Raw genomic sequence first — 61,725 nt, 5'->3', positions numbered from 1 at the left:
TGTGGTGGAACCCCTGCAAGCTTCGGAGCAGACCAACGTGCAAGACAGAAGACGGAAGACTCCAGCTTCAAAGAAGAAAGAAGACTTCAGCTTCAAAGAAGAAAGAAGACTTCAACTCCTAAGAAGAAAGAAGACTCCACACATCATGAGGAAAGAAGACCTCACACCGCCGCCCCTCCCTCTGGACCCTGCCCGCCAAGCCTAAGCCGACCAGGTGTTCAAGTAGCCTCATATTCAGCCGCGCAGCTGGGTCTAGCCCTGGCTCTATCTCTACAACTACCGACGCTTCCTCTCACCCAAGCTATTCTTTACTTATACCCACTTCAAAGCTCACCCGAAGGGTATCTTGTCCTATATTTAATTCGATTCGAGCCCACCCAAAACAGTGTGGGAAGTGGCCGAAGTGTTACCCGCGGCGGCATATGGGCGAAACTCGCTTTGAAAAGTGTATATTCAATTCACTGTCCTGACATTATTTGTCGATGTATGTATTTCATTTTTGTACCAATGTGCTCGCAATAGTATGTTCTATAAGAACGTAGGTATTAATGGTCACATAAGGATGCGTTCGACCGGCAACATTTATAAAAACTACGTCGATTATACTCGTCGTGTCAATAATACAATTGTTTTACCACGATGATTCACTGCCACGCCGTTTTCTTTATTAAGCTGTTCGGCTATTAGAGAAAACGAAAATTTCATGGCAAACATTTGTAAACTATTCCCAAGTTGATCGGATAATAATTTTTTTTTTTTTTTTGAGATATATACAAGAGTTGTTACATTCATGTACAGCCACTAGTACACGTGGCGTTTCGGGCAGGTCCCTGGAATACGATCCCCTGCCGCGAAGAATCGTTTTTTCATCCAAGTACACATTTTACTGTTGCGTTAAACAGAGGCTACAGTTAAGGAATTGCGCCCAGTAAATCCTCCCCGGCCAGGATACGAACCCATGACATAGCGCTCGCGGAACGCCAGGCGAGTGTCTTACCACTACACCACGGAGACTGTAAATGGATTTTATACAAATATTTTTGCTCGTGACTCCCGAGAGGGGCACGCGTGCGGTGTGATTAATAATATTAGTGACAACGACGGTCTGCAGGAATGCGCCAAAGTGTTTAAAAACTGCAGGGGGGTTTGGGCAAAATATGACCCATCGTCGTTTTCAGTAATTGGCATATTTTCGGTATGAAAAGTTGTAATTTGAAACTGAAAATAGGTGCAGAGAGTCAGAATTCGGCTCAAAAATCACGCTCAGGAGTCAAATTTCCGACATTTCAGACATTTTAAAAACTGCAGGGGGGTTTGGGCAAAATATGACCCATCGCCGTTTACAGTAATTGGCATATTTTCTGTATGAAACGTCGTAATTTGAAACTGAAAATAGGTGCAGAGAGTCAGAATTCGGCTCAAAAATCACGCTCAGGAGTCAAATTTCCGACATTTCAGACATTTTAAATAACACTTTCGCGCTCTCGGCGTTCAAAAAAAAAATCATACCCCAGATGCTTTCGGCGCTTCGCGCGCCTATGCGGTAAGACCGAAAAAGTGTACACTTTTTTGACAGTCCTGACAATAATTGAAGGCGCACGTATTTAACTTTGGTATCACTGTGTTCGCAATAAAATTGTCTATAAGAACATATCTATAAAATGCCGCCAAAGCATAAGGATTATCAACACCAAATAAAAAACTATTCAGATCACTAGCCGAGAGCGCCAAACAGCAACAAAATGTTTCCACTCTCTTAATAGTTGCGAAGCCTACAGTTGTCCTACATCGCTAATTGTGGTATCATTGGAATCGCAATAAAATTCTCTACACGGACATATGCATATAAATATAGATTCAATGTCGTAGCCCACCCATGCGAGCGGCGCACAACTAAACTACTGGACCAGCAGCTCCCGGGCCAGCCACTCAAGGTCACAGACAACACCTCTCAACCCAGCCAGCCAGCCGTCCTCACTCACGCCGCCAGCAGCCACCCCTGATAGCACTGTTGCAGCCCTGATACACTTCGCAACGGCGCTCTCAGGTGGAGATCTCAGACTACGATATGAAATACTCAAGGAACTATACAAGGAGAACAACCTACCACCGTTTGTGATACCAGAGGCCATGTTCACCTGCTCTACTACAACATAGGCCAACCCTACACCAGCAAACCCGACTACGGCAAACGACAGCACTCCGACGGCTTCTCAACCGATCTCAACATCTGCTGAACCATCAACTGTCATCGCACCTGAACCCAAAGTGACTACCAGCATAGCAGCCCCGAAATTGTTCAACCCATACACTACTGTCATGAGTTTTGTCGAAGAAAACGCTGACCCAAGAATGCAAGAATTTCATGTACCACTGAGGGACCCAGTATATGGAAACGAGGAGGGCGACGGCTTCGAATTGTCAGAATACGACCAAGAATCGATCTACCCAGTAAGCCTAGAAGGTCTGCAATCCCCACGCAGATTCCTGATTCACGACCCCAAGGACACAGAAGAACCATTGTCAATCCTGGACGTGGAAGCAGGAACAATAACGAAGAAACACAGAAACGGCGAGGAAACTGTTACCAGGGTAGTAACACACATGAAGACCCTGATGTGCAACAGCGTATGGCGAGCAGCAAGAGAAGACTTGAACGAATATGTGAAAGCGACAAGACCCACACCTTCACCAAGCACGCCAACAGACCAAACTCCACGCAAAAGAACAAAGAAAAATAACCAGCCTAGCTTCAGCACCAGATTCGCCCGAAGGTAGCCGCCTTCACCCCCCCCCCCCCTCTTTAAGGGTATAGGGACCTAAGTTTGCTCGTTTTGAGGTGGTGGAACCCCTGCAAGCTTCGGAGCAGACCAACGTGCAAGACAGAAGACGGAAGACTCCAGCTTCAAAGAAGAAAGAAGACTTCAGCTTCAAAGAAGAAAGAAGACTTCAACTCCTAAGAAGAAAGAAGACTCCACACATCATGAGGAAAGAAGACCTCACACCGCCGCCCCTCCCTCTGGACCCTGCCCGCCAAGCCTAAGCCGACCAGGTGTTCAAGTAGCCTCATATTCAGCCGCGCAGCTGGGTCTAGCCCTGGCTCTATCTCTACAACTACCGACGCTTTCTCTCACCCAAGCTATTCTTTACTTATACCCACTTCAAAGCTCACCCGAAGGGTATCTTGTCCTATATTTAATTCGATTCGAGCCCACCCAAAACAGTGTGGGAAGTGGCCGAAGTGTTACCCGCGGCGGCATATGGGCGAAACTCTCTTTGAAAAGTGTATATTCAATTCACTGTCCTGACATTATTTGTCGATGTATGTATTTCATTTTTGTACCAATGTGCTCGCAATAGTATGTTCTATAAGAACGTAGGTATTAATGGTCACATAAGGATGCGTTCGACCGGCAACATTTATAAAAACTACGTCGATTATACTCGTCGTGTCAATAATACAATTGTTTTACCACGATGATTCACTGCCACGCCGTTTTCTTTATTAAGCTGTTCGGCTATTAGAGAAAACGAAAATTTCATGGCAAACATTTGTAAACTATTCCCAAGTTGATCGGATAATAATTTTTTTTTTTTTTTGAGATATATACAAGAGTTGTTACATTCATGTACAGCCACTAGTACACGTAGCGTTTCGGGCAGGTCCCTGGAATACGATCCCCTGCCGCGAAGAATCGTTTTTTCATCCAAGTACACATTTTACTGTTGTGTTAAACAGAGGCTACAGTTAAGGAATTGCGCCCAGTAAATCCTCCCCGGCCAGGATACGAACCCATGACATAGCGCTCGCGGAACGCCAGGCGAGTGTCTTACCACTACACCACGGAGACTGTAAATGGATTTTATACAAATATTTTTGCTCGTGACTCCCGAGAGGGGCACGCGTGCGGTGTGATTAATAATATTGGTGACAACGACGGTCTGCAGGAATGTGCCAAAGTGTTTAAAAACTGCAGGGGGGTTTGGGCAAAATATGACCCATCGTCGTTTTCAGTAATTGGCATATTTTCGGTATGAAAAGTCGTAATTTGAAACTGAAAATAGGTGCAGAGAGTCAGAATTCGGCTCAAAAATCACGCTCAGGAGTCAAATTTCCGACATTTCAGACATTTTAAAAACTGCAGGGGGGTTTGGGCAAAATATGACCCATCGCCGTTTACAGTAATTGGCATATTTTCGGTATGAAACGTCGTAATTTGAAACTGAAAATAGGTGCAGAGAGTCAGAATTCGGCTCAAAAATCACGCTCAGGAGTCAAATTTCCGACATTTCAGACATTTTAAATAACACTTTCGCGCTCTCGGCGTTCAAAAAAAAATCATACCCCAGATGCTTTCGGCGCTTCGCGCGCCTATGCGGTAAGACCGAAAAAGTGTACACTTTTTTGACTGTCAATTATTGTCAATTATTGTCAATTATTGTAACAATTAATTGACTGTCCTGACAATAATTGAAGGCGCACGTATTTAACTTTGGTATCACTGTGTTCGCAATAAAATTGTCTATAAGAACATATCTATAAAATGCCGCCAAAGCATAAGGATTATCAACACCAAATAAAAAACTATTCAGATCACTAGCCGAGAGCGCCAAACAGCAACAAAATGTTTCCACTCTCTTAATAGTTGCGAAGCCTACAGTTGTCCTACATCGCTAATTGTGGTATCATTGGAATCGCAATAAAATTCTCTACACGGACATATGCATATAAATATAGATTCAATGTCGTAGCCCACCCATGCGAGCGGCGCACAACTAAACTACTGGACCAGCAGCTCCCGGGCCAGCCACTCAAGGTCACAGACAACACCTCTCAACCCAGCCAGCCAGCCGTCCTCACTCACGCCGCCAGCAGCCACCCCTGATAGCACTGTTGCAGCCCTGATACACTTCGCAACGGCGCTCTCAGGTGGAGATCTCAGACTACGATATGAAATACTCAAGGAACTATACAAGGAGAACAACCAACCACCGTTTGTGATACCAGAGGCCATGTTCACCTGCTCTACTACAACATAGGCCAGCAAACCCGACTACGGCAAACGACAGCACTCCGACGGCTTCTCAACCGATCTCAACATCTGCTGAACCATCAACTGTCATCGCACCTGAACCCAAAGTGACTACCAGCATAGCAGCCCCGAAATTGTTCAACCCATACACTACTGTCATGAGTTTTGTCGAAGAAAACGCTGACCCAAGAATGCAAGAATTTCATGTACCACTGAGGGACCCAGTATATGGAAACGAGGAGGGCGACGGCTTCGAATTGTCAGAATACGACCAAGAATCGATCTACCCAGTAAGCCTAGAAGGTCTGCAATCCCCACGCAGATTCCTGATTCACGACCCCAAGGACACAGAAGAACCATTGTCAATCCTGGACGTGGAAGCAGGAACAATAACGAAGAAACACAGAAACGGCGAGGAAACTGTTACCAGGGTAGTAACACACATGAAGACCCTGATGTGCAACAGCGTATGGCGAGCAGCAAGAGAAGACTTGAACGAATATGTGAAAGCGACAAGACCCACACCTTCACCAAGCACGCCAACAGACCAACCTCCACGCAAAAGAACAAAGAAAAATAACCAGCCTAGCTTCAGCACCAGATTCGCCCGAAGGTAGCCGCCTTCACCCCCCCCCTCTTTAGGGGTATAGGGACCTAATTTTGCTCGTTTTGAGGTGGTGGAACCCCTGCAAGCTTCGGAGCAGACCAACGTGCAAGACAGAAGACGGAAGACTCCAGCTTCAAAGAAGAAAGAAGACTTCAGCTTCAAAGAAGAAAGAAGACTTCAACTCCTAAGAAGAAAGAAGACTCCACACATCATGAGGAAAGAAGACCTCACACCGCCGCCCCTCCCTCTGGACCCTGCCCGCCAAGCCTAAGCCGACCAGGTGTTCAAGTAGCCTCATATTCAGCCGCGCAGCTGGGTCTAGCCCTGGCTCTATCTCTACAACTACCGACGCTTCCTCTCACCCAAGCTATTCTTTACTTATACCCACTTCAAAGCTCACCCGAAGGGTATCTTGTCCTATATTTAATTCGATTCGAGCCCACCCAAAACAGTGTGGGAAGTGGCCGAAGTGTTACCCGCGGCGGCATATGGGCGAAACTCGCTTTGAAAAGTGTATATTCAATTCACTGTCCTGACATTATTTGTCGATGTATGTATTTCATTTTTGTACCAATGTGCTCGCAATAGTATGTTCTATAAGAACGTAGGTATTAATGGTCACATAAGGATGCGTTCGACCGGCAACATTTATAAAAACTACGTCGATTATACTCGTCGTGTCAATAATACAATTGTTTTACCACGATGATTCACTGCCACGCCGTTTTCTTTATTAAGCTGTTCGGCTATTAGAGAAAACGAATATTTCATGGCAAACATTTGTAAACTATTCCCAAGTTGATCGGATAATAATTTTTTTTTTTTTTTTGAGATATATACAAGAGTTGTTACATTCATGTACAGCCACTAGTACACGTAGCGTTTCGGGCAGGTCCCTGGAATACGATCCCCTGCCGCGAAGAATCGTTTTTTCATCCAAGTACATATTTTACTGTTGCGTTAAACAGAGGCTACAGTTAAGGAATTGCGCCCAGTAAATCCTCCCCGGCCAGGATACGAACCCATGACATAGCGCTCGCGGAACGCCAGGCGAGTGTCTTACCACTACACCATGGAGACTGTAAATGGATTTTATACAAATATTTTTGCTCGTGACTCCCGAGAGGGGCACGCGTGCGGTGTGATTAATAATATTGGTGACAACGACGGTCTGCAGGAATGCGCCAAAGTGTTTAAAAACTGCAGGGGGGTTTGGGCAAAATATGACCCATCGTCGTTTTCAGTAATTGGCATATTTTCGGTATGAAAAGTCGTAATTTGAAACTGAAAATAGGTGCAGAGAGTCAGAATTCGGCTCAAAAATCACGCTCAGGAGTCAAATTTCCGACATTTCAGACATTTTAAAAACTGCAGGGGGGTTTGGGCAAAATATGACCCATCGCCGTTTACAGTAATTGGCATATTTTCGGTATGAAACGTCGTAATTTGAAACTGAAAATAGGTGCAGAGAGTCAGAATTCGGCTCAAAAATCACGCTCAGGAGTCAAATTTCCGACATTTCAGACATTTTAAATAACACTTTCGCGCTCTCGGCGTTCAAAAAAAAATCATACCCCAGATGCTTTCGGCGCTTCGCGTGCCTATGCGGTAAGACCGAAAAAGTGTACACTTTTTTGACTGTCAATTATTGTCAATTATTGTCAATTATTGTAACAATTAATTGACTGTCCTGACAATAATTGAAGGCGCACGTATTTAACTTTGGTATCACTGTGTTCGCAATAAAATTGTCTATAAGAACATATCTATAAAATGCCGCCAAAGCATAAGGATTATCAACACCAAATAAAAAACTATTCAGATCACTAGCCGAGAGCGCCAAACAGCAACAAAATGTTTCCACTCTCTTAATAGTTGCGAAGCCTACAGTTGTCCTACGTCGCTAATTGTGGTATCATTGGAATCGCAATAAAATTCTCTACACGGACATATGCATATAAATATAGATTCAATGTCGTAGCCCACCCATGCGAGCGGCGCACAACTAAACTACTGGACCAGCAGCTCCCGGGCCAGCCACTCAAGGTCACAGACAACACCTCTCAACCCAGCCAGCCAGCCGTCCTCACTCACGCCGCCAGCAGCCACCCCTGATAGCACTGTTGCAGCCCTGATACACTTCGCAACGGCGCTCTCAGGTGGAGATCTCAGACTACGATATGAAATACTCAAGGAACTATACAAGGAGAACAACCTACCACCGTTTGTGATACCAGAGGCCATGTTCACCTGCTCTACTACAACATAGGCCAACCCTACACCAGCAAACCCGACTACGGCAAACGACAGCACTCCGACGGCTTCTCAACCGATCTCAACATCTGCTGAACCATCAACTGTCATCGCACCTGAACCCAAAGTGACTACCAGCATAGCAGCCCCGAAATTGTTCAACCCATACACTACTGTCATGAGTTTTGTCGAAGAAAACGCTGACCCAAGAATGCAAGAATTTCATGTACCACTGAGGGACCCAGTATATGGAAACGAGGAGGGCGACGGCTTCGAATTGTCAGAATACGACCAAGAATCGATCTACCCAGTAAGCCTAGAAGGTCTGCAATCCCCACGCAGATTCCTGATTCACGACCCCAAGGACACAGAAGAACCATTGTCAATCCTGGACGTGGAAGCAGGAACAATAACGAAGAAACACAGAAACGGCGAGGAAACTGTTACCAGGGTAGTAACACACATGAAGACCCTGATGTGCAACAGCGTATGGCGAGCAGCAAGAGAAGACTTGAACGAATATGTGAAAGCGACAAGACCCACACCTTCACCAAGCACGCCAACAGACCAAACTCCACGCAAAAGAACAAAGAAAAATAACCAGCCTAGCTTCAGCACCAGATTCGCCCGAAGGTAGCCGCCTTCACCCCCCCCCTCTTTAGGGGTATAGGGACCTAATTTTGCTCGTTTTGAGGTGGTGGAACCCCTGCAAGCTTCGGAGCAGACCAACGTGCAAGACAGAAGACGGAAGACTCCAGCTTCAAAGAAGAAAGAAGACTTCAGCTTCAAAGAAGAAAGAAGACTTCAACTCCTAAGAAGAAAGAAGACTCCACACATCATGAGGAAAGAAGACCTCACACCGCCGCCCCTCCCTCTGGACCCTGCCCGCCAAGCCTAAGCCGACCAGGTGTTCAAGTAGCCTCATATTCAGCCGCGCAGCTGGGTCTAGCCCTGGCTCTATCTCTACAACTACCGACGCTTCCTCTCACCCAAGCTATTCTTTACTTATACCCACTTCAAAGCTCACCCGAAGGGTATCTTGTCCTATATTTAATTCGATTCGAGCCCACCCAAAACAGTGTGGGAAGTGGCCGAAGTGTTACCCGCGGCGGCATATGGGCGAAACTCTCTTTGAAAAGTGTATATTCAATTCACTGTCCTGACATTATTTGTCGATGTATGTATTTCATTTTTGTACCAATGTGCTCGCAATAGTATGTTCTATAAGAACGTAGGTATTAATGGTCACATAAGGATGCGTTCGACCGGCAACATTTATAAAAACTACGTCGATTATACTCGTCGTGTCAATAATACAATTGTTTTACCACGATGATTCACTGCCACGCCGTTTTCTTTATTAAGCTGTTCGGCTATTAGAGAAAACGAATATTTCATGGCAAACATTTGTAAACTATTCCCAAGTTGATCGGATAATAATTTTTTTTTTTTTTTTGAGATATATACAAGAGTTGTTACATTCATGTACAGCCACTAGTACACGTAGCGTTTCGGGCAGGTCCCTGGAATACGATCCCCTGCCGCGAAGAATCGTTTTTTCATCCAAGTACACATTTTACTGTTGCGTTAAACAGAGGCTACAGTTAAGGAATTGCGCCCAGTAAATCCTCCCCGGCCAGGATACGAACCCATGACATAGCGCTCGCGGAACGCCAGGCGAGTGTCTTACCACTACACCACGGAGACTGTAAATGGATTTTATACAAATATTTTTGCTCGTGACTCCCGAGAGGGGCACGCGTGCGGTGTGATTAATAATATTGGTGACAACGACGGTCTGCAGGAATGCGCCAAAGTGTTTAAAAACTGCAGGGGGGTTTGGGCAAAATATGACCCATCGTCGTTTTCAGTAATTGGCATATTTTCGGTATGAAAAGTCGTAATTTGAAACTGAAAATAGGTGCAGAGAGTCAGAATTCGGCTCAAAAATCACGCTCAGGAGTCAAATTTCCGACATTTCAGACATTTTAAAAACTGCAGGGGGGTTTGGGCAAAATATGACCCATCGCCGTTTACAGTAATTGGCATATTTTCGGTATGAAACGTCGTAATTTGAAACTGAAAATAGGTGCAGAGAGTCAGAATTCGGCTCAAAAATCACGCTCAGGAGTCAAATTTCCGACATTTCAGACATTTTAAATAACACTTTCGCGCTCTCGGCGTTCAAAAAAAAATCATACCCCAGATGCTTTCGGCGCTTCGCGCGCCTATGCGGTAAGACCGAAAAAGTGTACACTTTTTTGACTGTCAATTATTGTCAATTATTGTCAATTATTGTAACAATTAATTGACTGTCCTGACAATAATTGAAGGCGCACGTATTTAACTTTGGTATCACTGTGTTCGCAATAAAATTGTCTATAAGAACATATCTATAAAATGCCGCCAAAGCATAAGGATTATCAACACCAAATAAAAAACTATTCAGATCACTAGCCGAGAGCGCCAAACAGCAACAAAATGTTTCCACTCTCTTAATAGTTGCGAAGCCTACAGTTGTCCTACATCGCTAATTGTGGTATCATTGGAATCGCAATAAAATTCTCTACACGGACATATGCATATAAATATAGATTCAATGTCGTAGCCCACCCATGCGAGCGGCGCACAACTAAACTACTGGACCAGCAGCTCCCGGGCCAGCCACTCAAGGTCACAGACAACACCTCTCAACCCAGCCAGCCAGCCGTCCTCACTCACGCCGCCAGCAGCCACCCCTGATAGCACTGTTGCAGCCCTGATACACTTCGCAACGGCGCTCTCAGGTGGAGATCTCAGACTACGATATGAAATACTCAAGGAACTATACAAGGAGAACAACCTACCACCGTTTGTGATACCAGAGGCCATGTTCACCTGCTCTACTACAACATAGGCCAACCCTACACCAGCAAACCCGACTACGGCAAACGACAGCACTCCGACGGCTTCTCAACCGATCTCAACATCTGCTGAACCATCAACTGTCATCGCACCTGAACCCAAAGTGACTACCAGCATAGCAGCCCCGAAATTGTTCAACCCATACACTACTGTCATGAGTTTTGTCGAAGAAAACGCTGACCCAAGAATGCAAGAATTTCATGTACCACTGAGGGACCCAGTATATGGAAACGAGGAGGGCGACGGCTTCGAATTGTCAGAATACGACCAAGAATCGATCTACCCAGTAAGCCTAGAAGGTCTGCAATCCCCACGCAGATTCCTGATTCACGACCCCAAGGACACAGAAGAACCATTGTCAATCCTGGACGTGGAAGCAGGAACAATAACGAAGAAACACAGAAACGGCGAGGAAACTGTTACCAGGGTAGTAACACACATGAAGACCCTGATGTGCAACAGCGTATGGCGAGCAGCAAGAGAAGACTTGAACGAATATGTGAAAGCGACAAGACCCACACCTTCACCAAGCACGCCAACAGACCAAACTCCACGCAAAAGAACAAAGAAAAATAACCAGCCTAGCTTCAGCACCAGATTCGCCCGAAGGTAGCCGCCTTCACCCCCCCCCCTCTTTAGGGGTATAGGGACCTAATTTTGCTCGTTTTGAGGTGGTGGAACCCCTGCAAGCTTCGGAGCAGACCAACGTGCAAGACAGAAGACGGAAGACTCCAGCTTCAAAGAAGAAAGAAGACTTCAGCTTCAAAGAAGAAAGAAGACTTCAACTCCTAAGAAGAAAGAAGACTCCACACATCATGAGGAAAGAAGACTTCACACCGCCGCCCCTCCCTCTTGACCCTGCCCGCCAAGCCTAAGCCGACCAGGTGTTCAAGTAGCCTCATATTCAGCCGCGCAGCTGGGTCTAGCCCTGGCTCTATCTCTACAACTACCGACGCTTCCTCTCACCCAAGCTATTCTTTACTTATACCCACTTCAAAGCTCACCCGAAGGGTATCTTGTCCTATATTTAATTCGATTCGAGCCCACCCAAAACAGTGTGGGAAGTGGCCGAAGTGTTACCCGCGGCGGCATATGGGCGAAACTCGCTTTGAAAAGTGTATATTCAATTCACTGTCCTGACATTATTTGTCGATGTATGTATTTCATTTTTGTACCAATGTGCTCGCAATAGTATGTTCTATAAGAACGTAGGTATTAATGGTCACATAAGGATGCGTTCGACAGGCAACATTTATAAAAACTACGTCGATTATACTCGTCGTGTCAATAATACAATTGTTTTACCACGATGATTCACTGCCACGCCGTTTTCTTTATTAAGCTGTTCGGCTATTAGAGAAAACGAAAATTTCATGGCAAACATTTGTAAACTATTCCCAAGTTGATCGGATAATAATTTTTTTTTTTTTTTTGAGATATATACAAGAGTTGTTACATTCATGTACAGCCACTAGTACACGTAGCGTTTCGGGCACGTCCCTGGAATACGATCCCCTGCCGCGAAGAATCGTTTTTTTCATCCAAGTACACATTTTACTGTTGCGTTAAACAGAGGCTACAGTTAAGGAATTGCGCCCAGTAAATCCTCCCCGGCCAGGATACGAACCCATGACATAGCGCTCGCGGAACGCCAGGCGAGTGTCTTACCACTACACCACGGAGACTGTAAATGGATTTTATACAAATATTTTTGCTCGTGACTCCCGAGAGGGACACGCGTGCGGTGTGATTAATAATATTGGTGACAACGACGGTCTGCAGGAATGCGCCAAAGTGTTTAAAAACTGCAGGGGGGTTTGGGCAAAATATGACCCATCGTCGTTTTCAGTAATTGGCATATTTTCGGTATGAAAAGTCGTAATTTGAAACTGAAAATAGGTGCAGAGAGTCAGAATTCGGCTCATAAATCACGCTCAGGAGTCAAATTTCCGACATTTCAGACATTTTAAAAACTGCAGGGGGGTTTGGGCAAAAATGACCCATCGCCGTTTACAGTAATTGGCATATTTTCGGTATGAAACGTCGTAATTTGAAACTGAAAATAGGTGCAGAGAGTCAGAATTCGGCTCAAAAATCACGCTCAGGAGTCAAATTTCCGACATTTCAGACATTTTAAATAACACTTTCGCGCTCTCAGCGTTCAAAAAAAAATCATACCCCAGATGCTTTCAGCGCTTCGCGCGCCTATGCGGTAAGACCGAAAAAGTGTACACTTTTTTGACTGTCCTGACAATAATTGAAGGCGCACGTATTTAACTTTGGTATCACTGTGTTCGCAATAAAATTGTCTATAAGAACATATCTATAAAATGCCGCCAAAGCATAAGGATTATCAACACCAAATAAAAAACTATTCAGATCACTAGCCGAGAGCGCCAAACAGCAACAAAATGTTTCCACTCTCTTAATAGTTGCGAAGCCTACAGTTGTCCTACATCGCTAATTGTGGTATCATTGGAATCGCAATAAAATTCTCTACACGGACATATGCATATAAATATAGATTCAATGTCGTAGCCCACCCATGCGAGCGGCGCACAACTAAACTACTGGACCAGCAGCTCCCGGGCCAGCCACTCAAGGTCACAGACAACACCTCTCAACCCAGCCAGCCAGCCGTCCTCACTCACGCCGCCAGCAGCCACCCCTGATAGCACTGTTGCAGCCCTGATACACTTCGCAACGGCGCTCTCAGGTGGAGATCTCAGACTACGATATGAAATACTCAAGGAACTATACAAGGAGAACAACCTACCACCGTTTGTGATACCAGAGGCCATGTTCACCTGCTCTACTACAACATAGGCCAACCCTACACCAGCAAACCCGACTACGGCAAACGACAGCACTCCGACGGCTTCTCAACCGATCTCAACATCTGCTGAACCATCAACTGTCATCGCACCTGAACCCAAAGTGACTACCAGCATAGCAGCCCCGAAATTGTTCAACCCATACACTACTGTCATGAGTTTTGTCGAAGAAAACGCTGACCCAAGAATGCAAGAATTTCATGTACCACTGAGGGACCCAGTATATGGAAACGAGGAGGGCGACGGCTTCGAATTGTCAGAATACGACCAAGAATCGATCTACCCAGTAAGCCTAGAAGGTCTGCAATCCCCACGCAGATTCCTGATTCACGACCCCAAGGACACAGAAGAACCATTGTCAATCCTGGACGTGGAAGCAGGAACAATAACGAAGAAACACAGAAACGGCGAGGAAACTGTTACCAGGGTAGTAACACACATGAAGACCCTGATGTGCAACAGCGTATGGCGAGCAGCAAGAGAAGACTTGAACGAATATGTGAAAGCGACAAGACCCACACCTTCACCAAGCACGCCAACAGACCAAACTCCACGCAAAAGAACAAAGAAAAATAACCAGCCTAGCTTCAGCACCAGATTCGCCCGAAGGTAGCCGCCTTCACCCCCCCCCTCTTTAGGGGTATAGGGACCTAATTTTGCTCGTTTTGAGGTGGTGGAACCCCTGCAAGCTTCGGAGCAGACCAACGTGCAAGACAGAAGACGGAAGACTCCAGCTTCAAAGAAGAAAGAAGACTTCAGCTTCAAAGAAGAAAGAAGACTTCAACTCCTAAGAAGAAAGAAGACTCCACACATCATGAGGAAAGAAGACCTCACACCGCCGCCCCTCCCTCTGGACCCTGCCCGCCAAGCCTAAGCCGACCAGGTGTTCAAGTAGCCTCATATTCAGCCGCGCAGCTGGGTCTAGCCCTGGCTCTATCTCTACAACTACCGACGCTTCCTCTCACCCAAGCTATTCTTTACTTATACCCACTTCAAAGCTCACCCGAAGGGTATCTTGTCCTATATTTAATTCGATTCGAGCCCACCCAAAACAGTGTGGGAAGTGGCCGAAGTGTTACCCGCGGCGGCATATGGGCGAAACTCTCTTTGAAAAGTGTATATTCAATTCACTGTCCTGACATTATTTGTCGATGTATGTATTTCATTTTTGTACCAATGTGCTCGCAATAGTATGTTCTATAAGAACGTAGGTATTAATGGTCACATAAGGATGCGTTCGACCGGCAACATTTATAAAAACTACGTCGATTATACTCGTCGTGTCAATAATACAATTGTTTTACCACGATGATTCACTGCCACGCCGTTTTCTTTATTAAGCTGTTCGGCTATTAGAGAAAACGAATATTTCATGGCAAACATTTGTAAACTATTCCCAAGTTGATCGGATAATAATTTTTTTTTTTTTTTTGAGATATATACAAGAGTTGTTACATTCATGTACAGCCACTAGTACACGTAGCGTTTCGGGCAGGTCCCTGGAATACGATCCCCTGCCGCGAAGAATCGTTTTTTCATCCAAGTACACATTTTACTGTTGCGTTAAACAGAGGCTACAGTTAAGGAATTGCGCCCAGTAAATCCTCCCCGGCCAGGATACGAACCCATGACATAGCGCTCGCGGAACGCCAGGCGAGTGTCTTACCACTACACCACGGAGACTGTAAATGGATTTTATACAAATATTTTTGCTCGTGACTCCCGAGAGGGGCACGCGTGCGGTGTGATTAATAATATTGGTGACAACGACGGTCTGCAGGAATGCGCCAAAGTGTTTAAAAACTGCAGGGGGGTTTGGGCAAAATATGACCCATCGTCGTTTTCAGTAATTGGCATATTTTCGGTATGAAAAGTCGTAATTTGAAACTGAAAATAGGTGCAGAGAGTCAGAATTCGGCTCAAAAATCACGCTCAGGAGTCAAATTTCCGACATTTCAGACATTTTAAAAACTGCAGGGGGGTTTGGGCAAAATATGACCCATCGCCGTTTACAGTAATTGGCATATTTTCGGTATGAAACGTCGTAATTTGAAACTGAAAATAGGTGCAGAGAGTCAGAATTCGGCTCAAAAATCACGCTCAGGAGTCAAATTTCCAACATTTCAGACATTTTAAATAACACTTTCGCGCTCTCGGCGTTCAAAAAAAAATCATACCCCAGATGCTTTCGGCGCTTCGCGCGCCTATGCGGTAAGACCGAAAAAGTGTACACTTTTTTGACTGTCAATTATTGTCAATTATTGTCAATTATTGTAACAATTAATTGACTGTCCTGACAATAATTGAAGGCGCACGTATTTAACTTTGGTATCACTGTGTTCGCAATAAAATTGTCTATAAGAACATATCTATAAAATGCCGCCAAAGCATAAGGATTATCAACACCAAATAAAAAACTATTCAGATCACTAGCCGAGAGCGCCAAACAGCAACAAAATGTTTCCACTCTCTTAATAGTTGCGAAGCCTACAGTTGTCCTACATCGCTAATTGTGGTATCATTGGAATCGCAATAAAATTCTCTACACGGACATATGCATATAAATATAGATTCAATGTCGTAGCCCACCCATGCGAGCGGCGCACAACTAAACTACTGGACCAGCAGCTCCCGGGCCAGCCACTCAAGGTCACAGACAACACCTCTCAACCCAGCCAGCCAGCCGTCCTCACTCACGCCGCCAGCAGCCACCCCTGATAGCACTGTTGCAGCCCTGATACACTTCGCAACGGCGCTCTCAGGTGGAGATCTCAGACTACGATATGAAATACTCAAGGAACTATACAAGGAGAACAACCTACCACCGTTTGTGATACCAGAGGCCATGTTCACCTGCTCTACTACAACATAGGCCAACCCTACACCAGCAAACCCGACTACGGCAAACGACAGCACTCCGACGGCTTCTCAACCGATCTCAACATCTGCTGAACCATCAACTGTCATCGCACCTGAACCCAAAGTGACTACCAGCATAGCAGCCCCGAAATTGTTCAACCCATACACTACTGTCATGAGTTTTGTCGAAGAAAACGCTGACCCAAGAATGCAAGAATTTCATGTACCACTGAGGGACCCAGTATATGGAAACGAGGAGGGCGACGGCTTCGAATTGTCAGAATACGACCAAGAATCGATCTACCCAGTAAGCCTAGAAGGTCTGCAATCCCCACGCAGATTCCTGATTCACGACCCCAAGGACACAGAAGAACCATTGTCAATCCTGGACGTGGAAGCAGGAACAATAACGAAGAAACACAGAAACGGCGAGGAAACTGTTACCAGGGTAGTAACACACATGAAGACCCTGATGTGCAACAGCGTATGGCGAGCAGCAAGAGAAGACTTGAACGAATATGTGAAAGCGACAAGACCCACACCTTCACCAAGCACGCCAACAGACCAAACTCCACGCAAAAGAACAAAGAAAAATAACCAGCCTAGCTTCAGCACCAGATTCGCCCGAAGGTAGCCGCCTTCACCCCCCCCCTCTTTAGGGGTATAGGGACCTAATTTTGCTCGTTTTGAGGTGGTGGAACCCCTGCAAGCTTCGGAGCAGACCAACGTGCAAGACAGAAGACGGAAGACTCCAGCTTCAAAGAAGAAAGAAGACTTCAGCTTCAAAGAAGAAAGAAGACTTCAACTCCTAAGAAGAAAGAAGACTCCACACATCATGAGGAAAGAAGACTTCACACCGCCGCCCCTCCCTCTTGACCCTGCCCGCCAAGCCTAAGCCGACCAGGTGTTCAAGTAGCCTCATATTCAGCCGCGCAGCTGGGTCTAGCCCTGGCTCTATCTCTACAACTACCGACGCTTCCTCTCACCCAAGCTATTCTTTACTTATACCCACTTCAAAGCTCACCCGAAGGGTATCTTGTCCTATATTTAATTCGATTCGAGCCCACCCAAAACAGTGTGGGAAGTGGCCGAAGTGTTACCCGCGGCGGCATATGGGCGAAACTCGCTTTGAAAAGTGTATATTCAATTCACTGTCCTGACATTATTTGTCGATGTATGTATTTCATTTTTGTACCAATGTGCTCGCAATAGTATGTTCTATAAGAACGTAGGTATTAATGGTCACATAAGGATGCGTTCGACAGGCAACATTTATAAAAACTACGTCGATTATACTCGTCGTGTCAATAATACAATTGTTTTACCACGATGATTCACTGCCACGCCGTTTTCTTTATTAAGCTGTTCGGCTATTAGAGAAAACGAAAATTTCATGGCAAACATTTGTAAACTATTCCCAAGTTGATCGGATAATTTTTTTTTTTTTTTGAGATATATACAAGAGTTGTTACATTCATGTACAGCCACTAGTACACGTAGCGTTTCGGGCACGTCCCTGGAATACGATCCCCTGCCGCGAAGAATCGTTTTTTTCATCCAAGTACACATTTTACTGTTGCGTTAAACAGAGGCTACAGTTAAGGAATTGCGCCCAGTAAATCCTCCCCGGCCAGGATACGAACCCATGACATAGCGCTCGCGGAACGCCAGGCGAGTGTCTTACCACTACACCACGGAGACTGTAAATGGATTTTATACAAATATTTTTGCTCGTGACTCCCGAGAGGGACACGCGTGCGGTGTGATTAATAATATTGGTGACAACGACGGTCTGCAGGAATGCGCCAAAGTGTTTAAAAACTGCAGGGGGGTTTGGGCAAAATATGACCCATCGTCGTTTTCAGTAATTGGCATATTTTCGGTATGAAAAGTCGTAATTTGAAACTGAAAATAGGTGCAGAGAGTCAGAATTCGGCTCATAAATCACGCTCAGGAGTCAAATTTCCGACATTTCAGACATTTTAAAAACTGCAGGGGGGTTTGGGCAAAAATGACCCATCGCCGTTTACAGTAATTGGCATATTTTCGGTATGAAACGTCGTAATTTGAAACTGAAAATAGGTGCAGAGAGTCAGAATTCGGCTCAAAAATCACGCTCAGGAGTCAAATTTCCGACATTTCAGACATTTTAAATAACACTTTCGCGCTCTCGGCGTTCAAAAAAAAATCATACCCCAGATGCTTTCAGCGCTTCGCGCGCCTATGCGGTAAGACCGAAAAAGTGTACACTTTTTTGACTGTCCTGACAATAATTGAAGGCGCACGTATTTAACTTTGGTATCACTGTGTTCGCAATAAAATTGTCTATAAGAACATATCTATAAAATGCCGCCAAAGCATAAGGATTATCAACACCAAATAAAAAACTATTCAGATCACTAGCCGAGAGCGCCAAACAGCAACAAAATGTTTCCACTCTCTTAATAGTTGCGAAGCCTACAGTTGTCCTACATCGCTAATTGTGGTATCATTGGAATCGCAATAAAATTCTCTACACGGACATATGCATATAAATATAGATTCAATGTCGTAGCCCACCCATGCGAGCGGCGCACAACTAAACTACTGGACCAGCAGCTCCCGGGCCAGCCACTCAAGGTCACAGACAACACCTCTCAACCCAGCCAGCCAGCCGTCCTCACTCACGCCGCCAGCAGCCACCCCTGATAGCACTGTTGCAGCCCTGATACACTTCGCAACGGCGCTCTCAGGTGGAGATCTCAGACTACGATATGAAATACTCAAGGAACTATACAAGGAGAACAACCTACCACCGTTTGTGATACCAGAGGCCATGTTCACCTGCTCTACTACAACATAGGCCAACCCTACACCAGCAAACCCGACTACGGCAAACGACAGCACTCCGACGGCTTCTCAACCGATCTCAACATCTGCTGAACCATCAACTGTCATCGCACCTGAACCCAAAGTGACTACCAGCATAGCAGCCCCGAAATTGTTCAACCCATACACTACTGTCATGAGTTTTGTCGAAGAAAACGCTGACCCAAGAATGCAAGAATTTCATGTACCACTGAGGGACCCAGTATATGGAAACGAGGAGGGCGACGGCTTCGAATTGTCAGAATACGACCAAGAATCGATCTACCCAGTAAGCCTAGAAGGTCTGCAATCCCCACGCAGATTCCTGATTCACGACCCCAAGGACACAGAAGAACCATTGTCAATCCTGGACGTGGAAGCAGGAACAATAACGAAGAAACACAGAAACGGCGAGGAAACTGTTACCAGGGTAGTAACACACATGAAGACCCTGATGTGCAACAGCGTATGGCGAGCAGCAAGAGAAGACTTGAACGAATATGTGAAAGCGACAAGACCCACACCTTCACCAAGCACGCCAACAGACCAAACTCCACGCAAAAGAACAAAGAAAAATAACCAGCCTAGCTTCAGCACCAGAATCGCCCGAAGGTAGCCGCCTTCACCCCCCCCCTCTTTAGGGGTATAGGGACCTAATTTTGCTCGTTTTGAGGTGGTGGAACCCCTGCAAGCTTCGGAGCAGACCAACGTGCAAGACAGAAGACGGAAGACTCCAGCTTCAAAGAAGAAAGAAGACTTCAGCTTCAAAGAAGAAAGAAGACTTCAACTCCTAAGAAGAAAGAAGACTCCACACATCATGAGGAAAGAAGACCTCACACCGCCGCCCCTCCCTCTGGACCCTGCCCGCCAAGCCTAAGCCGACCAGGTGTTCAAGTAGCCTCATATTCAGCCGCGCAGCTGGGTCTAGCCCTGGCTCTATCTCTACAACTACCGACGCTTCCTCTCACCCAAGCTATTCTTTACTTATACCCACTTCAAAGCTCACCCGAAGGGTATCTTGTCCTATATTTAATTCGATTCGAGCCCACCCAAAACAGTGTGGGAAGTGGCCGAAGTGTTACCCGCGGCGGCATATGGGCGAAACTCGCTTTGAAAAGTGTATATTCAATTCACTGTCCTGACATTATTTGTCGATGTATGTATTTCATTTTTGTACCAATGTGCTCGCAATAGTATGTTCTATAAGAACGTAGGTATTAATGGTCACATAAGGATGCGTTCGACCGGCAACATTTATAAAAACTACGTCGATTATACTCGTCGTGTCAATAATACAATTGTTTTACCACGATGATTCACTGCCACGCCGTTTTCTTTATTAAGCTGTTCGGCTATTAGAGAAAACGAAAATTTCATGGCAAACATTTGTAAACTATTCCCAAGTTGATCGGATAATATATTTTTTTTTTTTTTTGAGATATATACAAGAGTTGTTACATTCATGTACAGCCACTAGTACACGTAGCGTTTCGGGCAGGTCCCTGGAATACGATCCCCTGCCGCGAAGAATCGTTTTTTCATCCAAGTACACATTTTACTGTTGCGTTAAACAGAGGCTACAGTTAAGGAATTGCGCCCAGTAAATCCTCCCCGGCCAGGATACGAACCCATGACATAGCGCTCGCGGAACGCCAGGCGAGTGTCTTACCACTACACCACGGAGACTGTAAATGGATTTTATACAAATATTTTTGCTCGTGACTCCCGAGAGGGGCACGCGTGCGGTGTGATTAATAATATTGGTGACAACGACGGTCTGCAGGAATGCGCCAAAGTGTTTAAAAACTGCAGGGGGGTTTGGGCAAAATATGACCCATCGTCGTTTTCAGTAATTGGCATATTTTCGGTATGAAAAGTCGTAATTTGAAACTGAAAATAGGTGCAGAGAGTCAGAATTCGGCTCAAAAATCACGCTCAGGAGTCAAATTTCCGACATTTCAGACATTTTAAAAACTGCAGGGGGGTTTGGGCAAAATATGACCCATCGTCGTTTTCAGTAATTGGCATATTTTCGGTATGAAAAGTCGTAATTTGAAACTGAAAATAGGTGCAGAGAGTCAGAATTCGGCTCAAAAATCACGCTCAGGAGTCAAATTTCCGACATTTCAGACATTTTAAAAACTGCAGGGGGGTTTGGGCAAAATATGACCCATCGCCGTTTACAGTAATTGGCATATTTTCGGTATGAAACGTCGTAATTTGAAACTGAAAATAGGTGCAGAGAGTCAGAATTCGGCTCAAAAATCACGCTCAGGAGTCAAATTTCCGACATTTCAGACATTTTAAATAACACTTTCGCGCTCTCGGCGTTGAAAAAAAAATCATACCCCAGATGCTTTCGGCGCTTAGCGCGCCTATGCGGTAAGACCGAAAAAGTGTACACTTTTTTGACTGTCAATTATTGTCAATTATTGTCAATTATTGTAACAATTAATTGACTGTCCTGACAATAATTGAAGGCGCACGTATTTAACTTTGGTATCACTGTGTTCGCAATAAAATTGTCTATAAGAACATATCTATAAAATGCCGCCAAATTATTGGCGGCATTTATCAACACCAAATAAAAAAGGTGTTCAGATCACAAGCCGAGAGTGCCAAACAGCAACAAAATGTTTCCACTCTCTTAATAGTTGCGAAGCCTACAGTTGTCCTACATCGCTAATTGTGGTATCATTGGAATCGCAATAAAATTCTCTACACGGACATATGCATATAAATATAGATTCAATGTCGTAGCCCACCCATGCGAGCGGCGCACAACTAAACTACTGGACCAGCAGCTCCCGGGCCAGCCACTCAAGGTCACAGACAACACCTCTCAACCCAGCCAGCCAGCCGTCCTCACTCACGCCGCCAGCAGCCACCCCTGATAGCACTGTTGCAGCCCTGATACACTTCGCAACGGCGCTCTCAGGTGGAGATCTCAGACTACGATATGAAATACTCAAGGAACTATACAAGGAGAACAACCTACCACCGTTTGTGATACCAGAGGCCATGTTCACCTGCTCTACTACAACATAGGCCAACCCTACACCAGCAAACCCGACTACGGCAAACGACAGCACTCCGACGGCTTCTCAACCGATCTCAACATCTGCTGAACCATCAACTGTCATCGCACCTGAACCCAAAGTGACTACCAGCATAGCAGCCCCGAAATTGTTCAACCCATACACTACTGTCATGAGTTTTGTCGAAGAAAACGCTGACCCAAGAATGCAAGAATTTCATGTACCACTGAGGGACCCAGTATATGGAAACGAGGAGGGCGACGGCTTCGAATTGTCAGAATACGACCAAGAATCGATCTACCCAGTAAGCCTAGAAGGTCTGCAATCCTCACGCAGATTCCTGATTCACGACCCCAAGGACACAGAAGAACCATTGTCAATCCTGGACGTGGAAGCAGGAACAATAACGAAGAAACACAGAAACGGCGAGGAAACTGTTACCAGGGTAGTAACACACATGAAAACCCTGATGTGCAACAGCGTATGGCGAGCAGCAAGAGAAGACTTGAACGAATATGTGAAAGCGACAAGACCCACACCTTCACCAAGCACGCCAACAGACCAAACTCCACGCAAAAGAACAAAGAAAAATAACCAGCCTAGCTTCAGCACCAGATTCGCCCGAAGGTAGCCGCCTTCACCCCCCCCCCCCTCTTTAGGGGTATAGGGACCTAATTTTGCTCGTTTTGAGGTGGTGGAACCCCTGCAAGCTTCGGAGCAGACCAACGTGCAAGACAGAAGACGGAAGACTCCAGCTTCAAAGAAGAAAGAAGACTTCAGCTTCAATGAAGAAAGAAGACTTCAACTCCTAAGAAGAAAGAAGACTCCACACATCATGAGGAAAGAAGACCTCACACCGCCGCCCCTCCCTCTGGATCCTGCCCGCCAAGCCTAAGCCGACCAGGTGTTCAAGTAGCCTCATATTCAGCCGCGCAGCTGGGTCTAGCCCTGGCTCTATCTCTACAACTACCGACGCTTCCTCTCACCCAAGCAATTCTTTACTTATACACACTTCAAAGCTCACCCGAAGGGTATCTTGTCCTATATTTAATTCGATTCGAGCCCACCCAAAACAGTGTGGGAAGTGGCCGAAGTGTTACCGCGGCGGCATATGGGCGAAACTCGCTTTGAAAAGTGTATATTCAATTCACTGTCCTGACATTATTTGTCGATGTATGTATTCCATTTTTGTACCAATGTGCTCGCAATAGTATGTTCTATAAGAACGTAGGTATTAATGGTCACATAAGGATGCGTTCGACCGGCAACATTTATAAAAACTACGTCGATTATACTCGTCGTGTCAATAATACAATTGTTTTACCACGATGATTCACTGCCACGCCGTTTTCTTTATTAAGCTGTTCGGCTATTAGAGAAAACGAAAATTTCATGGCAAACATTTGTAAACTATTCCCAAGTTGATCGGATAATAATTTTTTTTTTTTTTTTGAGATATATACAAGAGTTGTTACATTCATGTACAGCCACTAGTACACGTAGCGTTTCGGGCAGGTCCCTGGAATACGATCCCCTGCCGCGAAGAATCGTTTTTTCATCCAAGTACACATTTTACTGTTGCGTTAAACAGAGGCTACAGTTAAGGAATTGCGCCCAGTAAATCCTCCCCGGCCAGGATACGAACCCATGACATAGCGCTCGCGGAACGCCAGGCGAGTGTCTTACCACTACACCACGGAGACTGTAAATGGATTTTATACAAATATTTTTGCTCGTGACTCCCGAGAGGGGCACGCGTGCGGTGTGATTAATAATATTGGTGACAACGACGGTCTGCAGGAATGCGCCAAAGTGTTTAAAAACTGCAGGGGGGTTTGGGCAAAATATGACCCATCGTCGTTTTCAGTAATTGGCATATTTTCGGTATGAAAAGTCGTAATTTGAAACTGAAAATAGGTGCAGAGAGTCAGAATTCGGCTCAAAAATCACGCTCAGGAGTCAAATTTCCGACATTTCAGACATTTTAAAAACTGCAGGGGGGTTTGGGCAAAATATGACCCATCGCCGTTTACAGTAATTGGCATATTTTCGGTATGAAACGTCGTAATTTGAAACTGAAAATAGGTGCAGAGAGTCAGAATTCGGCTCAAAAATCACGCTCAGGAGTCAAATTTCCGACATTTCAGACATTTTAAATAACACTTTCGCGCTCTCGGCGTTCAAAAAAAAAATCATACCCCAGATGCTTTCGGCGCTTCGCGCGCCTATGCGGTAAGACCGAAAAAGTGTACACTTTTTTGACTGTCAATTATTGTCAATTATTGTCAATTATTGTAACAATTAATTGACTGTCCTGACAATAATTGAAGGCGCACGTATTTAACTTTGGTATCACTGTGTTCGCAATAAAATTGTCTATAAGAACATATCTATAAAATGCCGCCAAAGCATAAGGATTATCAACACCAAATAAAAAACTATTCAGATCACAAGCCGAGAGTGCCAAACAGCAACAAAATGTTTCCACTCTCTTAATAGTTGCGAAGCCTACAGTTGTCCTACATCGCTAATTGTGGTATCATTGGAATCGCAATAAAATTCTCTACACGGACATATGCATATAAATATAGATTCAATGTCGTAGCCCACCCATGCGAGCGGCGCACAACTAAACTACTGGACCAGCAGCTCCCGGGCCAGCCACTCAAGGTCACAGACAACACCTCTCAACCCAGCCAGCCAGCCGTCCTCACTCACGCCGCCAGCAGCCACCCCTGATAGCACTGTTGCAGCCCTGATACACTTCGCAACGGCGCTCTCAGGTGGAGATCTCAGACTACGATATGAAATACTCAAGGAACTATACAAGGAGAACAACCTACCACCGTTTGTGATACCAGAGGCCATGTTCACCTGCTCTACTACAACATAGGCCAACCCTACACCAGCAAACCCGACTACGGCAAACGACAGCACTCCGACGGCTTCTCAACCGATCTCAACATCTGCTGAACCATCAACTGTCATCGCACCTGAACCCAAAGTGACTACCAGCATAGCAGCCCCGAAATTGTTCAACCCATACACTACTGTCATGAGTTTTGTCGAAGAAAACGCTGACCCAAGAATGCAAGAATTTCATGTACCACTGAGGGACCCAGTATATGGAAACGAGGAGGGCGACGGCTTCGAATTGTCAGAATACGACCAAGAATCGATCTACCCAGTAAGCCTAGAAGGTCTGCAATCCTCACGCAGATTCCTGATTCACGACCCCAAGGACACAGAAGAACCATTGTCAATCCTGGACGTGGAAGCAGGAACAATAACGAAGAAACACAGAAACGGCGAGGAAACTGTTACCAGGGTAGTAACACACATGAAGACCCTGATGTGCAACAGCGTATGGCGAGCAGCAAGAGAAGACTTGAACGAATATGTGAAAGCGACAAGACCCACACCTTCACCAAGCACGCCAACAGACCAAACTCCACGCAAAAGAACAAAGAAAAATAACCAGCCTAGCTTCAGCACCAGATTCGCCCGAAGGTAGCCGCCTTCACCCCCCCCCCTCTTTAGGGGTATAGGGACCTAATTTTGCTCGTTTTGAGGTGGTGGAACCCCTGCAAGCTTCGGAGCAGACCAACGTGCAAGACAGAAGACGGAAGACTCCAGCTTCAAAGAAGAAAGAAGACTTCAGCTTCAAAGAAGAAAGAAGACTTCAACTCCTAAGAAGAAAGAAGACTCCACACATCATGAGGAAAGAAGACCTCACACCGCCGCCCCTCCCTCTGGACCCTGCCCGCCAAGCCTAAGCCGACCAGGTGTTCAAGTAGCCTCATATTCAGCCGCGCAGCTGGGTCTAGCCCTGGCTCTATCTCTACAACTACCGACGCTTCCTCTCACCCAAGCTATTCTTTACTTATACCCACTTCAAAGCTCACCCGAAGGGTATCTTGTCCTATATTTAATTCGATTCGAGCCCACCCAAAACAGTGTGGGAAGTGGCCGAAGTGTTACCCGCGGCGGCATATGGGCGAAACTCGCTTTGAAAAGTGTATATTCAATTCACTGTCCTGACATTATTTGTCGATGTATGTATTTCATTTTTGTACCAATGTGCTCGCAATAGTATGTTCTATAAGAACGTAGGTATTAATGGTCACATAAGGATGCGTTCGACCGGCAACATTTATAAAAACTACGTCGATTATACTCGTCGTGTCAATAATACAATTGTTTTACCACGATGATTCACTGCCACGCCGTTTTCTTTATTAAGCTGTTCGGCTATTAGAGAAAACGAAAATTTCATGGCAAACATTTGTAAACTATTCCCAAGTTGATCGGATAATAATTTTTTTTTTTTTTTTGAGATATATACAAGAGTTGTTACATTCATGTACAGCCACTAGTACACGTAGCGTTTCGGGCAGGTCCCTGGAATACGATCCCCTGCCGCGAAGAATCGTTTTTTCATCCAAGTACACATTTTACTGTTGCGTTAAACAGAGGCTACAGTTAAGGAATTGCGCCCAGTAAATCCTCCCCGGCCAGGATACGAACCCATGACATAGCGCTCGCGGAACGCCAGGCGAGTGTCTTACCACTACACCACGGAGACTGTAAATGGATTTTATACAAATATTTTTGCTCGTGACTCCCGAGAGGGGCACGCGTGCGGTGTGATTAATAATATTGGTGACAACGACGGTCTGCAGGAATGCGCCAAAGTGTTTAAAAACTGCAGGGGGGTTTGGGCAAAATATGACCCATCGTCGTTTTCAGTAATTGGCATATTTTCGGTATGAAAAGTCGTAATTTGAAACTGAAAATAGGTGCAGAGAGTCAGAATTCGGCTCAAAAATCACGCTCAGGAGTCAAATTTCCGACATTTCAGACATTTTAAAAACTGCAGGGGGGTTTGGGCAAAATATGACCCATCGCCGTTTACAGTAATTGGCATATTTTCGGTATGAAACGTCGTAATTTGAAACTGAAAATAGGTGCAGAGAGTCAGAATTCGGCTCAAAAATCACGCTCAGGAGTCAAATTTCCGACATTTCAGACATTTTAAATAACACTTTCGCGCTCTCGGCGTTCAAAAAAAAAATCATACCCCAGATGCTTTCGGCGCTTCGCGCGCCTATGCGGTAAGACCGAAAAAGTGTACACTTTTTTGACTGTCAATTATTGTCAATTATTGTCAATTATTGTAACAATTAATTGACTGTCCTGACAATAATTGAAGGCGCACGTATTTAACTTTGGTATCACTGTGTTCGCAATAAAATTGTCTATAAGAACATATCTATAAAATGCCGCCAAATTATTGGCGGCATTTATCAACACCAAATAAAAAAGGTGTTCAGATCACAAGCCGAGAGTGCCAAACAGCAACAAAATGTTTCCACTCTCTTAATAGTTGCGAAGCCTACAGTTGTCCTACATCGCTAATTGTGGTATCATTGGAATCGCAATAAAATTCTCTACACGGACATATGCATATAAATATAGATTCAATGTCGTAGCCCACCCATGCGAGCGGCGCACAACTAAACTACTGGACCAGCAGCTCCCGGGCCAGCCACTCAAGGTCACAGACAACACCTCTCAACCCAGCCAGCCAGCCGTCCTCACTCACGCCGCCAGCAGCCACCCCTGATAGCACTGTTGCAGCCCTGATACACTTCGCAACGGCGCTCTCAGGTGGAGATCTCAGACTACGATATGAAATACTCAAGGAACTATACAAGGAGAACAACCTACCACCGTTTGTGATACCAGAGGCCATGTTCACCTGCTCTACTACAACATAGGCCAACCCTACACCAGCAAACCCGACTACGGCAAACGACAGCACTCCGACGGCTTCTCAACCGATCTCAACATCTGCTGAACCATCAACTGTCATCGCACCTGAACCCAAAGTGACTACCAGCATAGCAGCCCCGAAATTGTTCAACCCATACACTACTGTCATGAGTTTTGTCGAAGAAAACGCTGACCCAAGAATGCAAGAATTTCATGTACCACTGAGGGACCCAGTATATGGAAACGAGGAGGGCGACGGCTTCGAATTGTCAGAATACGACCAAGAATCGATCTACCCAGTAAGCCTAGAAGGTCTGCAATCCTCACGCAGATTCCTGATTCACGACCCCAAGGACACAGAAGAACCATTGTCAATCCTGGACGTGGAAGCAGGAACAATAACGAAGAAACACAGAAACGGCGAGGAAACTGTTACCAGGGTAGTAACACACATGAAAACCCTGATGTGCAACAGCGTATGGCGAGCAGCAAGAGAAGACTTGAACGAATATGTGAAAGCGACAAGACCCACACCTTCACCAAGCACGCCAACAGACCAAACTCCACGCAAAAGAACAAAGAAAAATAACCAGCCTAGCTTCAGCACCAGATTCGCCCGAAGGTAGCCGCCTTCACCCCCCCCCCCCTCTTTAGGGGTATAGGGACCTAATTTTGCTCGTTTTGAGGTGGTGGAACCCCTGCAAGCTTCGGAGCAGACCAACGTGCAAGACAGAAGACGGAAGACTCCAGCTTCAAAGAAGAAAGAAGACTTCAGCTTCAATGAAGAAAGAAGACTTCAACTCCTAAGAAGAAAGAAGACTCCACACATCATGAGGAAAGAAGACCTCACACCGCCGCCCCTCCCTCTGGATCCTGCCCGCCAAGCCTAAGCCGACCAGGTGTTCAAGTAGCCTCATATTCAGCCGCGCAGCTGGGTCTAGCCCTGGCTCTATCTCTACAACTACCGACGCTTCCTCTCACCCAAGCTATTCTTTACTTATACACACTTCAAAGCTCACCCGAAGGGTATCTTGTCCTATATTTAATTCGATTCGAGCCCACCCAAAACAGTGTGGGAAGTGGCCGAAGTGTTACCGCGGCGGCATATGGGCGAAACTCGCTTTGAAAAGTGTATATTCAATTCACTGTCCTGACATTATTTGTCGATGTATGTATTCCATTTTTGTACCAATGTGCTCGCAATAGTATGTTCTATAAGAACGTAGGTATTAATGGTCACATAAGGATGCGTTCGACCGGCAACATTTATAAAAACTACGTCGATTATACTCGTCGTGTCAATAATACAATTGTTTTACCACGATGATTCACTGCCACGCCGTTTTCTTTATTAAGCTGTTCGGCTATTAGAGAAAACGAAAATTTCATGGCAAACATTTGTAAACTATTCCCAAGTTGATCGGATAATAATTTTTTTTTTTTTTTTGAGATATATACAAGAGTTGTTACATTCATGTACAGCCACTAGTACACGTAGCGTTTCGGGCAGGTCCCTGGAATACGATCCCCTGCCGCGAAGAATCGTTTTTTCATCCAAGTACACATTTTACTGTTGCGTTAAACAGAGGCTACAGTTAAGGAATTGCGCCCAGTAAATCCTCCCCGGCCAGGATACGAACCCATGACATAGCGCTCGCGGAACGCCAGGCGAGTGTCTTACCACTACACCACGGAGACTGTAAATGGATTTTATACAAATATTTTTGCTCGTGACTCCCGAGAGGGGCACGCGTGCGGTGTGATTAATAATATTGGTGACAACGACGGTCTGCAGGAATGCGCCAAAGTGTTTAAAAACTGCAGGGGGGTTTGGGCAAAATATGACCCATCGTCGTTTTCAGTAATTGGCATATTTTCGGTATGAAAAGTCGTAATTTGAAACTGAAAATAGGTGCAGAGAGTCAGAATTCGGCTCAAAAATCACGCTCAGGAGTCAAATTTCCGACATTTCAGACATTTTAAAAACTGCAGGGGGGTTTGGGCAAAATATGACCCATCGCCGTTTACAGTAATTGGCATATTTTCGGTATGAAACGTCGTAATTTGAAACTGAAAATAGGTGCAGAGAGTCAGAATTCGGCTCAAAAATCACGCTCAGGAGTCAAATTTCCGACATTTCAGACATTTTAAATAACACTTTCGCGCTCTCGGCGTTCAAAAAAAAAATCATACCCCAGATGCTTTCGGCGCTTCGCGCGCCTATGCGGTAAGACCGAAAAAGTGTACACTTTTTTGACTGTCAATTATTGTCAATTATTGTCAATTATTGTAACAATTAATTGACTGTCCTGACAATAATTGAAGGCGCACGTATTTAACTTTGGTATCACTGTGTTCGCAATAAAATTGTCTATTAGAACATATCTATAAAATGCCGCCAAAGCATAAGGATTATCAACACCAAATAAAAAACTATTCAGATCACAAGCCGAGAGTGCCAAACAGCAACAAAATGTTTCCACTCTCTTAATAGTTGCGAAGCCTACAGTTGTCCTACATCGCTAATTGTGGTATCATTGGAATCGCAATAAAATTCTCTACACGGACATATGCATATAAATATAGATTCAATGTCGTAGCCCACCCATGCGAGCGGCGCACAACTAAACTACTGGACCAGCAGCTCCCGGGCCAGCCACTCAAGGTCACAGACAACACCTCTCAACCCAGCCAGCCAGCCGTCCTCACTCACGCCGCCAGCAGCCACCCCTGATAGCACTGTTGCAGCCCTGATACACTTCGCAACGGCGCTCTCAGGTGGAGATCTCAGACTACGATATGAAATACTCAAGGAACTATACAAGGAGAACAACCTACCACCGTTTGTGATACCAGAGGCCATGTTCACCTGCTCTACTACAACATAGGCCAACCCTACACCAGCAAACCCGACTACGGCAAACGACAGCACTCCGACGGCTTCTCAACCGATCTCAACATCTGCTGAACCATCAACTGTCATCGCACCTGAACCCAAAGTGACTACCAGCATAGCAGCCCCGAAATTGTTCAACCCATACACTACTGTCATGAGTTTTGTCGAAGAAAACGCTGACCCAAGAATGCAAGAATTTCATGTACCACTGAGGGACCCAGTATATGGAAACGAGGAGGGCGACGGCTTCGAATTGTCAGAATACGACCAAGAATCGATCTACCCAGTAAGCCTAGAAGGTCTGCAATCCTCACGCAGATTCCTGATTCACGACCCCAAGGACACAGAAGAACCATTGTCAATCCTGGACGTGGAAGCAGGAACAATAACGAAGAAACACAGAAACGGCGAGGAAACTGTTACCAGGGTAGTAACACACATGAAAAGCCTGATGTGCAACAGCGTATGGCGAGCAGCAAGAGAAGACTTGAACGAATATGTGAAAGCGACAAGACCCACACCTTCACCAAGCACGCCAACAGACCAAACTCCACGCAAAAGAACAAAGAAAAATAACCAGCCTAGCTTCAGCACCAGATTCGCCCGAAGGTAGCCGCCTTCACCCCCCCCCCTCTTTAGGGGTATAGGGACCTAATTTTGCTCGTTTTGAGGTGGTGGAACCCCTGCAAGCTTCGGAGCAGACCAACGTGCAAGACAGAAGACGGAAGACTCCAGCTTCAAAGAAGAAAGAAGACTTCAGCTTCAATGAAGAAAGAAGACTTCAACTCCTAAGAAGAAAGAAGACTCCACACATCATGAGGAAAGAAGACCTCACACCGCCGCCCCTCCCTCTGGATCCTGCCCGCCAAGCCTAAGCCGACCAGGTGTTCAAGTAGCCTCATATTCAGCCGCGCAGCTGGGTCTAGCCCTGGCTCTATCTCTACAACTACCGACGCTTCCTCTCACCCAAGCTATTCTTTACTTATACACACTTCAAAGCTCACCCGAAGGGTATCTTGTCCTATATTTAATTCGATTCGAGCCCACCCAAAACAGTGTGGGAAGTGGCCGAAGTGTTACCGCGGTGGCATATGGGCGAAACTCGCTTTGAAAAGTGTATATTCAATTCACTGTCCTGACATTATTTGTCGATGTATGTATTCCATTTTTGTACCAATGTGCTCGCAATAGTATGTTCTATAAGAACGTAGGTATTAATGGTCACATAAGGATGCGTTCGACCGGCAACATTTATAAAAACTACGTCGATTATACTCGTCGTGTCAATAATACAATTGTTTTACCACGATGATTGACTGCCACGCCGTTTTCTTTATTAAGCTGTTCGGCTATTAGAGAAAACGAAAATTTCATGGCAAACATTTGTAAACTATTCCCAAGTTGATCGGATAATAATTTTTTTTTTTTTTGAGATATATACAAGAGTTGTTACATTCATGTACAGCCACTAGTACACGTAGCGTTTCGGGCACGTCCCTGGAATACGATCCCCTGCCACGAAGAATCGTTTTTTTCATCCAAGTACACATTTTACTGTTGCGTTAAACAGAGGCTACAGTTAAGGAATTGCGCCCAGTAAATCCTCCCCGGCCAGGATACGAACCCATGACATAGCGCTCGCGGAACGCCAGGCGAGTGTCTTACCACTACACCACGGAGACTGTAAATGGATTTTATACAAATATTTTTGCTCGTGACTCCCGAGAGGGGCACGCGTGCGGTGTGATTAATAATATTGGTGACAACGACGGTCTGCAGGAATGCGCCAAAGTGTTTAAAAACTGCAGGGGGGTTTGGGCAAAATATGACCCATCGTCGTTTTCAGTAATTGGCATATTTTCGGTATGAAAAGTCGTAATTTGAAACTGAAAATAGGTGCAGAGAGTCAGAATTCGGCTCAAAAATCACGCTCAGGAGTCAAATTTCCGACATTTCAGACATTTTAAAAACAGCAGGGGGGTTTGGGCAAAATATGACCCATCGCCGTTTACAGTAATTGGCATATTTTCGGTATGAAACGTCGTAATTTGAAACTGAAAATAGGTGCAGAGAGTCAGAATTCGGCTCAAAAATCACGCTCAGGAGTCAAATTTCCGACATTTCAGACATTTTAAATAACACTTTCGCGCTCTCGGCGTTCAAAAAAAAATCATACCCCAGATGCTTTTGGCGCTTCGCGCGCCTATGCGGTAAGACCGAAAAAGTGTACACTTTTTTGACTGTCCTGACAATAATTGAAGGCGCACGTATTTAACTTTGGTATCACTGTGTTCGCAATAAAATTGTCTATAAGAACATATCTATAAAATGCCGCCAAAGCATAAGGATTATCAACACCAAATAAAAAACTATTCAGATCACTAGCCGAGAGCGCCAAACAGCAACAAAATGTTTCCACTCTCTTAATAGTTGCGAAGCCTACAGTTGTCCTACATCGCTAATTGTGGTATCATTGGAATCGCAATAAAATTCTCTACACGGACATATGCATATAAATATAGATTCAATGTCGTAGCCCACCCATGCGAGCGGCGCACAACTAAACTACTGGACCAGCAGCTCCCGGGCTAGCCACTCAAGGTCACAGACAACACCTCTCAACCCAGCCAGCCAGCCGTCCTCACTCACGCCGCCAGCAGCCACCCCTGATAGCACTGTTGCAGCCCTGATACACTTCGCAACGGCGCTCTCAGGTGGAGATCTCAGACTACGATATGAAATACTCAAGGAACTATACAAGGAGAACAACCTACCACCGTTTGTGATACCAGAGGCCATGTTCACCTGCTCTACTACAACATAGGCCAACCCTACACCAGCAAACCCGACTACGGCAAACGACAGCACTCCGACGGCTTCTCAACCGATCTCAACATCTGCTGAACCATCAACTGTCATCGCACCTGAACCCAAAGTGACTACCAGCATAGCAGCCCCGAAATTGTTCAACCCATACACTACTGTCATGAGTTTTGTCGAAGAAAACGCTGACCCAAGAATGCAAGAATTTCATGTACCACTGAGGGACCCAGTATATGGAAACGAGGAGGGCGACGGCTTCGAATTGTCAGAATACGACCAAGAATCGATCTACCCAGTAAGCCTAGAAGGTCTGCAATCCCCACGCAGATTCCTGATTCACGACCCCAAGGACACAGAAGAACCATTGTCAATCCTGGACGTGGAAGCAGGAACAATAACGAAGAAACACAGAAACGGCGAGGAAACTGTTACCAGGGTAGTAACACACATGATGACCCTGAAGTGCAACAGCGTATGGCGAGCAGCAAGAGAAGACTTGAACGAATATGTGAAAGCGACAAGACCCACACCTTCACCAAGCACGCCAACAGACCAAACTCCACGCAAAAGAACAAAGAAAAATAACCAGCCTAGCTTCAGCACCAGATTCGCCCGAAGGTAGCCGCCTTCACCCCCCCCCCCTCTTTAGGGGTATAGGGACCTAATTTTGCTCGTTTTGAGGTGGTGGAACCCCTGCAAGCTTCGGAGCAGACCAACGTGCAAGACAGAAGACGGAAGACTCCAGCTTCAAAGAAGAAAGAAGACTTCAGCTTCAAAGAAGAAAGAAGACGTCAACTCCTAAGAAGAAAGAAGACTCCACACATCATGATGAAAGAAGACCTCACACCGCCGCCCCTCCCTCTGGACCCTGCCCGCCAAGCCTAAGCCGACCAGGTGTTCAAGTAGCCTCTTATTCAGCCGCGCAGCTGGGTCTAGCCCTGGCTCTATCTCTACAACTACCGACGCTTCCTCTCACCCAAGCTATTCTTTACTTATACCCACTTCAAAGCTCACCCGAAGGGTATCTTGTCCTATATTTAATTCGATTCGAGCCCACCCAAAACAGTGTGGGAAGTGGCCGAAGTGTTACCCGCGGCGGCATATGGGCGAAACTCGCTTTGAAAAGTGTATTTTCAATTCACTGTCCTGACATTATTTGTCGATGTATGTATTTCATTTTTGTACCAGTGTGCTCGCAATAGTATGTTCTATAAGAACGTAGGTATTAATGGTCACATAAGGATGCGTTCGACCGGCAACATTTATAAAAACTACGTCGATTATACTCGTCGTGTCAATAATACAATTGTTTTACCACGATGATTCACTGCCACGCCGTTTTCTTTATTAAGCTGTTCGGCTATTAGAGAAAACGAAAATTTCATGGCAAACATTTGTAAACTATTCCCAAGTTGATCGGATAATAATTTTTTTTTTTTTTTGAGATATATACAAGAGTTGTTACATTCATGTACAGCCACTAGTACACGTAGCGTTTCGGGCAGGTCCCTGGAATACGATCCCCTGCCGCGAAGAATCGTTTTTTCATCCAAGTACACATTTTACTGTTGCGTTAAACAGAGGCTACAGTTAAGGAATTGCGCCCAGTAAATCCTCCCCGGCCAGGATACGAACCCATGACATAGCGCTCGCGGAACGCTAGGCGAGTGTCTTACCACTACACCACGGAGACTGTAAATGGATTTTATACAAATATTTTTGCTCGTGACTCCCGAGAGGGGCACGCGTGCGGTGTGATTAATAATATTGGTGACAACGACGGTCTGCAGGAATGCGCCAAAGTGTTTAAAAACTGCAGGGGGGTTTGGGCAAAATATGACCCATCGTCGTTTTCAGTAATTGGCATATTTTCGGTATGAAAAGTCGTAATTTGAAACTGAAAATAGGTGCAGAGAGTCAGAATTCGGCTCAAAAATCACGCTCAGGAGTCAAATTTCCGACATTTCAGACATTTTAAAAACTGCAGGGGGGTTTGGGCAAAATATGACCCATCGCCGTTTACAGTAATTGGCATATTTTCGGTATGAAACGTCGTAATTTGAAACTGAAAATAGGTGCAGAGAGTCAGAATTCGGCTCAAAAATCACGCTCAGGAGTCAAATTTCCGCCATTTCAGACATTTTAAATAACACTTTCGCGCTCTCAGCGTTCAAAAAAAAAATCATACCCCAGATGCTTTCGGCGCTTCGCGGGCCTATGCGGTAAGACCGAAAAAGTGTACACTTTTTTGACTGTCCTGACAATAATTGAAGGCGCACGTATTTAACTTTGGTATCACTGTGTTCGCAATAAAATTGTCTATAAGAACATATCTATAAAATGCCGCCAAAGCATAAGGATTATCAACACCAAATAAAAAACTATTCAGATCACAAGCCGAGAGTGCCAAACAGCAACAAAATGTTTCCACTCTCTTAATAGTTGCGAAGCCTACAGTTGTCCTACATCGCTAATTGTGGTATCATTGGAATCGCAATAAAATTCTCTACACGGACATATGCATATAAATATAGATTCAATGTCGTAGCCCACCCATGCGAGCGGCGCACAACTAAACTACTGGACCAGCAGCTCCCGGGCCAGCCACTCAAGGTCACAGACAACACCTCTCAACCCAGCCAGCCAGCCGTCCTCACTCACGCCGCCAGCAGCCACCCCTGATAGCACTGTTGCAGCCCTGATACACTTCGCAACGGCGCTCTCAGGTGGAGATCTCAGACTACGATATGAAATACTCAAGGAACTATACAAGGAGAACAACCTACCACCGTTTGTGATGCCAGAGGCCATGTTCACCTGCTCTACTACAACATAGGCCAACCCTACACCAGCAAACCCGACTACGGCAAACGACAGCACTCCGACGGCTTCTCAACCGATCTCAACATCTGCTGAACCATCAACTGTCATCGCACCTGAACCCAAAGTGACTACCAGCATAGCAGCCCCGAAATTGTTCAACCCATACACTACTGTCATGAGTTTTGTCGAAGAAAACGCTGACCCAAGAATGCAAGAATTTCATGTACCACTGAGGGAAACAGTATATGGAAACGAGGAGGGCGACGGCTTCGAATTGTCAGAATACGACCAAGAATCGATCTACCCAGTAAGCCTAGAAGGTCTGCAATCCCCACGCAGATTCCTGATTCACGACCCCAAGGACACAGAAGAACCATTGTCAATCCTGGACGTGGAAGCAGGAACAATAACGAAGAAACACAGAAACGGCGAGGAAACTGTTACCAGGGTAGTAACACACATGATGACCCTGATGTGCAACAGCGTATGGCGAGCAGCAAGAGAAGACTTGAACGAATATGTGAAAGCGACAAGACCCACACCTTCACCAAGCACGCCAACAGACCAAACTCCACGCAAAAGAACAAAGAAAAATAACCAGCCTAGCTTCAGCACCAGATTCGCCCGAAGGTAGCCGCCTTCACCCCCCCCCCCTCTTTAGGGGTATAGGGACCTAATTTTGCTCGTTTTGAGGTGGTGGAACCCCTGCAAGCTTCGGAGCAGACCAACGTGCAAGACAGAAGACGGAAGACTCCAGCTTCAAAGAAGAAAGAAGACTTCAGCTTCAAAGAAGAAAGAAGACGTCAACTCCTAAGAAGAAAGAAGACTCCACACATCATGAGGAAAGAAGACCTCACACCGCCGCCCCTCCCTCTGGACCCTGCCCGCCAAGCCTAAGCCGACCAGGTGTTCAAGTAGCCTCATATTCAGCCGCGCAGCTGGGTCTAGCCCTGGCTCTATCTCTACAACTACCGACGCTTCCTCTCACCCAAGCTATTCTTTACTTATACCCACTTCAAAGCTCACCCGAAGGGTATCTTGTCCTATATTTAATTCGATTCGAGCCCACCCAAAACAGTGTGGGAAGTGGCCGAAGTGTTACCCGCGGCGGCATATGGGCGAAACTCGCTTTGAAAAGTGTATATTCAATTCACTGTCCTGACATTATTTGTCGATGTATGTATTTCATTTTTGTACCAATGAGCTCGCAATAGTATGTTCTATAAGAACGTAGGTATTAATGGTCACATAAGGATGCGTTCGACCGGCAACATTTATAAAAACTACGTCGATTATACTCGTCGTGTCAATAATACAATTGTTTTACCACGATGATTCACTGCCACGCCGTTTTCTTTATTAAGCTGTTCGGCTATTAGAGAAAACGAAAAGTTCATGGCAAACATTTGTAAACTATTCCCAAGTTGATCGGATAATAATTTTTTTTTTTTTGAGATATATACAAGAGTTGTTACATTCATGTACAGCCACTAGTACACGTAGCGTTTCGGGCAGGTCCCTGGAATACGATCCCCTGCCGCGAAGAATCGTTTTTTTCATCCAAGTACACATTTTACTGTTGCGTTAAACAGAGGCTACAGTTAAGGAATTGCGCCCAGTAAATCCTCCCCGGCCAGGATACGAACCCATGACATAGCGCTCGCGGAACGCCAGGCGAGTGTCTTACCACTACACCACGGAGACTGTAAATGGATTTTATACAAATATTTTTGCTCGTGACTCCCGAGAGGGGCACGCGTGCGGTGTGATTAATAATATTGGTGACAACGACGGTCTGCAGGAATGCGCCAAAGTGTTTAAAAACTGCAGGGGGGTTTGGGCAAAATATGACCCATCGTCGTTTTCAGTAATTGGCATATTTTCGGTATGAAAAGTCGTAATTTGAAACTGAAAATAGGTGCAGAGAGTCAGAATTCGGCTCAAAAATCACGCTCAGGAGTCAAATTTCCGACATTTCAGACATTTTAAAAACTGCAGGGGGGTTTGGGCAAAATATGACCCATCGCCGTTTACAGTAATTGGCATATTTTCGGTATGAAACGTCGTAATTTGAAACTGAAAATAGGTGCAGAGAGTCAGAATTCGGCTCAAAAATCACGCTCAGGAGTCAAATTTCCGACATTTCAGACATTTTAAATAACACTTTCGCGCTCTCGGCGTTCAAAAAAAATCATACCCCAGATGCTTTCGGCGCTTCGCGCGCCTATGCGGTAAGACCGAAAGAGTGTACACTTTTTTGACTGTCCTGACAATAATTGAAGGCGCACGTATTTAACTTTGGTATCACTGTGTTCGCAATAAAATTGTCTATAAGAACATATCTATAAAATGCCGCCAAAGCATAAGGATTATCAACACCAAATAAAAAACTATTCAGATCACTAGCCGAGAGCGCCAAACAGCAACAAAATGTTTCCACTCTCTTAATAGTTGCGAAGCCTACAGTTGTCCTACATCGCTAATTGTGGTATCATTGGAATCGCAATAAAATTCTCTACACGGACATATGCATATAAATATAGATTCAATGTCGTAGCCCACCCATGCGAGCGGCGCACAACTAAACTACTGGACCAGCAGCTCCCGGGCCAGCCACTCAAGGTCACAGACAACACCTCTCAACCCAGCCAGCCAGCCGTCCTCACTCACGCCGCCAGCAGCCACCCCTGATAGCACTGTTGCAGCCCTGATACACTTCGCAACGGCGCTCTCAGGTGGAGATCTCAGACTACGATATGAAATACTCAAGGAACTATACAAGGAGAACAACCTACCACCGTTTGTGATACCAGAGGCCATGTTCACCTGCTCTACTACAACATAGGCCAACCCTACACCAGCAAACCCGACTACGGCAAACGACAGCACTCCGACGGCTTCTCAACCGATCTCAACATCTGCTGAACCATCAACTGTCATCGCACCTGAACCCAAAGTGACTACCAGCATAGCAGCCCCGAAATTGTTCAACCCATACACTACTGTCATGAGTTTTGTCGAAGAAAACGCTGACCCAAGAATGCAAGAATTTCATGTACCACTGAGGGACCCAGTATATGGAAACGAGGAGGGCGACGGCTTCGAATTGTCAGAATACGACCAAGAATCGATCTACCCAGTAAGCCTAGAAGGTCTGCAATCCCCACGCAGATTCCTGATTCACGACCCCAAGGACACAGAAGAACCATTGTCAATCTTGGACGTGGAAGCAGGAACAATAACGAAGAAACACAGAAACGGCGAGGAAACTGTTACCAGGGTAGTAACACACATGAAAACTCTGATGTGCAACAGCGTATGGCGAGCAGCAAGAGAAGACTTGAACGAATATGTGAAAGCGACAAGACCCACACCTTCACCAAGCACGCCAACAGACCAAACTCCACGCAAAAGAACAAAGAAAAATAACCAGCCTAGCTTCAGCACCAGATTCGCCCGAAGGTAGCCGCCTTCACCCCCCCCCTCTTTAGGGGTATAGGGACCTAATTTTGCTCGTTTTGAGGTGGTGGAACCCCTGCAAGCTTCGGAGCAGACCAACGTGCAAGACAGAAGACGGAAGACTCCAGCTTCAAAGAAGAAAGAAGACTTCAGCTTCAAAGAAGAAAGAAGATTTCAACTCCTAAGAAGAAAGAAGACTCCACACATCATGAGGAAAGAAGACCTCACACCGCCGCCCCTCCCTCTGGACCCTGCCCGCCAAGCCTAAGCCGACCAGGTGTTCAAGTAGCCTCATATTCAGCCGCGCAGCTGGGTCTAGCCCTGGCTCTATCTCTACAACTACCGACGCTTCCTCTCACCCAAGCTATTCTTCACTTATACCCACTTCAAAGCTCACCCGAAGGGTATCTTGTCCTATATTTAATTCGATTCGAGCCCACCCAAAACAGTGTGGGAAGTGGCCGAAGTGTTACCCGCGGCGGCATATGGGCGAAACTCGCTTTGAAAAGTGTATATTCAATTCACTGTCCTGACATTATTTGTCGATGTATGTATTCCATTTTTGTACCAATGTGCTCGCAATAGTATGTTCTATAAGAACGTAGGTATTAATGGTCACATAAGGATGCGTTCGACCGGCAACATTTATAAAAACTACGTCGATTATACTCGTCGTGTCAATAATACAATTGTTTTACCACGATGATTCACTGCCACGCCGTTTTCTTTATTAAGCTGTTCGGCTATTAGAGAAAACGAAAATTTCATGGCAAACATTTGTAAACTATTCCCAAGTTGATCGGATAATAATTTTTTTTTTTTTTTTGAGATATATACAAGAGTTGTTACATTCATGTACAGCCACTAGTACACGTAGCGTTTCGGGCAGGTCCCTGGAATACGATCCCCTGCCGCGAAGAATCGTTTTTTCATCCAAGTACACATTTTACTGTTGCGTTAAACAGAGGCTACAGTTAAGGAATTGCGCCCAGTAAATCCTCCCCGGCCAGGATACGAACCCATGACATAGCGCTCGCGGAACGCCAGGCGAGTGTCTTACCACTACACCACGGAGACTGTAAATGGATTTTATACAAATATTTTTGCTCGTGACTCCCGAGAGGGGCACGCGTGCGGTGTGATTAATAATATTGGTGACAACGACGGTCTGCAGGAATGCGCCAAAGTGTTTAAAAACTGCAGGGGGGTTTGGGCAAAATATGACCCATCGTCGTTTTCAGTAATTGGCATATTTTCGGTATGAAAAGTCGTAATTTGAAACTGAAAATAGGTGCAGAGAGTCAGAATTCGGCTCAAAAATCACGCTCAGGAGTCAAATTTCCGACATTTCAGACATTTTAAAAACTGCAGGGGGGTTTGGGCAAAATATGACCCATCGCCGTTTACAGTAATTGGCATATTTTCGGTATGAAACGTCGTAATTTGAAACTGAAAATAGGTGCAGAGAGTCAGAATTCGGCTCAAAAATCACGCTCAGGAGTCAAATTTCCGACATTTCAGACATTTTAAATAACACTTTCGCGCTCTCGGCGTTCAAAAAAAATCATACCCCAGATGCTTTTGGCGCTTCGCGCGCCTATGCGGTAAGACCGAAAAAGTGTACACTTTTTTGACTGTCCTGACAATAATTGAAGGCGCACGTATTTAACTTTGGTATCACTGTGTTCGCAATAAAATTGTCTATAAGAACATATCTATAAAATGCCGCCAAAGCATAAGGATTATCAACACCAAATAAAAAACTATTCAGATCACTAGCCGAGAGCGCCAAACAGCAACAAAATGTTTCCACTCTCTTAATAGTTGCGAAGCCTACAGTTGTCCTACATCGCTAATTGTGGTATCATTGGAATCGCAATAAAATTCTCTACACGGACATATGCATATAAATATAGATTCAATGTCGTAGCCCACCCATGCGAGCGGCGCACAACTAAACTACTGGACCAGCAGCTCCCGGGCCAGCCACTCAAGGTCACAGACAACACCTCTCAACCCAGCCAGCCAGCCGTCCTCACTCACGCCGCCAGCAGCCACCCCTGATAGCACTGTTGCAGCCCTGATACACTTCGCAACGGCGCTCTCAGGTGGAGATCTCAGACTACGATATGAAATACTCAAGGAACTATACAAGGAGAACAACCTACCACCGTTTGTGATACCAGAGGCCATGTTCACCTGCTCTACTACAACATAGGCCAACCCTACACCAGCAAACCCGACTACGGCAAACGACAGCACTCCGACGGCTTCTCAACCGATCTCAACATCTGCTGAACCATCAACTGTCATCGCACCTGAACCCAAAGTGACTACCAGCATAGCAGCCCCGAAATTGTTCAACCCATACACTACTGTCATGAGTTTTGTCGAAGAAAACGCTGACCCAAGAATGCAAGAATTTCATGTACCACTGAGGGACCCAGTATATGGAAACGAGGAGGGCGACGGCTTCGAATTGTCAGAATACGACCAAGAATCGATCTACCCAGTAAGCCTAGAAGGTCTGCAATCCCCACGCAGATTCCTGATTCACGACCCCAAGGACACAGAAGAACCATTGTCAATCTTGGACGTGGAAGCAGGAACAATAACGAAGAAACACAGAAACGGCGAGGAAACTGTTACCAGGGTAGTAACACACATGAAAACCCTGATGTGCAACAGCGTATGGCGAGCAGCAAGAGAAGACTTGAACGAATATGTGAAAGCGACAAGACCCACACCTTCACCAAGCACGCCAACAGACCAAACTCCACGCAAAAGAACAAAGAAAAATAACCAGCCTAGCTTCAGCACCAGATTCGCCCGAAGGTAGCCGCCTTCACCCCCCCCCCCTCTTTAGGGGTATAGGGACCTAATTTTGTTCGTTTTGAGGTGGTGGAACCCCTGCAAGCTTCGGAGCAGACCAACGTGCAAGACAGAAGACGGAAGACTCCAGCTTCAAAGAAGAAAGAAGACTTCAGCTTCAAAGAAGAAAGAAGATTTCAACTCCTAAGAAGAAAGAAGACTCCACACATCATGAGGAAAGAAGACCTCACACCGCCGCCCCTCCCTCTGGACCCTGCCCGCCAAGCCTAAGCCGACCAGGTGTTCAAGTAGCCTCATATTCAGCCGCGCAGCTGGGTCTAGCCCTGGCTCTATCTCTACAACTACCGACGCTTCCTCTCACCCAAGCTATTCTTCACTTATACCCACTTCAAAGCTCACCCGAAGGGTATCTTGTCCTATATTTAATTCGATTCGAGCCCACCCAAAACAGTGTGGGAAGTGGCCGAAGTGTTACCCGCGGCGGCATATGGGCGAAACTCGCTTTGAAAAGTGTATATTCAATTCACTGTCCTGACATTATTTGTCCAAGTAGATTGTCGATGTATGTATTCCATTTTTGTACCAATGTGCTCGCAATAGTATGTTCTATAAGAACGTAGGTATTAATGGTCACATAAGGATGCGTTCGACCGGCAACATTTATAAAAACTACGTCGATTATACTCGTCGTGTCAATAATACAATTGTTTTACCACGATGATTCACTGCCAGGCCGTTTTCTTTATTAAGCTGTTCGGCTATTAGAGAAAACGTAAATTTCATGGCAAACAATTGTAAACTATTCCCAAGTTGATCGGATAATAATTTTTTTTTTTTTGAGATATATACAAGAGTTGTTACATTCATGTACAGCCACTAGTACACGTAGCGTTTCGGGCAGGTCCCTGGAATACGATCCCCTGCCGCGAAGAATCGTTTTTTCATCCAAGTACACATTTTACTGTTGCGTTAAACAGAGGCTACAGTTAAGGAATTGCGCCCAGTAAATCCTCCCCGGCCAGGATACGAACCCATGACATAGCGCTCGCGGAACGCCAGGCGAGTGTCTTACCACTACACCACGGAGACTGTAAATGGATTTTATACAAATATTTTTGCTCGTGACTCCCGAGAGGGGCACGCGTGCGGTGTGATTAATAATATTGGTGACAACGACGGTCTGCAGGAATGCGCCAAAGTGTTTAAAAACTGCAGGGGGGTTTGGGCAAAATATGACCCATCGTCGTTTTCAGTAATTGGCATATTTTCGGTATGAAAAGTCGTAATTTGAAACTGAAAATAGGTGCAGAGAGTCAGAATTCGGCTCAAAAAACACGCTCAGGAGTCAAATTTCCGACATTTCAGACATTTTAAATAATACTTTCGCGCTCTCGGCGTTCAAAAAAAAATCATACCCCAGATGCTTTCGGCGCTTCGCGCACCTATGCGGTAAGACCGAAAAAGTGTACACTTTTTTGACTGTCCTGACAATAATTGAAGGCGCACGTATTTAACTTTGGTATCACTGTGTTCGCAATAAAATTGTCTATAAGAACATATCTATAAAATGCCGCCAAAGCATAAGGATTATCAACACCAAATAAAAAACTATTCAGATCACTAGCCGAGAGCGCCAAACAGCAACAAAATGTTTCCACTCTCTTAATAGTTGCGAAGCCTACAGTTGTCCTACATCGCTAATTGTGGTATCATTGGAATCGCAATAAAATTCTCTACACGGACATATGCATATAAATATAGATTCAATGTCGTAGCCCACCCATGCGAGCGGCGCACAACTAAACTACTGTACCAGCAGCTCCCGGGCCAGCCACTCAAGGTCACAGACAACACCTCTCAACCCAGCCAGCCAGCCGTCCTCACTCACGCCGCCAGCAGCCACCCCTGATAGCACTGTTGCAGCCCTGATACACTTCGCAACGGCGCTCTCAGGTGGAGATCTCAGACTACGATATGAAATACTCAAGGAACTATACAAGGAGAACAACCTACCACCGTTTGTGATACCAGAGGCCATGTTCACCTGCTCTACTACAACAGAGGCCAACCCTACACCAGCCACTCCTGCAAACCCGACTACGGCAAACGACAGCACTCCGACGGCTTCTCAACCGATCTCAACATCTGCTGAACCATCAACTGTCATCGCACCTGAACCCAAAGTGACTACCAGCATAGCAGCCCCGAAATTGTTCAACCCATACACTACTGTCATGAGTTTTGTCGAAGAAAACGCTGACCCAAGAATGCAAGAATTTCATGTACCACTGAGGGACCCAGTATATGGAAACGAGGAGGGCGACGGCTTCGAATTGTCAGAATACGACCAAGAATCGATCTACCCAGTAAGCCTAGAAGGTCTGCAATCCCCACGCAGATTCCTGATTCACGACCCCAAGGACACAGAAGAACCATTGTCAATCCTGGACGTGGAAGCAGGAACAATAACGAAGAAACACAGAAACGGCGAGGAAACTGTTACCAGGGTAGTAACGCACATGAAAACTCTGATGTGCAACAGCGTATGGCGAGCAGCAAGAGAAGACTTGAACGAATATGTGAAAGCGACAAGACCCACACCTTCACCAAGCACGCCAACAGACCAAACTCCACGCAAAAGAACAAAGAAAAATAACCAGCCTAGCTTCAGCACCAGATTCGCCCGAAGGTAGCCGCCTTCACCCCCCCCTCTTAGGGGTATAGGGACCTAATTTTGCTCGTTTTGAGGTGGTGGAACCCCTGCAAGCTTCGGAGCAGACCTACGTGCAAGACAGAAGACTCCAGCTTCAAAGAAGAAAGAAGACTTCAGCTTCAAAGAAGAAAGAAGACTTCAACTCCTAAGAAGAAAGAAGACTCCAGACATCATGAGGAAAGAAGACCTCACACCGCCGCCCCTCCCTCGGGACCCTGCCCGCCAAGCCTAAGCCGACCAGGTGTTCAAGTAGCCTCATATTCAGCCGCGCAGCTGGGTCTAGCCCTGGCTCTATCTCTACAACTACCGACGTTTCCTCTCACCCAAGCTATTCTTCACTTATACCCACTTCAAAGCTCACCCGAAGGGTATCTTGTCCTATATTTAATTCGATTCGAGCCCACCCAAAACAGTGTGGGAAGTGGCCGAAGTGTTACCCGCGGCGGCATATCGGCGAAACTCGCTTTGAAAAGTGTATATTCAATTCACTGTCCTGACATTATTTGTCGATGTATGTATTTCATTTTTGTACCAATGTGCTCGCAATAGAATGTTCTATAAGAACGTAGGTATTAACGGTCACATAAGGATGCGTTCGACCGGCAACATTTATAAAAACTACGTCGATTATACGCGTCGCGTCAATAATACAATTGTTTTACCACGATGATTCACTGCCACGCCGTTTTCTTTATTAAGCTGTTCGGCTATTAGAGAAAACAAAAATTTCATGGCAAACATTTGTAAACTATTCCCAAGTTGATCGGATAATAGTTTTTTTTTTTTTGAGATATATACAAGAGTTGTTACATTCATGTACAGCCACTAGTACGCGTAGTGTTTCGGGCAGGTCCCTGGAATACGATCCCCTGCCGCGAAGAATCGTTTTTTCATCCAAGTACACATTTTACTGTTGCGTTAAACAGAGGCTACAGTTAAGGAATTGCGCCCAGTAAATCCTCCCCGGCCAGGATACGAACCCATGACATAGCGCTCGCGGAACGCCAGGCGAGTGTCTTACCACTACACCACGGAGACTGTAAATGGATTTTATACAAATATTTTTGCTCGTGACTCCCGAGAGGGGCACGCGTGCGGTGTGATTAATAATATTGGTGACAACGACGGTCTGCAGGAATGCGCCAAAGTGTTTAAAAACTGCAGGGGGGTTTGGGCAAAATATGACCCATCGTCGTTTTCAGTAATTGGCATATTTTCGGTATGAAAAGTCGTAATTTGAAACTGAAAATAGGTGCAGAGAGTCAGAATTCGGCTCAAAAAACACGCTCAGGAGTCAAATTTCCGACATTTCAGACATTTTAAATAATACTTTCGCGCTCTCGGCGTTCAAAAAAAAATCATACCCCAGATGCTTTCGGCGCTTCGCGCACCTATGCGGTAAGACCGAAAAAGTGTACACTTTTTTGACTGTCCTGACAATAATTGAAGGCGCACGTATTTAACTTTGGTATCACTGTGTTCGCAATAAAATTGTCTATAAGAACATATCCGCCAAAGCATAAGGATTATCAACACCAAATAAAAAACTATTCAGATCACTAGCCGAGAGCGCCAAACAGCAACAAAATGTTTCCACTCTCTTAATAGTTGCGAAGCCTACAGTTGTCCTACATCGCTAATTGTGGTATCATTGGAATCGCAATAAAATTCTCTACACGGACATATGCATATAAATATAGATTCAATGTCGTAGCCCACCCATGCGAGCGGCGCACAACTAAACTACTGTACCAGCAGCTCCCGGGCCAGCCACTCAAGGTCACAGACAACACCTCTCAACCCAGCCAGCCAGCCGTCCTCACTCACGCCGCCAGCAGCCACCCCTGATAGCACTGTTGCAGCCCTGATACACTTCGCAACGGCGCTCTCAGGTGGAGATCTCAGACTACGATATGAAATACTCAAGGAACTATACAAGGAGAACAACCTACCACCGTTTGTGATACCAGAGGCCATGTTCACCTGCTCTACTACAACATAGGCCAACCCTACACCAGCAAACCCGACTACGGCAAACGACAGCACTCCGACGGCTTCTCAACCGATCTCAACATCTGCTGAACCATCAACTGTCATCGCACCTGAACCCAAAGTGACTACCAGCATAGCAGCCCCGAAATTGTTCAACCCATACACTACTGTCATGAGTTTTGTCGAAGAAAACGCTGACCCAAGAATGCAAGAATTTCATGTACCACTGAGGGACCCAGTATATGGAAACGAGGAGGGCGACGGCTTCGAATTGTCAGAATACGACCAAGAATCGATCTACCCAGTAAGCCTAGAAGGTCTGCAATCCCCACGCAGATTCCTGATTCACGACCCCAAGGACACAGAAGAACCATTGTCAATCCTGGACGTGGAAGCAGGAACAATAACGAAGAAACACAGAAACGGCGAGGAAACTGTTACCAGGGTAGTAACGCACATGAAAACTCTGATGTGCAACAGCGTATGGCGAGCAGCAAGAGAAGACTTGAACGAATATGTGAAAGCGACAAGACCCACACCTTCACCAAGCACGCCAACAGACCAAACTCCACGCAAAAGAACAAAGAAAAATAACCAGCCTAGCTTCAGCACCAGATTCGCCCGAAGGTAGCCGCCTTCACCCCCCCCTCTTAGGGGTATAGGGACCTAATTTTGCTCGTTTTGAGGTGGTGGAACCCCTGCAAGCTTCGGAGCAGACCAACGTGCAAGACAGAAGACTCCAGCTTCAAAGAAGAAAGAAGACTTCAGCTTCAAAGAAGAAAGAAGACTTCAACTCCTAAGAAGAAAGAAGACTCCAGACATCATGAGGAAAGAAGACCTCACACCGCCGCCCCTCCCTCGGGACCCTGCCCGCCAAGCCTAAGCCGACCAGGTGTTCAAGTAGCCTCATATTCAGCCGCGCAGCTGGGTCTAGCCCTGGCTCTATCTCTACAACTACCGACGTTTCCTCTCACCCAAGCTATTCTTCACTTATACCCACTTCAAAGCTCACCCGAAGGGTATCTTGTCCTATATTTAATTCGATTCGAGCCCACCCAAAACAGTGTGGGAAGTGGCCGAAGTGTTACCCGCGGCGGCATATCGGCGAAACTCGCTTTGAAAAGTGTATATTCAATTCACTGTCCTGACATTATTTGTCGATGTATGTATTTCATTTTTGTACCAATGTGCTCGCAATAGAATGTTCTATAAGAACGTAGGTATTAACGGTCACATAAGGTTGCGTTCGACCGGCAACATTTATAAAAACTACGTCGATTATACGCGTCGCGTCAATAATACAATTGTTTTACCACGATGATTCACTGCCACGCCGTTTTCTTTATTAAGCTGTTCGGCTATTAGAGAAAACAAAAATTTCATGGCAAACATTTGTAAACTATTCCCAAGTTGATCGGATAATAGTTTTTTTTTTTTTGAGATATATACAAGAGTTGTTACATTCATGTACAGCCACTAGTACGCGTAGTGTTTCGGGCAGGTCCCTGGAATACGATCCCCTGCCGCGAAGAATCGTTTTTTCATCCAAGTACACATTTTACTGTTGCGTTAAACAGAGGCTACAGTTAAGGAATTGCGCCCAGTAAATCCTCCCCGGCCAGGATACGAACCCATGACATAGCGCTCGCGGAACGCCAGGCGAGTGTCTTACCACTACACCACGGAGACTAAATGGATTTTATACAAATATTTTTGCTCGTGACTCCCGAGAGGGGCACGCGTGCGGTGTGATTAATAATATTGGTGACAACGACGGTCTGCAGGAATGCGCCAAAGTGTTTAAAAACTGCAGGGGGGTTTAGGCAAAATATGACCCATCGTCGTTTTCAGTAATTGGCATATTTTCGGTATGAAAAGTCGTAATTTGAAACTGAAAATAGGTGCAGAGAGTCAGAATTCGGCTCAAAAATCACGCTCAGGAGTCAAATTTCCGACATTTCAGACATTTTAAATAACACTTTCGCGCTCTCGGCGTTCAAAAAAAAATCATACCCCAGATGCTTTTGGCGTTTCGCGCGCCTATGCGGTAAGACCGAAAAAGTGTACACTTTTTTGACTGTCCTGACAATAATTGAAGGCGCACGTATTTAACTTTGGTATCACTGTGTTCGCAATAAAATTGTCTATAAGAACATATCCGCCAAAGCATAAGGATTATCAACACCAAATAAAAAACTATTCAGATCACTAGCCGAGAGCGCCAAACAGCAACAAAATGTTTCCACTCTCTTAATAGTTGCGAAGCCTACAGTTGTCCTACATCGCTAATTGTGGTATCATTGGAATCGCAATAAAATTCTCTACACGGACATATGCATATAAATATAGATTCAATGTCGTAGCCCACCCATGCGAGCGGCGCACAACTAAACTACTGTACCAGCAGCTCCCGGGCCAGCCACTCAAGGTCACAGACAACACCTCTCAACCCAGCCAGCCAGCCGTCCTCACTCACGCCGCCAGCAGCCACCCCTGATAGCACTGTTGCAGCCCTGATACACTTCGCAACGGCGCTCTCAGGTGGAGATCTCAGACTACGATATGAAATACTCAAGGAACTATACAAGGAGAACAACCTACCACCGTTTGTGATACCAGAGGCCATGTTCACCTGCTCTACTACAACATAGGCCAACCCTACACCAGCAAACCCGACTACGGCAAACGACAGCACTCCGACGGCTTCTCAACCGATCTCAACATCTGCTGAACCATCAACTGTCATCGCACCTGAACCCAAAGTGACTACCAGCATAGCAGCCCCGAAATTGTTCAACCCATACACTACTGTCATGAGTTTTGTCGAAGAAAACGCTGACCCAAGAATGCAAGAATTTCATGTACCACTGAGGGACCCAGTATATGGAAACGAGGAGGGCGACGGCTTCGAATTGTCAGAATACGACCAAGAATCGATCTACCCAGTAAGCCTAGAAGGTCTGCAATCCCCACGCAGATTCCTGATTCACGACCCCAAGGACACAGAAGAACCATTGTCAATCCTGGACGTGGAAGCAGGAACAATAACGAAGAAACACAGAAACGGCGAGGAAACTGTTACCAGGGTAGTAACGCACATGAAAACTCTGATGTGCAACAGCGTATGGCGAGCAGCAAGAGAAGACTTGAACGAATATGTGAAAGCGACAAGACCCACACCTTCACCAAGCACGCCAACAGACCAAACTCCACGCAAAAGAACAAAGAAAAATAACCAGCCTAGCTTCAGCACCAGATTCGCCCGAAGGTAGCCGCCTTCACCCCCCCCTCTTAGGGGTATAGGGACCTAATTTTGCTCGTTTTGAGGTGGTGGAACCCCTGCAAGCTTCGGAGCAGACCAACGTGCAAGACAGAAGACTCCAGCTTCAAAGAAGAAAGAAGACTTCAGCTTCAAAGAAGAAAGAAGACTTCAACTCCTAAGAAGAAAGAAGACTCCAGACATCATGAGGAAAGAAGACCTCACACCGCCGCCCCTCCCTCGGGACCCTGCCCGCCAAGCCTAAGCCGACCAGGTGTTCAAGTAGCCTCATATTCAGCCGCGCAGCTGGGTCTAGCCCTGGCTCTATCTCTACAACTACCGACGTTTCCTCTCACCCAAGCTATTCTTCACTTATACCCACTTCAAAGCTCACCCGAAGGGTATCTTGTCCTATATTTAATTCGATTCGAGCCCACCCAAAACAGTGTGGGAAGTGGCCGAAGTGTTACCCGCGGCGGCATATCGGCGAAACTCGCTTTGAAAAGTGTATATTCAATTCACTGTCCTGACATTATTTGTCGATGTATGTATTTCATTTTTGTACCAATGTGCTCGCAATAGAATGTTCTATAAGAACGTAGGTATTAACGGTCACATAAGGTTGCGTTCGACCGGCAACATTTATAAAAACTACGTCGATTATACGCGTCGCGTCAATAATACAATTGTTTTACCACGATGATTCACTGCCACGCCGTTTTCTTTATTAAGCTGTTCGGCTATTAGAGAAAACAAAAATTTCATGGCAAACATTTGTAAACTATTCCCAAGTTGATCGGATAATAGTTTTTTTTTTTTTGAGATATATACAAGAGTTGTTACATTCATGTACAGCCACTAGTACGCGTAGTGTTTCGGGCAGGTCCCTGGAATACGATCCCCTGCCGCGAAGAATCGTTTTTTCATCCAAGTACACATTTTACTGTTGCGTTAAACAGAGGCTACAGTTAAGGAATTGCGCCCAGTAAATCCTCCCCGGCCAGGATACGAACCCATGACATAGCGCTCGCGGAACGCCAGGCGAGTGTCTTACCACTACACCACGGAGACTAAATGGATTTTATACAAATATTTTTGCTCGTGACTCCCGAGAGGGGCACGCGTGCGGTGTGATTAATAATATTGGTGACAACGACGGTCTGCAGGAATGCGCCAAAGTGTTTAAAAACTGCAGGGGGGTTTAGGCAAAATATGACCCATCGTCGTTTTCAGTAATTGGCATATTTTCGGTATGAAAAGTCGTAATTTGAAACTGAAAATAGGTGCAGAGAGTCAGAATTCGGCTCAAAAATCACGCTCAGGAGTCAAATTTCCGACATTTCAGACATTTTAAATAACACTTTCGCGCTCTCGGCGTTCAAAAAAAAATCATACCCCAGATGCTTTTGGCGTTTCGCGCGCCTATGCGGTAAGACCGAAAAAGTGTACACTTTTTTGACTGTCCTGACAATAATTGAAGGCGCACGTATTTAACTTTGGTATCACTGTGTTCGCAATAAAATTGTCTATAAGAACATATCTATAAAATGCCGCCAAAGCATAAGGATTATCAACACCAAATAAAAAACTATTCAGATCACTAGCCGAGAGCGCCAAACAGCAACAAAATGTTTCCACTCTCTTAATAGTTGCGAAGCCTACAGTTGTCCTACATCGCTAATTGTGGTATCATTGGAATAGCAATAAAATTCTCTACACGGACATATGCATATAAATATAGATTCAATGTCGTAGCCCACCCATGCGAGCGGCGCACAACTAAACTACTGGACCAGCAGCTCCCGGGCCAGCCACTCAAGGTCACAGACAACACCTCTCAACCCAGCCAGCCAGCCGTCCTCACTCACGCCGCCAGCAGCCACCCCTGATAGCACTGTTGCAGCCCTGATACACTTCGCAACGGCGCTCTCAGGTGGAGATCTCAGACTACGATATGAAATACTCAAGGAACTATACAAGGAGAACAACCTACCACCGTTTGTGATACCAGAGGCCATGTTCACCTGCTCTACTACAACATAGGCCAACCCTACACCAGCAAACCCGACTACGGCAAACGACAGCACTCCGACGGCTTCTCAACCGATCTCAACATCTGCTGAACCATCAACTGTCATCGCACCTGAACCCAAAGTGACTACCAGCATAGCAGCCCCGAAATTGTTCAACCCATACACTACTGTCATGAGTTTTGTCGAAGAAAACGCTGACCCAAGAATGCAAGAATTTCATGTACCACTGAGGGACCCAGTATATGGAAACGAGGAGGGCGACGGCTTCGAATTGTCAGAATACGACCAAGAATCGATCTACCCTACTGGGTAGATCGATTCTTGGTCGTATTCTGACAATTCGAAGCCGTCGCCCTCCTCGTTTCCATATACTGGGTCCCTCAGTGGTACATGAAATTCTTGCATTCTTGGGTCAGCGTTTTCTTCGACAAAACTCATGACAGTAGTGTATGGGTTGAACAATTGAACAAGAAGCCTAGAAGGTCTGCAATCCCCACGCAGATTCCTGATTCACGACCCCAAGGACACAGAAGAACCATTGTCAATCCTGGACGTGGAAGCAGGAACAATAACGAAGAAACACAGAAACGGCGAGGAAACTGTTACCAGGGTAGTAACACACATGAAAACCCTGATGTGCAACAGCGTATGGCGAGCAGCAAGAGAAGACTTGAACGAATATGTGAAAGCGACAAGACCCACACCTTCACCAAACACGCCAACAGACCAAACTCCACGCAAAAGAACAAAGAAAAATAACCAGCCTAGCTTCAGCACCAGATTCGCCCGAAGGTAGCCGCCTTCACCCCCCCCCCTCTTTAGGGGTATAGGGACCTAATTTTGCTCGTTTTGAGGTGGTGGAACCCCTGCAAGCTTCGGAGCAGACCAACGTGCAAGACAGAAGACGGAAGACTCCAGCTTCAAAGAAGAAAGAAGACTTCAGCTTCAAAGAAGAAAGAAGACTTCAACTCCTAAGAAGAAAGAAGACTCCACACATCATGAGGAAAGAAGACCTCACACCGCCGCCCCTCCCTCTGGACCCTGCCCGCCAAGCCTAAGCCGACCAGGTGTTCAAGTAGCATCATATTCAGCCGCGCAGCTGGGTCTAGCCCTGGCTCTATCTCTACAACTACCGACGCTTCCTCTCACCCAAGCTATTCATTACTTATACCCACTTCAAAGCTCACCCGAAGGGTATCTTGTCCTATATTTAATTCGATTCGAGCCCACCCAAAACAGTGTGGGAAGTGGCCGAAGTGTTACCCGCGGCGGCATATGGGCGAAACTCGCTTTGAAAAGTGTATATTCAATTCACTGTCCTGACATTATTTGTCGATGTATGTATTTCATTTTTGTACCAATGAGCTCGCAATAGTATGTTCTATAAGAACGTAGGTATTAATGGTCACATAAGGATGCGTTCGACCGGCAACATTTATAAAAACTACGTCGATTATACTCGTCGTGTCAATAATACAATTGTTTTACCACGATGATTGACTGCCACGCCGTTTTCTTTATTAAGCTGTTCGGCTATTAGAGAAAACGAAAAGTTCATGGCAAACATTTGTAAACTATTCCCAAGTTGATCGGATAATAATTTTTTTTTTTTTGAGATATATACAAGAGTTGTTACATTCATGTACAGCCACTAGTACACGTAGCGTTTCGGGCAGGTCCCTGGAATACGATCCCCTGCCGCGAAGACTCGTTTTTTTCATCCAAGTACACATTTTACTGTTGCGTTAAACAGAGGCTACAGTTAAGGAATTGCGCCCAGTAAATCCTCCCCGGCCAGGATACGAACCCATGACATAGCGCTCGCGGAACGCAGGGCGAGTGTCTTACCACTACACCACGGAGACTGTAAATGGATTTTATACAAATATTTTTGCTCGTGACTCCCGAGAGGGGCACGCGTGCGGTGTGATTAATAATATTGGTGACAACGACGGTCTGCAGGAATGCGCCAAAGTGTTTAAAAACTGCAGGGGGGTTTGGGCAAAATATGACCCATCGTCGTTTTCAGTAATTGGCATATTTTCGGTATGAAAAGTCGTAATTTGAAACTGAAAATAGGTGCAGAGAGTCAGAATTCGGCTCAAAAATCACGCTCAGGAGTCAAATTTCCGACATTTCAGACATTTTAAAAACTGCAGGGGGGTTTGGGCAAAATATGACCCATCGCCGTTTACAGTAATTGGCATATTTTCGGTATGAAACGTCGTAATTTGAAACTGAAAATAGGTGCAGAGAGTCAGAATTCGGCTCAAAAATCACGCTCAGGAGTCAAGTTTCCGACATTTCAGACATTTTAAATAACACTTTCGCGCTCTCGGCGTTCAAAAAAAAATCATACCCCAGATGCTTTCGGCGCTTCGCGCGCCTATGCGGTAAGACCGAAAAAGTGTACACTTTTTTGACTGTCCTGACAATAATTGAAGGCGCACGTATTTAACTTTGGTATCACTGTGTTCGCAATAAAATTGTCTATAAGAACATATCTATAGAATGCCGCCAAAGCATAAGGATTATCAACACCAAATAAAAAACTATTCAGATCACTAGCCGAGAGCGCCAAACAGCAACAAAATGTTTCCACTCTCTTAATAGTTGCGAAGCCTACAGTTGTCCTACATCGCTAATTGTGGTATCATTGGAATCGCAATAAAATTCTCTACACGGACATATGCATATAAATATAGATTCAATGTCGTAGCCCACCCATGCGAGCGGCGCACAACTAAACTACTGGACCAGCAGCTCCCGGGCCAGCCACTCAAGGTCACAGACAACACCTCTCAACCCAGCCAGCCAGCCGTCCTCACTCACGCCGCCAGCAGCCACCCCTGATAGCACTGTTGCAGCCCTGATACACTTCGCAACGGCGCTCTCAGGTGGAGATCTCAGACTACGATATGAAATACTCAAGGAACTATACAAGGAGAACAACCTACCACCGTTTGTGATACCAGAGGCCATGTTCACCTGCTCTACTACAACATAGGCCAACCCTACACCAGCAAACCCGACTACGGCAAACGACAGCACTCCGACGGCTTCTCAACCGATCTCAACAATAGCTGAACCATCAACTGTCATCGCACCTGAACCCAAAGTGACTACCAGCATAGCAGCCCCGAAATTGTTCAACCCATACACTACTGTCATGAGTTTTGTCGAAGAAAACGCTGACCCAAGAATGCAAGAATTTCATGTACCACTGAGGGACCCAGTATATGGAAACGAGGAGGGCGACGGCTTCGAATTGTCAGAATACGACCAAGAATCGATCTACCCAGTAAGCCTAGAAGGTCTGCAATCCCCACGCAGATTCCTGATTCACGACCCCAAGGACACAGAAGAACCATTGTCAATCCTGGACTTGGAAGCAGGAACAATAACGAAGAAACACAGAAACGGCGAGGAAACTGTTACCAGGGTAGTAACACACATGAAAACCCTGATGTGCAACAGCGTATGGCGAGCAGCAAGAGAAGACTTGAACGAATATGTGAAAGCGACAAGACCCACACCTTCACCAAGCACGCCAACAGACCAAACTCCACGCAAAAGAACAAAGAAAAATAACCAGCCTAGCTTCAGCACCAGATTCGCCCGAAGGTAGCCGCCTTCACCCCCCCCCCTCTTTATCGGTAAAGGGACCTAATTTTGCTCGTTTTGAGGTGGTGGAACCCCTGCAAGCTTCGGAGCAGACCAACGTGCAACACAGAAGACGGAAGACTCCAGCTTCAAAGAAGAAAGAAGACTTCAGCTTCAAAGAAGAAAGAAGACTTCAACTCCTAAGAAGAAAGAAGACTCCACACATCATGAGGAAAGAAGACCTCACACCGCCGCTCCTCCCTCTGGACCCTGCCCGCCAAGCCTAAGCCGACCAGGTGTTCAAGTAGCCTCATATTCAGCCGCGCAGCTGGGTCTAGCCCTGGCTCTATCTCTACAACTACCGACGCTTCCTCTCACCCAAGCTATTCTTTACTTATACCCACTTCAAAGCTCACCCGAAGGGTATCTTGTCCTATATTTAATTCGATTCGAGCCCACCCAAAACAGTGTGGGAAGTGGCCGAAGTGTTACCCGCGGCGGCATATGGGCGAAACTCGCTTTGAAAAGTGTATATTCAATTCACTGTCCTGACATTATTTGTCGATGTATGTATTTCATTTTTGTACCAGTGTGCTCGCAATAGTATGTTCTATAAGAACGTAGGTATTAATGGTCACATAAGGATGCGTTCGACCGGCAACATTTATAAAAACTACGTCGATTATACTCGTCGTGTCAATAATACAATTGTTTTACCACGATGATTCACTGCCATGCCGTTTTCTTTATTAAGCTGTTCGGCTATTAGAGAAAACGATAATTTCATGGCAAACCTTTGTAAACTATTCCCAAATTGATGGGATAATAATTTTTTTTTTTTTTGAGATATATACAAGAGTTGTTACATTCATGTACAGCCACTAGTACACGTAGCGTTTCGGGCAGGTCCCTGGAATACGATCCCCTGCCGCGAAGAATCGTTTTTTCATCCAAGTACACATTTTACTGTTGCGTTAAACAGAGGCTACAGTTAAGGAATTGCGCCCAGTAAATCCTCCCCGGCCAGGATACGAACCCATGACATAGCGCTCGCGGAACGCCAGGCGAGTGTCTTACCACTACACCACGGAGACTGTAAATGGATTTTATACAAATATTTTTGCTCGTGACTCCCGAGAGGGGCACGCGTGCGGTGTGATTAATAATATTGGTGACAACGACGGTCTGCAGGAATGCGCCAAAGTGTTTAAAAACTGCAGGGGGGTTTGGGCAAAATATGACCCATCGTCGTTTTCAGTAATTGGCATATTTTCGGTATGAAAAGTCGTAATTTGAAACTGAAAATAGGTGCAGAGAGTCAGAATTCGGCTCAAAAATCACGCTCAGGAGTCAAATTTTCGACATTTCAGACATTTTAAAAACTGCAGGGGGGGTTTGGGCAAAATATGACCCATCGCCGTTTACAGTAATTGGCATATTTTCGGTATGAAACGTCGTAATTTGAAACTGAAAATAGGTGCAGAGAGTCAGAATTCGGCTCAAAAATCACGCTCAGGAGTCAAATTTCCGACATTTCAGACATTTTAAATAACACTTTCGCGCTCTCGGCCTTCAAAAAAAAATCATACCCCAGATGCTTTCGGCGCTTCGCGCGCCTATGCGGTAAGACCGAAAAAGTGTACACTTTTTTGACTGTCCTGACAATAATTGAAGGCGCACGTATTTAACTTTGGTATCACTGTGTTCGCAATAAAATTGTCTATAAGAACATATCTATAAAATGCCGCCAAAGCATAAGGATTATCAACACCAAATAAAAAACTATTCAGATCACTAGCCGAGAGCGCCAAACAGCAACAAAATGTTTCCACTCTCTTAATAGTTGCGAAGCCTACAGTTGTCCTACATCGCTAATTGTGGTATCATTGGAATCGCAATAAAATTCTCTACACGGACATATGCATATAAATATAGATTCAATGTCGTAGCCCCCCCATGCGAGCGGCGCACAACTAAACTACTGGACCAGCAGCTCCCGGGCCAGCCACTCAAGGTCACAGACAACACCTCTCAACCCAGCCAGCCAGCCGTCCTCACTCACGCCGCCAGCAGCCACCCCTGATAGCACTGTTGCAGCCCTGATACACTTCGCAACGGCGCTCTCAGGTGGAGATCTCAGACTACGATATGAAATACTCAAGGAACTATACAAGGAGAACAACCTACCACCGTTTGTGATACCAGAGGCCATGTTCACCTGCTCTACTACAACATAGGCCAACCCTACACCAGCAAACCCGACTACGGCAAACGACAGCACTCCGACGGCTTCTCAACCGATCTCAACATCTGCTGAACCATCAACTGTCATCGCACCTGAACCCAAAGTGACTACCAGCATAGCAGCCCCGAAATTGTTCAACCCATTCACTACTGTCATGAGTTTTGTCGAAGAAAACGCTGACCCAAGAATGCAAGAATTTCATGTACCACTGAGGGACCCAGTATATGGAAACGAGGAGGGCGACGGCTTCGAATTGTCAGAATACGACCAAGAATCGATCTACCCAGTAAGCCTAGAAGGTCTGCAATCCCCACGCAGATTCCTGATTCACGACCCCAAGGACACAGAAGAACCATTGTCAATCCTGGACGTGGAAGCAGGAACAATAACGAAGAAACACAGAAACGGCGAGGAAACTGTTACCAGGGTAGTAACACACATGAAAACCCTGATGTGCAACAGCGTATGGCGAGCAGCAAGAGAAGACTTGAACGAATATGTGAAAGCGACAAGACCCACACCTTCACCAAACACGCCAACAGACCAAACTCCACGCAAAAGAACAAAGAAAAATAACCAGCCTAGCTTCAGCACCAGATTCGCCCGAAGGTAGCCGCCTTCACCCCCCCCCCCTCTTTAGGGGTATAGGGACCTAATTTTGCTCGTTTTGAGGTGGTGGAACCCCTGCAAGCTTCGGAGCAGACCAACGTGCAAGACAGAAGACGGAAGACTCCAGCTTCAAAGAAGAAAGAAGACTTCAGCTTCAAAGAAGAAAGAAGACTTCAACTCCTAAGAAGAAAGAAGACTCCACACATCATGAGGAAAGAAGACCTCACACCGCCGCCCCTCCCTCTGGACCCTGCCCGCCAAGCCTAAGCCGACCAGGTGTTCAAGTAGCATCATATTCAGCCGCGCAGCTGGGTCTAGCCCTGGCTCTATCTCTACAACTACCGACGCTTCCTCTCACCCAAGCTATTCATTACTTATACCCACTTCAAAGCTCACCCGAAGGGTATCTTGTCCTATATTTAATTCGATTCGAGCCCACCCAAAACAGTGTGGGAAGTGGCCGAAGTGTTACCCGCGGCGGCATATGGGCGAAACTCGCTTTGAAAAGTGTATATTCAATTCACTGTCCTGACATTATTTGTCGATGTATGTATTTCATTTTTGTACCAATGAGCTCGCAATAGTATGTTCTATAAGAACGTAGGTATTAAAGGTCACATAAGGATGCGTTCGACCGGCAACATTTATAAAAACTACGTCGATTATACTCGTCGTGTCAATAATACAATTGTTTTACCACGATGATTGACTGCCATGCCGTTTTCTTTATTAAGCTGTTCGGCTATTAGAGAAAACGAAAATTTCATGGCAAACATTTGTAAACTATTCCCAAGTTGATCGGATAATAATTTTTTTTTTTTTGAGATATATACAAGAGTTGTTACATTCATGTACAGCCACTAGTACACGTAGCGTTTCGGGCAGGTCCCTGGAATACGATCCCCTGCCGCGAAGAATCGTTTTTTTCATCCAAGTACACATTTTACTGTTGCGTTAAACAGAGGCTACAGTTAAGGAATTGCGCCCAGTAAATCCTCCCCGGCCAGGATACGAACCCATGACATAGCGCTCGCGGAACGCCAGGCGAGTGTCTTACCACTACACCACGGAGACTGTAAATGGATTTTATACAAATATTTTTGCTCGTGACTCCCGAGAGGGGCACGCGTGCGGTGTGATTAATAATATTGGTGACAACGACGGTCTGCAGGAATGCGCCAAAGTGTTTAAAAACTGCAGGGGGGTTTGGGCAAAGTATGACCCATCGTCGTTTTCAGTAATTGGCATATTTTCGGTATGAAAAGTCGTAATTTGAAACTGAAAATAGGTGCAGAGAGTCAGAATTCGGCTCAAAAATCACGCTCAGGAGTCAAATTTCCGACATTTCAGACATTTTAAAAACTGCAGGGGGGTTTGGGCAAAATATGACCCATCGCCGTTTACAGTAATTGGCATATTTTCGGTATGAAAAGTCGTAATTTGAAACTGAAAATAGGTGCAGAGAGTCAGAATTCGGCTCAAAAATCACGCTCAGGAGTCAAATTTCCGACATTTCAGACATTTTAAATAACACTTTCGCGCTCTCGGCATTCAAAAACAAATCATACCCCAGATGCTTTCGGCGCTTCGCGCGCCTATGCGGTAAGACCGAAAAAGTGTACACTTTTTTGACTGTCCTGACAATAATTGAAGGCGCACGTATTTAACTTTGGTATCACTGTGTTCGCAATAAAATTGTCTATAAGAACATATCTATAGAATGCCGCCAAAGCATAAGGATTATCAACACCAAATAAAAAACTATTCAGATCACTAGCCGAGAGCGCCAAACAGCAACAAAATGTTTCCACTCTCTTAATAGTTGCGAAGCCTACAGTTGTCCTACATCGCTAATTGTGGTATCATTGGAATCGCAATAAAATTCTCTACACGGACATATGCATATAAATATAGATTCAATGTCGTAGCCCACCCATGCGAGCGGCGCACAACTAAACTACTGGACCAGCAGCTCCCGGGCCAGCCACTCAAGGTCACAGACAACACCTCTCAACCCAGCCAGCCAGCCGTCCTCACTCACGCCGCCAGCAGCCACCCCTGATAGCACTGTTGCAGCCCTGATACACTTCGCAACGGCGCTCTCAGGTGGAGATCTCAGACTACGATATGAAATACTCAAGGAACTATACAAGGAGAACAACCTACCACCGTTTGTGATACCAGAGGCCATGTTCACCTGCTCTACTACAACATAGGCCAACCCTACACCAGCAAACCCGACTACGGCAAACGACAGCACTCCGACGGCTTCTCAACCGATCTCAACC

At 45.6% G+C, this 61,725-nt stretch overlaps 2 protein-coding genes across 2 annotated transcripts; both read left to right on the top strand.

The window, feature by feature from the left end:
• Window positions 1-8,071: 8,071 nt before the first annotated feature.
• LOC138357251 (mucin-17-like) lies at window positions 8,072-34,454 on the top strand. The gene is made up of 10 exons (XM_069313913.1): window positions 8,072-8,344; window positions 10,790-11,224; window positions 13,624-14,058; window positions 16,504-16,938; window positions 19,333-19,767; window positions 22,386-22,820; window positions 25,269-25,703; window positions 28,156-28,590; window positions 31,039-31,473; window positions 34,197-34,454. Exons 1-10 carry the CDS (start codon window positions 8,072-8,074, stop codon window positions 34,452-34,454), a joined length of 4,011 nt encoding a protein of 1,336 aa, XP_069170014.1.
• Window positions 34,455-36,867: 2,413 nt separating this feature from the next.
• LOC138357250 (mucin-17-like) lies at window positions 36,868-53,739 on the top strand. The gene is made up of 8 exons (XM_069313912.1): window positions 36,868-37,140; window positions 39,538-39,972; window positions 42,370-42,804; window positions 44,759-45,490; window positions 47,699-48,133; window positions 50,340-50,774; window positions 52,991-53,253; window positions 53,397-53,739. The coding sequence occupies exons 1-8, from the start codon at window positions 36,868-36,870 to the stop codon at window positions 53,737-53,739; spliced, it is 3,351 nt and encodes a 1,116-aa protein (XP_069170013.1).
• The last annotated feature ends 7,986 nt before the right edge of the window (window positions 53,740-61,725 follow it).

Source organism: Procambarus clarkii, chromosome 76 (assembly GCF_040958095.1).
Source record: "Procambarus clarkii isolate CNS0578487 chromosome 76, FALCON_Pclarkii_2.0, whole genome shotgun sequence".
NCBI lineage: Eukaryota > Metazoa > Arthropoda > Malacostraca > Decapoda > Cambaridae > Procambarus > Procambarus clarkii.
Note: the sequence above shows the minus strand (reverse complement) of the source record. Positions and strands in the feature narration are given on the sequence as shown.

Excerpts from the sequence above, each read along its gene's own strand:
- LOC138357250 (XM_069313912.1), top strand. The coding sequence starts at position 36,868 with ATGAGTTTTGTCGAAGAAAACGCTGACCCAAGAATGCAAGAATTTCAT. Across the intron at positions 37,141-39,537 it reads GCGAGGAAACTGTTACCAGG|GCCAACCCTACACCAGCAAA; the intron begins GTAGTAACACAC and ends ACTACAACATAG. Across the intron at positions 45,491-47,698 it reads GCGAGGAAACTGTTACCAGG|GCCAACCCTACACCAGCAAA; the intron begins GTAGTAACGCAC and ends ACTACAACATAG.
- LOC138357251 (XM_069313913.1), top strand. The coding sequence starts at position 8,072 with ATGAGTTTTGTCGAAGAAAACGCTGACCCAAGAATGCAAGAATTTCAT. Across the intron at positions 14,059-16,503 it reads GCGAGGAAACTGTTACCAGG|GCCAACCCTACACCAGCAAA; the intron begins GTAGTAACACAC and ends ACTACAACATAG. Across the intron at positions 25,704-28,155 it reads GCGAGGAAACTGTTACCAGG|GCCAACCCTACACCAGCAAA; the intron begins GTAGTAACACAC and ends ACTACAACATAG.